Raw genomic sequence first — 59252 nt, forward strand, 5'->3', positions numbered from 1 at the left:
CGCCGCGACTAGCAGGAGAAGGCTCTTTCTATTTTGTTGACGTGTATCAAAAGCGACTTTTCTTGCCTCTTTTGTTGGAAATTATACACACATTTACTATACAAATTCGCTACACCGCTCTTGCATTATGAATGAATGTATTGACTGTGAACATGTAGTGCAAATTATAATACACTGCATTATACTAATGTTAAGGTTGACACCGTGGAAAGCGGTTCGCTGTCAGCTGACTGTCACCCGCATATTATCTTGTGTCGATGACGGTTCTGTCATTTGTTAGGGTCGCTCCGCGAGTTTAGTGAGCAGGGCGGCGTGAGAAGCTCGCCTAATTGTAGTGAGCACATCGGACTCGATGAAATGAAGTGAAGTACCGTCGTTCAAATGGGCAGTTAGAGTCAGTGTAATGTGTAATTTCCAAGTTCGAGTCAAATAAAAATTACAATGTTTGCTTTGAATTCTGAATAAAATGTTTTTGTTTCTTGGAAAATTATTAATTCCTATTTATATCATATGGCTAGGAAACACTCTGATCTCTCTTCAGTTAACTAATGTTTATTTGAGCGTCTTAGTAGAATACCTGAAACGATAAAAAAAAAGAAGAAAAACAAAAAGTTATTTATATCCTTTAATTAAACAGTAGTAGTATTAAAGGATATAAACAACTTTTTGTTTTTCTTCTTTTTTTATCGTCTCTTCAGTTGTCGAAATGGCTAGGAAAGCAAAATAAAAAAAAAACTTATTAAAAAATACTGGGAGTTCTCGGTCACATACGAAAATTTTGATCGTATTTCGTTCGGTATTCTGCATGTACCAAAATAAGACCAACATTTTTTTTATAACCGTGCCTTGCCAACTAATAAAAATTTAAGCTAGAGAAGCTAGACAACCACATATGGATATATATCCACTAGGATTACATTTCAATTACGTATTTACACAGCAATTTTTTTTTCCAATTTATTTACAAATCAAGTTATCTCGTCCATCCATCCAAGAGGAGGAACGCAAGGCATAACTATTTCACTCGCGCTTCGCGAAAATATGAATTACACTGAAGTCGCTTTTTACGCGATTTTTTTAACACGACTATTTTTACGCGGTTTTCGGTTTTTACGCGGTTTTCGGTTTTTACGCGGTTTTTACGCGATTTTCGGAATTTACGCGCTTTTTACGCGGTTTTCGGAATTTACGCGGTTTTGATTTACGCGGGACGTATCCTTCGCGTAAAAAGAGCCTTGAGTGTAATCACACGTCGCTTTAGCGAGATCATTCAAAATGGTCAAACAAACTGCCACCAATGTAGTGAAGCTCGAGGAACGTTTGTTGACAGCCGGGAACCTGGATCTAAAGCCGTAAGTTGCAGCGACGACAAAAAGAGTGGCTAGTGCTTTGAAGCAGAATCTCTACCTCTCCGTTCGAGATGTCGCAAACAAGCTGGGAATGTCATCCACAGTCGTGCTTGTGCATCGTGCTAAAAAGGAGCCGGACTGCGGGCTCACAAGAAGGTAGTAACTTCGAGTCGCTACGATAAACAAAATAAAACGGCCAAGATACAAACCCGGAAACTGTTTACGACGACGCTGAAGAAATTCGATTCAAACAGCTTCCTGGGCAGAAGTTTTATGTGCCGACCCGAAGAAAGGTGGCAGATGTTTTCAAGCATATGAAACTGTCGAAGTTCACTAAGAAATATCGGGTTTGTCAGGCTATCTGCATCTGGGACTGAAAAAGCGACATTTTCACTACAATTGGGAACGTGGAAAAAGAGATTCAAGTGAATGAGTTGTCCAAACATAATTATTCCGTGCTGTTTTGGTCGAATTTTGTATTTTGAATTTTGAACAAAAACCAAGAAGGTACGCCGATAAACACGTACAGACAGTGTACTAGGATAAGAGTCCTTTCAGTACGCCAGAGCTGTGTCTAATTCAAAATATTGGAGCATCGTTATACAGAACCCAAAAAAATTTTTGGATGCGAGAAGCAATTTAAGGCAATCTGGCGATCTGCAGCGAACAAAGTGGATGAGGTGGCTGTACAGAATTTGATGGCAGCAAAACGAAATTCGGACTGGAAAGCTTAGTTAGTTTGGTATTTCTCTTGTTTTTTACACGCTACGCCGAACTGTTGTTTCCCAAAGACGAGTCATAGCGAGAACTAAGTAAAACTTACCCGTGGTCAGTAAATCTAGTAGTGGCCGCTGCTTCCAACGGCGGGTCATCGGCAAACACAACGAATCATCTAGGAAAGCGACCATTTGATCTTAAAATGTTGTTTGAGAAATTATGCCAAATTGTCCCTTAGGATTATGCCAAATGGCGTTATGCCAAACCGCATTATGCAAAATGGGCGGCGGATTTGAATAATCGGTAAGAGCCACGGTTGCCTTGGAACATGCAATTGTAAAATGCTCAGGTTCTGGTAGGATAATTTATGACATACTTGAAGCGATAGAAGAACTGTGCCATACAAACGACGGAAGGAAGTGTTTCCAGAAGCTTAACTGCTCTGGCGCAATACAGTCCGGGTTTAGTTACTGAACGCCTCTCTCTTCGTGGGTTAACTGGGTTGTGAATAACCAACAAGAATATCGGGTAATCAACTGTGTTGTGACCGCTGGTTGGCTTGTGATATCAGGAGAAGGGGGCTTTTTTTCTTAGGAAGGGAGTTTGTGGGCTTTGCCCAGGTGTCGATAACAACATTACGATGGTTCTCCTGTGAGACAATGGGGTTGGTCGTGGGCCTTGCCATTCGGCATCACTAAAAATATAATCGCCTCTATTCTACATATCGATCAGAGCCGGATCCGATCAGAAATTGCGCTTCGATCGGAATACAACATATGCTATAACAAATATCGATCGAGATATTTCTGATCGGAACAGGCCCGATCGGAATGTAGAGTCGAGGTGAATAATTCGGATCGGATCAATCGGCATAGACCTGAGCGTCGGGATTACGTTATGCAAACCTTGTCGTAGGATGTCAGGCAAACTAACTAAGTAAGTTAACAGCTAGGTGTCACAAGCATATATGTGCCAAGATTTTGGTACGGTGATGGTTATAGCAGCATGTACAGACGGTGCTCGCTTCCTGTTCCCGATCTTTAGGTAATTAATAAGAACGGTTAATATCGGCCTAAGACGAACGCGGCCTACCAGACAAAATAACACGAGTAATCAAGGTGACGATGAAATGACCAATGGGAAAGGGACAGTCTTTAGGTCCCTTCAGATTGTGAAGAGGACTAGAGCAACGTTTTAGGCTTTCATGAGCAGGTATCGTCACGAGCGTCACTTTGAGACGATGCCGGAGACGTACCTATACCAGATTAATAACTGAGGCCGGTTGGCCTTGCCATCAGTGCGTCGAACCCAAAATACATACGAGGAAGAAGCTCCAAGGAGACAAGCCTGCCATCAAGGATTTGACAATATCGAAGTGATAGTCGAGTTTGTATATACGAGCTCAATAGTAACCGCCGATGGTGATACCAGTAGAGAAATACGAAGACGCATTATGGCAGAAAATCGTGTTTACTCAGGAAGGTGTTCGAGTAAAATTCACCGCTCCGGGAAGTCGGTCATATTGAAAATATTGACTAGACCGGTATCCTTCTACCGCCCTCTATGATGGAGTGTAGACATGAACGAATCGTTTGCATTAGCTGCTGGGAGAACCATCCATCGTCCAAACCGCGTAAACCGGTGGGCTGCGATGGACTTGCGACGTCATAAGAAAGTCTGACTACAGCCTAGTGAAAATAGTTTTTTTCCACGGCCCGACAGAAACGTGCCGACAAGGCGAGCAGCGGATAAGTTGGATTTATCAAATGATAACCGACTTGCTGATACTTCACTGGCCTCAAGATCGGCGACAGCCTAGTTGAATGGACAAGACTTCTGTGTGAAGCGTAGGCCTTGAGGACTTCTCTCTCATCAGTCAATCTATGTCGTTTTTTCGTTATGGCAAAGGCTATTATGCCCTCAATTCTTGAAACTGTCCTTTTGAGTTTTTTAGCCAGGCCCTCTTTCACAGCTCTATGATTAACGCCAACGACACCGATATCATTCACAAATTCTAGTAGCATGGAATCAGACCATGGACCAGTTTTGTTGGACATACATACTCATAACTCTTTTCATTCGACCGAATCATACGGTGCCTTGAAGTCTATAAGCATATGGCGTGTCTACATACTGAATGCTCAAAATTCATTGATGATCTGTTTATTGGTCTGTCATGGAACGTCTCTCTCGAAAATCGCACTCTGAGCGTTCACTAACAAATGTTTCCTGTAATCTTTGGAACACGATGCGAGTGAGAATTCTTTCCGTTCATAATCGGGTTATCCTCGTCGTTACACACATTACATCTCGACCAGCATGTCAAAAGGTCCAATGTGCAAATGAGAGATTCTCTTTGCGTCTCCTCTCTTATGCTTATTACAGCGGCATAAATGCACCTAATTTTTATTAAGGACTAGCTGACCCGACAAACTTCGTATTGCCATAAATTAACCTGTGTTGTACATAAATCATGAATCTCGGATGATCTTTGTCACAATCTCGAGTTTTGCAAGCCCCCCAGTGGGCGGCGCTTCCGACGGCGGGTCACCGGCAACACTCGCGACCGGCTCGTCCTGAATGATCTAGTGTTAGTTACTATAGATAGTTTTTGTGGTCTTGTTATTGATTAATGTTTTATGGAAGAGTCTCGAATTTCTCGAGTTGGATTAGTTTTTGAGATTCGCAAAAATTTCTCCATATCCCCCTACCACAGGGGTGAGAGGTCTCTAACTATCATAAAATAAATTCAAGACTCAAGAATCTCCTACATGCTAAATTTGGTTCCATTTGCTTGAATAGTACTCAAATTATAAGGAAATTTGTATTTCATTTGTATGGGAGCCCACCCTCTTAAAAGGGGAAGGGGTCGTAATACACCACAGAAAAAAAATCTGCCATCTAAAACTCTCACATGCCAAATTTGGTTCCATTTGCTTGATTAGTTCTAAAGTTATGAGGAAATTTGTATTTCGTTTTTATGGGAGCCCCCCCCCGTCCTAAAAAGGTAAGAAGTTCTAATTCATCATGGAAAAAATGGTTGCCTCCAAAAACACCCACATGCCAAATATGGTTCCATTTGCTTGATTAGTTCTCGAATTATGAGGAAATTTGTATTTCATTTGTGTAGAAGCCACCCTCTTGAAGTGTGGAGGGATCCCAATTCACCATAGAAAATATTTTTGCCTCCAAAAACCTCCACATGCCAAATTTGGTTCTATTTGCTTAATTAATTCTCGAGTTATGGGAAAATTTGTATTTCATTTGTATAGGAGCCCCCATTGCTAATGTGGGAAGAGGTCCTAATTCATCATAGAAAAAATTCTTGCCTCCAAAAACACCTACACGCCAAATTTGGTTCCATTTGCTTGATTAGTTCTCGAGTTATGAGGAAATTTGTATTTCGTTTGTATAGGACCCCCCTCCTAAAGTGGGGAGGGGTCCCAATTCATCATTGAAAAAAAATTTGTCTCCAAAAACACACACATGCCAAATTTGGTTCAATTCGCTTGATTAGTTCTCGAGTTATGAGGAAATTTGTATGGAAGCCCCCCCTCTTAAAATGGAGAGGAGTTATAATTCCCCTTATAAAGAGGGGAGGGGTCTCAATTCACCATAGAATAAATTCTTGTCACCGAAAACACCCACATGCCAAATGTTGTTCTATTTGCTTGATTAGTTCTCGAGTTAGAAGGAAATTTTTATTTCATTTGTACAGGAGCCCCCCCTCTTAAAGTGGAGAGAAGTCCTAATTCACCGTAGAAAATTTTCTTGCACTCGAAAACCTTCACATGCCAAATTTGGTTCCATTTGCTTGATTAGTTCTCGAGTTATAAGGTAATTTGTATGAAAGCCCCCCCCCCCTCTTAAAAGGGAGAGGAGTTATAATTCTCCTTATAAAGAGGGAGGGGTCTCAATTTACCATAGAATAAATTCTTGTCACCGAAAACACCCACATGCCAAATTTGGTTCTATTTGCTTGATTAGTTCTCGAGTTATGAGGAAATTTGTATTTCATTTGTATAGGAGCCCCCCCTCCTAAAGTGGGGAGAAGTTCTTATTCATCATAGAAAAAATTCTTGCCTTCAAAAACATCTACATGCCAAATTTGGTTCCATTTGCTGGATTAGCTCTCGAGTTATGAGGAAATTTGTATTTCGTTTGTATAGGAGCCCCCCCCTCCTAAAGTGGGGAGGGGTCCCAATTCATCATAGAAAAAAATTTTGTCTCCAAAAACACACATGCCAAATTTGGTTCTATTTGCTTGATTAGTTCTCGAGTTATGAGGAAATTGGTATTTCATTTGTACAGGAGCCCCCCCCCCTTTTAAAGTGAGGAGGGGTTCTAATTCAACATAGAAAATTTTCTTGCCCTCGAAAACCTTCACGTGCCAAATTTGGTTCCATTTGCTTGATTAGTTCTCGAGTTATGAGGAAATTTGTGTGGAAGCCCCCCCTCTTAAAGGGGAGAGGAGTTATAATTCCCCTTATAAAGAGGGGAGGGGTCTCAAATTACCCTAGAATAAATTCTTGTTACCGAAAACACCCACATGCCAAATTTGGTTCTATTTGCTTGATTAGTTCTCGAGTTTTGCAGAAATTTGTGTTTCATTTGTATGGGAGCCCCCCCTCTTAGTGGGGGGAGGGGTCTCTAACCATCACTAAAACCTTTCCTGGCCCCAAAAACCTATACATGCAAATTTTCACGCCGATTGGTTCAGTAGTTTTCGATTCTATAAGGAACATGGGACAGACAGACAGTAATCCTTCTTTATAGGTATAGATTAGCTAGCCAATAACGCCAGTAACCGTTTCATGCTATATAGACGTATTCAAGTGCATTTATGCCGCCGTGATAAGCGTAAGTGAGGAGACGCAAAGAGAATCTCTCATTTTCACATTGGACCTTTTGAAATGTTACTCGTCACATAGCTTGCTCTCCGCATTGTGACTGTCAAAGCAATCCTTCGCTGATTTATGAGCTGGTGATCTAACTCGACGTTTATCCTGCAAATAGCACATGTCTGTAACGTCTGAACGATGTACGCTCTCGATCACAGTATGTGTTCGACCAAAGAGCAGGTCTCTCCATTTGGTTATCTCCAGGGGTGCTCCCAAAATATTTCAATATGCAAAGTAGCTTCACGAAGAATTCACGTTCTTTTCGCAGCTCTCTGGTATCGGGATACGTTGCCAAAGTGAAAAGTACCCTCGAATTCGTTCAAATCCGAACGACTTTTTAATAATGTTTTATTGAAGTAATGATCCTCATTTTATACGCGTTCTTGTCGGGGGACAAATATTTTATTTTGGACTGATAGACTTGTTTGTTGTTCGGATCAATTAAAAGCAGCGGTTGTCCGGTTAAATCAGATAGTAATATCAGCGTTTATTCACTTGATCCACCTATATGGTTGTAGAACCACAAAAAAGTCGTAAACCTATGTTTTACTGCCAGCTACAACGAACACATATAATCAGTTAATTGAAGCGAAGTTCTACTGGTGCCTGCTGAATGCTAATAAGAATTTCGGTCGGCTGAGATGTCATGTTTATTCAACGATCACGAAAGGCTGATAATTCAGGTTTCCCTAGAAGTTATAGTTTAGCGTTTTAGTCTGGAATCAAGGTTTGCTGTCTACAGCTTACACTTCGAAAGACGGATTAATTTTGTTTAAAGATCATGCAAAGCAAAGTAACAGATCTTCTACATTTCGGCTACAGTGAAGAATCGTTTCCTCTAGAAATCTAGTCGTAATTCGTACTGTCCCTCTCTTTCTAATCATGGTTGAGTATGTTTCTGTGAGTATAGAATTGTCTTGTTTTGTCGAGCTGTGTTGTCAATTTTATATAAGCTGAACTCATTTGCGCGAAACTTATTCTAATTCCGGTATGTAATCACTCATAATTTCCCACATTCTGTCCCACACAAACTATCACACAACCAACTGTAGGTCTGAAGTTTGGTTTTCAACTTCTTCAGCCCTTGCCAAACTATGGGGTATTTCTGTTTATTTTCTTCAGTTCAATTTTGGCACAGACACTATTTCAACGAAATAGTTTTTTTTCTTTTCTTAACTTAAACGGAAACATGGAGCGTAACCACTAAAAACAAACCAAGACTATAAAGGTTCAACAAATCAAACTAAAAATCACAAATTCCCGTAGAATTACAACGTAAAACAAATTGGAGAAATAACCTTAATACGAATAACAACATCTCAGGAACAAAAAATTGCTCTAATATCTTTGGCCATTGATTTCGATTATTTAGTTTTGCTTAACCGTTTCTCAGTTGGTTAAGCGAGAAAGATAGAAAAACAAACGGCAGATGCCTTATCAAAATTGTCTGGGTTGAAAAATGAGTTTCGACGATGAGAGAACCTAGCGCTAGTAGTGTGAGTGAGTATTATGTTTCCAATGAGGATTGGCTGCCTAGCAGTGAGATCCAATACCCTGGGTAATGGAGTTTTCCAGCACTATGTGGAACTCATCCAGTGGTTCCAATATCTGCCGAAGGAATGTCAGTAGACCTTTCTTGCGCATGAAACTTTGTTCCTCGTACATTTCGGTAGTAACACGTGTGTAGGCCATCGGTACTAGCATTCTGTGGAGAAGGTGCTCCCTGAAACCACAGAATGTTAACGGTTTTGTAATGAAAGAAGCGGAAAAATTTACCTAATGCTTAGACAAATAAACAGCTGAAAACGGCCGTCTTTTCCCAGTGTTTGCTTCACGTTATTGATTTCATCCATCAGATGACAGTAGCATCGCCAGACAGCGGACAGCTCCTGTCGTGCCACCGGAGGTTGAACGGTTGCTGTTCCTTGGGGCGGCGACTCCGGACTAGAACCACTGGTCGGTGGAGAATTACAGACGGAGGCGCCACCGCGAACCAATTCCACCGACTCTTCCATCAAACTAACCTCGAATTGTTCTTTAACGCGTACGAAATAATCCCACAGATAGAGATTTCTTCCGAACAGTCGCTGCGATCGGAAACCGCACAGGAAAGCCTGCTCCAAACACTTAACGAGGCCGTTTTCCCCGCAGAGTAGATTCGTTAGAGAACTGGCGTCCCGTTCACGGCTCGGCCGGTAGTGCCATTTGACGATTGCGTTCACGCAGTCGCCCAGCATGTGCTGAATGTCCGAAGGTCGTACCTCCGGTCGCTGAATGCTGGGACTACGTGTTCGGGGTGGCGTCCGACAAGCTTCCACAAGCTCCTCGCTGTCTACCGTTCGGGGAACCAATTGTCCAACCAGTAGTCTTTCAATGGATCCATCGTCGATGCCTCGTCCGAGCCAGCGACCGCAGGGGAATCTGTAAATTGAAGCGATATTTGCAGTGAAAGGCGATGTTTGAAGAATGAAATCATTTGACTTACTTGTAGGTGTGACCTGTAACTTCATTCCTGACGACAACGTGTTCGACCAACCACTTGGAGGACATTCCGGTATCATCATGTCCTACTCGTAATGATGTTAGTATTCCCAACGTTTTGTGCTGTAATGAAAGTCCATTAGGGGATGCTTGTAACCTAGTGCTGAATTAAACTACTTACGTGAAACACGAATTCCAGCGAATGTCGGGGGATGCTAATCTGTTGCGTTTCCCCCAGGGTTCCGGAAATGGCAATCCAAACGTTGGCAGAAGTGGTAGCGGCCGATCCTTTCTTCGAGGGGAATATCACGACCCTATACGGAAGTTTAGTCGTAGGGTACGTATTGGTGAAGCAGAAATAATCAACAGCATTCAGCGTCAGCAGGTGGTACAAAAACTGTTCGACCTCATCGTCGCAGCGCACGAATGCGGAACGCTTGTACAATTGTCTTAGGAGGGCCGTATCTGATAAAAGCGATCGAAGATGACGCGACAGAAGCTTCTTCTCCAGTGCCAGTCGCACCCACGCCCGCGCATAACCAATGTGGGTTTTGATGTCTGTCATAGACAGGATATTCCTGTTGAGTAGAAGGAATGTTGTTTAATGGACAACGCCGATTAAGGTGATTAGCTTGATATGAACCTAATGTCGAATTCCAGAGATTCAGGTAACGATCGTAGCTGCTCAGGTCCTAAGCTTTTCCGGTCGCGAGACTTTGACCGGCCTCGTGTCGGTGACGAAGGAATCTCCGGTTCAATTGCAAGGGATGACAAATCTTTGGAAAAGTTTAAACCGTTAGTTTTAAGAGAAAAATGTACCGGCACCAGTTGAAGAACTAAAGATATAGTAGCATTGCTATATTTTAGCATATGTTAGATTATCAAGCCCTGTAGTGGTAGTAGTAGTAGTATAAAACTCATACGCATTAGTACACGTGCAATATCCCGGATGGTGTGTTAGTTACCGCTAGTGGTTAATATTTGCTCTATTCAGCTGTCTATCGAGAGGTTTTCCGGGTCAACCGAACTTACCGTTGACGCTCCCGTGAGCGTTCTCACAGGTGGGCACACTTGCATACCTTGTTCCGACTAAGTTAGCAATTATACTGGGCAATACGAAATTACTTAACCGGCTGGCGGCGTTAGGGGACATCTCCGGTGAGGACAACGAAATGGGTTCGTTGCGGTGTGCTACCTTCGGAGTTTTACCGGAGTTTCGTCTGAGACGAATTATATTGTTAAACTTGGTTCTACCGTTACTGTTACTATTGGAACAACTACCACCGTTATTGCTGTCGGATGTTGCAGTAGGACTAATGGTGAGTTTTGAGCTTACGCCATTGCTAGTGAAGCTTGTTTTTTTGGGACTAGTAGTGCAACTCGCTACAACTGATGAAGTGAAGAAGGAAATAAACAGCGGTACACGTAATTAGAAACTTAAGAACAAACACATCTAATAGAGTTCGAAAGGGAGAAAAGCATTTGATAGAAACATTTAGTTTTACACGTACAATCCATCCGTTTTCTCATAACCGTCCACGCCAAGGCTGCATGTTAAAGGTAAGAGTTTTTAGGGGACTCCCAGTTTGGTACAGCAGTGACAAGTGAGTCGTCGCGATCCTATTTGTTGGGTTTTTACTCGTTTGCAAGGATATCATAAAGCTACTTTAACATCAACATATTTTGATTTCGACGACTCACTGATTTAGAAGCGTTTATTTTGAAAAGAAACGAAACGGCTCGACTTACCAGGGGTCAAATAGTTTGTATCAATTTGCTTGCCCGGATTCTGGCAATCCTTAATCTCTAGGTAGGCCGTCAGATGCGTCCAAAGGGCCGATTTGCCTTGTTTGTTGACCAGCCCGTGGGACCACACTTTCTCCAGCAAATCACAAAGCGAAGCAATCATTGTGTTTTCTTCCACTCCCGTTACCGAGGCTTCCCCGCTGAGACCTAGCTCGATGGCTTCGGTGCCCATCTTTTCCAGGAGCATTCGTTTGGTTTTGCTCTTGCAGTCCTGCAATTTTATGGTTTTGGTTAGTTTATATAAGGAAACTAATGTTTGTTTTAAACGTACCTTCAGCAATTTTTCCACAAAAGTCCAATTGGCCTGTGCCAATAGTGCCGGGCTGATTTCCGTCCCGGACAGATTCGCTGAGTTCCGGTTCGATTTGTTCCCTCCGCCGTCATTTTCTTTATTGCTGCTACCGCCTCCTCCGCCGTCCAATGAAATTTCCTTCACCTTCCACTTGGAACCATTTTTAACTCTTCGCAGGCTGTTTCCCCTGAAAATTGAAAAAAGAGAAAAGACGACCGTGGAAATTTGCACGCGTTCGTAGCTTTACTCAATCTTTTAACTTCACCCGAAATTTATGCATTTTGATGCGCAAGCCATCCATAGAAAAAAAAACAACCAAAAACAAAATAGAAACATTCAGTAGTTTGCACATGCATTCCTCAGTGTGGTCCTCCCGATGGTGTCCGTGTTGAGTGTATTTACAAGCGAATGGAATTCCTTACCTTTCGTTTGTGTGAACAGGTTTTCTATTACATGAAACCTAGAGCTCAGTTGAATGCAAATTAAACAAAAAGCACAGCTCAGAAAACGCGAAATTTGTAATCCGAAAACCCAGTAATGGAGTGTAATACCAAAACTGATTCGTCACAGTGTTTGGATTTTTTTAAAGAAAAAAATGCGACAATGGTCTTATGTTTATGTATAAACGATCGTCAGTACTAGTAAACCCCATGCACATCGTTTGTTCATGAGAAATGGAAAATGATGACCGTGTTTACAATAGCTTATTGCTCCTAACACGGACATCAATAAACAGTACCAAATGTACAAAATTAATGAGCGTATATGGTTTTAAATTATATCACAACTATAAATACGAGAAATTTCTAATGACTTCGTTATCGTTTATATTTTTATTTTTATATTCATTCTCTTGGCATATTTCCTTATTCGACAATTTTTCCTTATTCGACAATTTTTCTTGCCGATTAATAAAAAAAATGGTTGCGTCTTCACTTTGACAGTGACAACGTTTTTTTTTGCTAAATTTCGGTGTCTAAATCATAGTGAAAGCGAGAGCAAATTTTCTTCACCATATCCCACCTTCAAACCAAGTCTTTAATCATGATCACAGCAAGCATTCACATGAAAAAAATGGAAAGAATCGAACATTGGAACATTCAGGATTTGGTACTCGCCGAAGAAGGGCTATGTTATCGTTTCTACGACATCCATACAAGCTACACATTTGATTCTATTACTTCCTACGTCTATAAGTATGAAAATCGACCAACCACCGCTAAATTCAAGTTCAAGTTCCAATCCATGCTCATGCCTAAGCTCGGGCCCTAGCCCTAGCCCAAAACAGCAAAAAACAAAACATGAGGTTGGTCTAATCCATAAGGACGGAGCCTTCCTCCGAACACTTGCGTTGAACACCAATATTTGCGACTCACAATTTGCTCCCATTATAGCTTGGTTCGATCCGCGGACCCCCCAACTTGGCTAAAGAGGGCAGTGTTGCGAATCTCACACTCGTGTGGTTTAATTTTCTCACACACGCGTACTTATTCTAACGAACACGTCGACATAAGCATCCCTTTCGGACTCTCGCTCTTATTTATTCATGCAGTGCGATGAGTTTTTGCGAGTATGTATTTAGCTAGCAGCTACGGTCGTCACTCTCGTTCGCTATTGCAGCCCGAGCTGCTGATTCCGATTACTCGCAAAGGGTCGCACTCCCGCCCGTGAGTAGGATCGGGAGACGAAGATGAAGAAAAACCTGTATCCCAGTGCACCTCTAGGTCTCATGGGCAGCTGGTTGCTCACCAATTATTTGACTCGCGAGTACGCTATGGAAAAAGGCGATGTTAGTCTGTGCGTTCGCAAGTGTGTAGGTAGCAAAATGTCTGCACACTGCATCGGCGGCTGTTTTGTTTGTCTTGCGCCTGCGTGTGCGACGTAAGCGTTGAATGCTATGCTTCTCATACTCTTTCGCGTGAGAGTAGGCATCGTTGGCTTCTCGCTCGATTCGCAACAATGAAAGAGGGTCGTTATACAAATTTAATAAGCGATGCTTCAATAACCCTCCCATATCTAATTTGCCGCACTTTTCTCTTCATGTTTTGTCCCTTCCTGAGATACTATCAACATCTTTGTTTCACTACTTTCTTCTAACATTCCCCCCGTCTATTGTAAAGGCTACGGTTATAAAAAAAAATTTAATCGGTTGGTTGGGTCAAAAGTTATGGTTGTTTTTTTAAAAAGGTTGTAAAATGATGATTTTTGGACCTAATTCAGGAAGGGGCCCTTTAGCGCCAAATAAAAACAGTACCGATCTATCCCCTAGACACTCGCATGTAAATGAATTCATTTTTTTTGGTGAAATTTCGCGTTTTCTAATCACTGTCTTTTTAATTTTAGCATCACGAATCGCAGCCAAGAAAATCAAACAATAACGTGGGCATATAAATAAAAATATCGTTTATTTCGAAAATCGATATTAGAGTCTAACAAATAAAAAATAAACTAATATTGCTAATTGTTAAAATAATAATGTTAGATATAAAATAACGAGCAAATTCTAATTGAAAATAAAAATCACGTCCGCTTGAGCACCGAGGAGCTCCATCACTAAGGGTTCATCAATTGCTGCGCATACCTAGGTATACCGAGACGAACCGCACTAACAGCTAAGCTAATTAAAGGTTATTTATTAGGGACATTTCATTAGTTTTTTTTTTAATTCTTGCGTGACTTCCTAAAAGCATTTGTTGTCTTGGCGTTTCGAACGAGTTAGCTGAGTGAGTCTTCAATGCGCGCATGTGAACACGAGTCTTCAGGCTTTTCATCGATCGCGTGTCTGGGATTGTGTCTATGAATTCCTCTTCGCAACCAGTGCCGCCGACATGTTTGGAAGTTAGTAGCTTAAGTGTGAGGTTTTAGTATATTCATTACCGGTTCCTTTTTTTTCGCGCAAATTCACACTGGAAAACTGTTGACTACATCGATATGGAACAACTATAAACTATACAACTCGTTTACGGTCATGCAACCATGCGAATATTCAGTCGTTTTAACGATTGGAAATAATTTTCTGCTACATTCAATTCTGGGAAGGAAGTATGTGTTTGAATTTTATTTTATCGTTTGTTTACCCAATGAGCCAAGCAGGTTGACTGTCGATCGTTTTGGTTGGGCGAGTTTTGTTTAAGAGGTGCTTTGTGCGGTATGTACCGACGAATGCCGCCACCAACTGGCAAAGCTCAAATCATCGATGCAGCGCAAACATAGGCGTTAAGCGTTCAAACAACAGCAGCCAATCAATCTGTACAACAACGATCGGTGAACCATAACCATATAGGATACAAGTTTTGCTACCATATACCAAAAGCGATGAAATTCAACGTACCTGGCTCGTCAGGATCGGTTCAGTGTACACATGTGTAGGCTGACGTTAACTAGTTGCGGTTTAGTTTTGATTTACAAGACAGAGTCAGGTTACGTACTTTGTGTAATATAATAAATCAGCAGAACCTGCAACTAATCAACGTGCAATAAAATTTGAAAATCTAGATCTAATCATTACAACCTAAGGGCACCATAAATCGGTCAAACAACACAACATACAGTACGTAACTCACAAACAAACAGAAAACTAAACTCTAATCACAATATAGGTACGCATGTCAACTATGGTTGTTGATAGTTTTCCATCTAAATACAAATTGCAAAGCACAGAAAACAACCCGCGAACTTCGTTCAACCTGCGACATGACGCTGCGAAACCCTTTCGCACTTGTCGACAGAAACAGAAAACGAAGCACTACGGATTGTTTCCCCGACTTCGTATCTCCCGCTCTGCCTAACCCCGCTTTTCAACACACTCAAAAACGCCCTTTGCGTACCTCGAAGCGCACTCCTGGTTCAGGACGGACTTTTCCAACAATGGAAAACTTCGATAATACGGCGGTCGTTTGTCCAGGATTTCGCTCGGTGGAGCTACCTCCATGTCCACGCTTCCGAGCCTTTTATCCAACAGCTTTTGGGTTTCTCTGGCCAGTATGCAAGGCTCGTAATTGGCGGTTCGGATCATGCTTTCCCCGCCGTAACGTTTCCTACAATAATTATTTCGAAAAAAAGAGAAATTATTGGAACATACTAATCACTTGAATTTCAGTTCAGTACCTTAGGATTCGGATGCGATTGTCGAACAACTTAAGATTGTACTCCACGTCTCCGTTGAGACTATCGAGGGAACTGCCATTCCCGCCGTCGTCACCCCACGACAGCATGATCTTGTTATCGATCAACGTAACAAACATCTGACTCTCGAGGAACTGCGACAGAAACGGCCGATGATGTTGCGGTTGGTCCGACAGGAACGAAGCCTTATCGAAGTTGTGCAGAGATTCACGATTGCTGAGCCAGTCTTCTCTGTCCTGTTCGAAAATATTAAAACATTCAATTAAAAATTCCATTCTAAAAGTAGAAAATCCCACCTGATTGGGCAGAATCACAAATTGCTCGTACGCGGCAAACATCTGTACGAAGCGGTTGAGAAAGATCTCCCGGATGGAGTTGTTCAGCCGAAGATCTTCGTAGTACTGATCGAGCGTACTGAGCGGTTGCTTTTGCTTTGTGCTTGGCATCACTTCGTTCGGTCCGGAATCGATTTCATCGCCGCCGCTGCGACGGACTATGTCCACGATCCGTTGACGAACGTCCGGCCGGGAGGGTACTGCCGTAGCCGGTAGCGGCAGATCGGGCGAGTTTGGTCGATCCCAATCGAGGACGTCGTGCAGTGAGTGCTTTCGTCGGGCGTGCATGCCGGATGGTAGGGTGCAACTCGTCGTCATCATGTCGTGATCTTTGAGGAGATTCTTTGGACTGAGAATGGAAGGTGGATCCAGGGATCTATCACGAGGTACTTGGTACTTATCAAGAATGGCGGTTATTTCCGCGATGAAGTCATGGCGGTGCGGAAAAGCGGGCAGTTCCTCCGGAAGCTGAACGGACTTCTTATCGATGTCCACGTAGCAGAGATTCGCTTCGCTGCCGATTCGCAGCGTGCTATCAGAATCTGAGTGGAGACCCATCACGAACGGCACCGGAGCGTCGAGAAAGTGGTGCAATGAGGCAGGAAGTATTGGAGCGTAAACATGCTGCCATTGGAAGGGAAATAGCAGCGATGTGATGCATTCCGCTATGATGGTTAGTTTCTGATAGTCGGACGACCGAAGAAGCACTTGATTCTCGAGCAGCACACAAGTGAACAGTTGAATGGCGCAGTCCACACTCAAATAGGTAAATAGAAGCCGCAGAGGAAAGTCCATAAACGGAAGCTCGTCTTTTAGTGCTGGTCGCTGCAGGATTGTGGCAATCGGAGGTAGATGAGGTTCTTCCGGTGGTATGTATATTCGGATGGACTTTCCTGGCGGGGGCGTAGATACTTCGTACAGGAAGTTGTACACGTAGCTCTCGAGACTCAACCGAGAACCGGGATGGCGGGGAAGACATCTAAAAATAATGCTTTTAAAGTATTTCCTTCGTCAGAACGGCATCGACTGAAACTTACTTGTAGAGATTCTGAAGAAACAGCTCAGCAACGTGAGCGTACGGCACCTGACAAACGAGCGAAATGCTTTTCGCCACGTACAGCTTATCCTTAGTAATATCGTAGTAGCTTAGAGCCGACGCCGGAGCTTGGGCGGCAATTTTGAAATGTCGTGGCAAGGAACGGCTCACGGGGCTTTCCTTCACTCGTCGCAGCGTCGCCGGCGGAGGCTGCTGCGAGCTTGATATCTCAGTGATAAACATCGATTGCAGCGTATGCATGGCGCTGCATATCTGTCGATTGCGCACTTCTTCGTAGAACACGAGACTGAAGCCGTAGCACCGCTTGCCGTCCTCCCGCGTGGTGGCGAAAGCGTGAAATCGTGGCTCTATGTTGTGTTTTTGCGTTCGAAAACGCAAACCCTGCGGCAGCGATAGCATACAGATACCATGTGCATCGAATGGATTCCACGCGACATTTTCCGGATAGTGTGCCAACGGTTTGCTTTTATACGCTCGGTCTAACGGGGAACAGTGCAGACTGTCACCTGCGAACATAAGGAAAAAGAAGGAAACATGAGAATAATGTGCAATAATAATAGCCCTCAATGGAGTACTATATGCTGATGGTAATTTGATATTTGTCGGACAAGTGTTTGCTGTGGCAACAAGTTTCTTGATACATACGAGGGCCCCGTACCTGTGTAACCGATATGTGAGTCAAACGACAGATATAGCCATGAAAGTAGCCATTGATGGTTGTTTCCCATATGGGTGGTCGTATATTAGCAAGCGTTCGGTAAATCGTTTGTTGGGTAGCCTGTGGGGGGCAATGCCACTTGGGGTTGAGTGAGGTCTTGTTTAGAACTGCTGACTGCGAACCAGAGGGTAAACATTGCACTTTGTCAGTGTAAGCGGGGTTCAGCATAAAATGTGAAAAGTTCTTACAAACTGCTGGTGCGGAGCAAAGCAATGAATGAGCACAATTATTGTTATGAAACCTCTAATAACCATATATTGAACGATCGTCACACATACAGTTCAACTTTTTATTGACTTGGCTACTGAATAAGTAACGTCACTGGTAGCTGCGGAGATTTGCAGTAGCATTTGTGCTTCCTTCTGATGTCGGAATCGATTCAATTGTATGTGACTCGAGAAGGTCAAGCCACGGGTAGTCAGTCCATCGAATCCAAATCATCACATTATTGACTGTATACGTTGTCTGTTGAGTCTACTGTCTGCGACTCTTACTCTGTGAGTGGAGTTTTTTTGCTGCTACTGTTCATGCGGCATGACTTGCCGCTGGCTGACTGCTTGGGAAAAGAAATTGGGATACGACGTCGTTTTCTACGGTCCAAATACTGTCGAAATTGCTGTGCAAGTTGTTTTGCTGGCTTCTGTGATAAATCGTTTTTAGTTTTCCCAACGAGAAAACATCTCTTTAGCTGTTTTTAAATTGCTTTGATTTAAATGCTAATCGATTTCATTGTAAATTCAAAGTTCAACTGACAGACTGACAGAAAAAACTTCATCGAATCAGTGAATGGCTTTGAATCGAAAACTAAGCACCATTTCCAATGCTAATGCTAGCGTTGAATCGAAATTGAGCCAAAGTGATCAAACCATCAGTATGACGATGTTTTACAGGCCGTTTCAAGTTCGCACATAAAGACATTCTTATGAAAAATATAAATGCAAAAAATAAACTATCACTTGGTTTGTTCGCACTTCTAGATATGCTCCATTAAAAAGTCAGACTAGAAATAAATTTATTCCAAATTTATATTGTTTTGTTACTTTCAGTGGAATTGTTGATCAGGCTTCAGGGAGTGTTGGCGCCACGAAGCACGATGTGTGTCATGCTTATCCCACAACATACAGAACGTGCCAAAAAAGACGATATCTCAATTGAATTCACGAGTTGATCGATACCATAATAGGCACCCGGTCTGAAAAGCAAGTTATTGTCATTTTCCTTTAGTATATGGTTTCGATTGCGATAGAGAATTTTTTTTGATGATGCTGATGTGCACTATTTATCACTTCAAAATATATTCAGAATATAAGTATAAAAGTTATATAGGTTTAAGGGTATAAATAGATTGCTCAGCTGGTTACGTTTGGATGGATCATTATTTATTATTAGCGCTGGTATTTATTTTACTTTAATATTTGATGTTTGCCAATACATTTTTTGAGTTAGGTAGTAAATTTACAATAGACTCCGACCAATGGAGATATACAGAAGCCTTGAAAATTATCAACTTGCACCAGGTCCTTACTGGTACATACAACGTTCGAAGTATATAAATTCCGTAATAGGGTAAGGAACGAGATAAGTAGTGTCACCTATTTTAATCAGTTGAACATAAATGAGCCGAAAATGCACTTTTTTATTCATATTTTCAAAATCTTTTGATAGGATCATCTTCACAATCCACTCTCTCAATATTATCCACTCTCTTTTTTTCTATAATCTAAGGCTTTGTCACTAGCCGAAAGTTTTATTATTTTCTAACAAAACTGAAAGCAAATTCTGAATTGACGGAACCTGTTCACCAGTGCAGCAGCTGCAGCACAACTGATGAACTATCGTGTTGCCAAGACACTGTTTCGGTTCTGGAAATAAGAATTTTAAGTTTGAAATTAACTGAAAATGGTGAAAACGGGGTTCAATACTTTCAAGAGAAATGTATGTTCATAATTAATTTTTCTTTATTAAAAACAACACAAAAGACAGCTTTTTCAATAATTTTCAAAGATTTTCTCAGTGATTTAATAAAGCAATGATGTGTTTCAATGTTATTTGCTTTGACAACACTGTTCTGAGTCGGATCGTTTGTACTGCTATGTTTACCTCTTTTGTTCTCCCACCATCCTTATGAACAGCGAGTGAGACGTCAAACTCGCAGTTTTCCATAAGAACACTAGAGAATAAAAGAGCCGACGAATACCGTTTGCCGAACGGTGCGGTGAGTGTATGCCCCGATAAACAATTTAGACAGATGGCATTTTACGCATCTATGCCGATACGCTATGCCGATTACGCATCAGACGCCGATTAGTAGGTCGCGGATAGGAACGCGAACTTATTGAATAGGGGGAAAAGTTCGAGGGATTTTTTAAGGGGACGTAAAAAAATTCAGATTTCAGGATTGCTTAAAAAAGCACCTTGCGGGTGAAAATAGGTTCGGTCTGTTCAAAATTAGTTCCGCCGCTCCAACTTTTAAAGCGAAAAATCAAAAGTTTAGCTCAACAATAGTGTCTTCCAATGGTAACAGCTTGAAGAACTAAAGATAGCAAGAAGATTGGTATGCTGATATCGCCCACTTAGTCAACCCATCGCTTGTAATAAGGTAAAACAATCAGTGACCCGCTTAGACTGCTTAAAACTAGTTCTTTACCCTATTTTTAGAAATTTTATTTTAGCACAATTATCGCCCGGTTTGCTTAGAAGTATAACGTGTTGCTGGAACCTATCGTTCATACGACACTATATCCTGTTATATTTCACCCTGGAGCTGGACATCATTTTCGAAACATGTTGGATCCATTGACAGGTGAGTAGCCGTGTAAATGAATAAAAAAAATATTACAATGTATTTTTATTGTGTTTAAGGTAAAGAAACAAAACAAGAGGGTCAGCTCAACGAATTTCTACTCATATCGTTTGATTAGGCAGGATGTTGATAACCATTTGCTGCGATATCGTCGATTATTCCAGCAGTATATAGTCAACATGCAATAATGTTGTCGTTTGACAATTATTCCGTCCACATATATTGAACGTCCACGGAATATGAATAAACACGCTCAAGATGCCATGACATACATGAGGAATTACGGACATCCATACTTCATCATTACATTTACTTGCAACTCGAAGAGGACGAAAATAATATAGTACACTAAAGTCGCTTTTTACGCGGTTTGTTTCTTACGTGACAATTTTTACGCGAATTTCAGTATTTACGCGATTTTCGGAATTTACTCGGATATGCTCAATTAGTCTATTTTTCAACGTAGTGTTGAAAACCGCAGTTTTTTACGCGAAATTTTGGTTTTTGTTACGCGAATTTTGGAATTTACCCGGTTTTTTCACGCGAATTTAAGAATTTACGCGATTTTTGACTTACGCGGAACGTATCCTATGCGTAAAAAGCGACTTGAGTGCAATTGGAACCTGAACAGACATCCAGTGATATTCTAGCAAAAGCAAAAATCTTTTACGAACTTCATTGTTAAACAAAGCATATAATCAATTCATAGTGTGACTAATCCAGAAGAAGTAACGAACTTCCTAAATTTATTGGAATCGCCTGGGATTCCGTCACATAATTTACAAGGTTGGATCGGTCAATGTCATGCTCCGGAAGCTGAATCAACTAAAATTATGTAATGCTACAAGATTGGACGTGAAGCAGCTAAAGAGTAACGTAATTCAAGCAACGACATTCAGAGGTAAATTCAAGATTTCTCATCCTCCCAAAAATTCCCCTGATCTCAACCGATTTATCCTTAGATCCTTTTTCCGGTAATCTATTTCCGGTTCGTCTTCCATTCGCCATGATAACAAATCACAAGATCAATCTTTGAAAATATGTGGGATTGATTTAGAATTTCCATGTTTTCGCAGGGCCATTAAATTTAACCTTATGAAAAGGGAACGATATTATTGATATTATGGAATGCAATTTGTGGTGGCCCAAGTAACAATTCTAAAAACATTTGGTTTTACTTGAATTTTATTGCGGTATTAATCATTACCTCTGGTTTTATTATGGTAGTACGCAATGCCAAGAGAATACAAGTCAAAACACTAATAGCTAGCTATGAAACTATAAAAAACTTAATAAAGCAAATTTATTGTGGTTGTTATATTACCACGATAAAACTACTTGGTTGCACCACGTCTCTTATAAACTTGCCATAAGTGTGGTATAACAATAGAATATGGCGCACTAATCAAAATTGATCTTATTACGGTTGCTTGTCAGACCGCAATAAATCTGATAGTTTTATAGAGCTTTCAAAACGGTAACACCCTGACCAAACAGATTGCTGCTATTTGAAGAATATTAGAATTCAACACCAAAATCATTTTTTTATGCGAAGCCATATTGTCATATTATAGTGTTTTCTATTGCGGATTTTCGGCTTTCCAGTTAGTATATTAAAAACGGCTTTTTTATACTGCCTGACGTTTCAGCCTTTGATTTTGGCCTTTTTCAAAGGTAATATGGTTACGTTTTCTTGTCTAATCGTTGATTGCCAACGGAAGGAAATTCAAATTTTAACAGCTCCAAATGCATTGGGTTAGAAACAAAATAATGAACACACCTAAACCTTTTGACCATAGTGCACTATGCCAGTTGTCGCTGTCGCACTGTAAACATTACTTGAGTGACGACCAACGTGAATTCATCGCAGGCAGATCAACCACTACGAACCTCCTTTGTCTCACAACATATGTTGCCGAAAGTCTAGCGGTTCGTGCTCAAACGGATGTCATTTATACTGATTTGTCGGCGGCGTTTGACAAAATCAATCATGCCATTGCGATTGCTAAATTGGAAAGACTCGGTATCAGCGGCAGTATGTTGCCTTGGTTCAGTTTGTACCTCGTAGGTCGCAAACTGATTGCTACAGTTGCAGATTTTCAATCAAATGCGTTTCCGGCCTCATCTGGAGTCCCACAAGGTAGTCATTTGGGACCGTTAATCTTCCTATTGTACTTCAATGATGTCAACTATGTACTCAGAGGTCCTCGTTTATCCTTCGCCGACGATTTGAAGATGTATTTGTCTTCAAGATGCAATTTGTCTTCAAGATGCAATTTGTCTTCAACAAGAGCTTGAGACTTACGAATCGGTGCAATCTGAACTGCATGCTCGTCAATCCTGAGAAGTGTTCCATTATTTCTTTTGCCCGGATCAGAGAACCCGTCATTTTTAACTACAAGCTACGCGATACAGAAATCCAACATGTCGACCAAGTAAAGAATCTCGGCGTTATTTTAGATAGCCAGTTATCGTTTAAACGGTATATTTCTTACATTGTGGACAAGGCATCCAGAATATTAGGATTTGTCTTCCGCATCGCTAAGAGCTTCACTGACGTCCATTGCCCCAAGGCATTATACTGTGAACTCGTCCGTTCGACTCTTGAGTACGGTTCCGTTGTCTGGCATTCATATTACCAAAACGGGATACAAAGGATTGAATCAGTTCAACGCCGCTTCTTATGCTTTGCTCTCCGTCGTCTACCATGGCGAAATCCGTTCCAGTTGCCGAGTTATGAAATTCGATGCCGATTAATACACTTGAAGACACTACAGACACGAAGGAACATCGCAAGATCTCTGTTTGATATCGACCTGTTGCAGGGAAGAATTGATTGTCCTGTTATTCTTGGGGCGATTGATCTAAACGTGCCTCCCAGGGCACTGCGGAACAACTCAATGCTGAGGGTACCTTTTCAACGCACCAACTACGGACGAAACAACTCATTGACTTGTATACAGCGAGTTTCCATCTATCATCATTAACATCAATATGTACGATAGAATGTAATGCGGACATGCTGTAAACCAACGGAGATTGCATGTTCTATATTTTATTATTGTCGCTGTCAACCAAATCGATTAGGATGATCTGACAGTAAAACTTTGACTTTTCTGCTCACGGATGTATTTTCAAATTAACAAAGCTGGCGAACTGATTTAGCTTTTTATCAGAGTGAAAAGCTTTATTAAATTATGGCGGTGGCTGTGAAGCAGCGAAAGCTTAATCGGTTTTATTGCCGCTTTCAGCAAAGCGTGATATGACTACTTGAGCTTATAACGTGATTCTTAAAGACGTTATAAAAACCTTCGGAAGAGTGGGCCAATTGGTCAAAAGGCAGTATAGCGGTCATCAGAAAGTCCTGGTGGAGCTCATAGTTTTATTAGCAGTTTTATGAAATTGATAATAGCAAACTCGAAAACAATACCCATTTATAATTTATCTGAAGTTTATTCGTATATACGCAACATTGTTTTTGGCAGCAGACTGCGTTTAAAAATGTTGAAAAAAGGTTGCGTTGTTCCTTGATTTTTAATTTGATTGACGTACACCCTTTTCAATGACAAGGCGTTATTTAAAATAACACACTAACAGGTTGTGACAATATATTTCTTCCTACGACAACGAAGAATAATCTTGTATATTTTTAGCCGAACAGAAGAAGGTCGCTTCGGATCGATTCACGTGGAACGCTTCTCTGGTGGCATTAATCTATGGCTGGTTTCAAGGCCGTAAAAAGTCGTTCACTTGTGTGTGACCGTCGCTGACTCACATGCATAAATTATTTACTACGGTCGCCAGAATCACCGCTTTGAACGTTATACTCAGTTTGACCGAATTGTTTGGTCTTTTGTTGATAAAAGAAAGCGATTCGAAATATGAAGAGCAGTCAACTTGTGAAATCTGGGTTGTCTAGCTTAGTCACGTTCATATTATTGACAATATATTTTGGAAGGGTCTCATCTGTTATTGGAATAAGAGACGTAAATTACCTCAAAAATGATAGGCAAAACAAATTCCAGCCTGATTCACTCACTGACATTCGTTTGTTAAAAATAATCAGCGATAGAGGGCAGAACAAATTGAAATGTAACAATCAAAACCAATAAAGCTTGGGTGTATTTTGGTTTGCTTGTGACAAACGATGAAATATACTTTGAGAAGTTCATCAACGAAGTTCATTAAATAGCACAAAATTTCGCATATTAAAGTAACAAGCAATAATTTGATTGTTTTTTCCATTCTTATCATCAGAGTAGAATGCAGTAACCGTAGGTTTCATAGCACGTGCAACGATTTAATTGTCCTACTGTTTCACTGTTCGCATATGACAAGGCAAACATACACCCCGAAGATAGTCCACCACGTGCCTTGTTTATAAACCCACTATCGACGGACGAGCGTCACTGGGAATCGCTTCACCAGAAACATCGAAGCATTCTCTACTCATATTTTCCCTGTGTCCTTTGTAGTTCGTTTGTTTTTGCTTCCAGACTAGCGACGTCAAGCACGTAACTTGGCTGTTTAAATTCGCTGTGACGGAACCACAGTGGCGCCACTTAGTCTCATTCGCATTACGCTGCTGCAATGCTCCTCCCTGTTCCTTAACCCGTCCTCTCGAACAACTCGCACTGTTCCGGTTTGACGTTAGAGCGGGATGATATCATACTCTGTTGCTCACCACCAAACTGCTGACTCGGCAGCCATAGAAAAGAGTACTATCCAAAAGTTGCAGTTTGTACTATTGTTCACAGTGGACGAAAGATAAAGATCTGCTCAGTCCTCGGTTGCACATGTATTTGTGTATGTGTAATGTGCGCTACAATTGGCGTCATGCACGATGTTGATAAGGCACTGCCGGCATACCATTCAGCAATTAGATAATAGGCAAACGTTAACGGAAATTTTGCTGATACCCCATCATGGTACATGCTTCATTTGAGTGGAACGCTCATAGTTGAGCTAATTTTGAAGATAATAAACTGTATGCGAATGTTCAACAACGTACTTCGCACTTTATTTATCTTGGCAAATCAGGACAGTAATAATGGCATTTAATTGGAGGTGCAGTGAAAAAAAAACTTTTATGAAGTTGTTACTGAGATGTTTCGAAGTTGCGGAAATTCGTCAGGTTTTAACTATCCCACGACGGTACATTCAGCCGGCCATGGTGAAAGCTTGTTTACTGTCTAGATAGATTAATGAAGCTATCTGCACCCGGAAGAAATATCGTTCCAGGGTTGTAGTATGCCTACAAAAATGTCCCATAAAACATTTCCGAAATTAATTTTAGAAATATGTAATTCAGTTCACACGACTTGCTATTTTTGAACATAAAAAAAACTGAATGTATCCTCCTGGATACCACCTCGTTACTGTGTGACCAATGTTCTGCTTATAAAGCGGCGGTGTATGGTGGTGGAGTGTACAGCAGGCATGTAATTTCGTTGTGATATATGTGTATCATTCCCCTCGGACGACATTGCACGTTGACTGATTACGGAGTAGTACATTGCCACAGTCAACGCCACAGCAATTCCTCAATTGGCTTACTCTTTGCTTTCATGCTTGTTTAGTCAAACCTTCCACGCAGCTGCACTGCGGTTAAACAACATGCTGTAGTACTGATAACAAACCAAAACTGCTTTGATTCTTTGAGTAAAGCTGTTATGGTGGCCTCGAAAATAGCAGTCGGCACCCTTATTCGTAAGCAACAACTCAATACAAATAAATCGAGCAGCTTCGGTCAATACCAATGGACGGATGTCGATGAACTTTGCCATCGTTCAAATGGGCAATTAGATTGATTGGAGCCGTTTGACTCGCTGTTTTCGCTGAGTTCGATTCGTAATGGCCGTCATTTCCACAAACCAATTACAATAATTTCGTACAACCTGTGCAGCAGCAACATACAATCTCATGGACCATGTTGGGTGGTAGTCGAACCAACAACAACAACGCCTTCTCTCGGCTCGGCTACGACACCGTCTGAATATTTTGCAAGCAGACATAGCCAAGCTCTCCGAGAAGCGAGAAGCTTGCACTGACTGGAAGCCATCACGTTGTGCGGCTCGTTGAAACGGCGGCGACGGCGGTCGTAAGATTTATGTAACCATTGATGCGAGAAACAGTTATGACCAAATCTCAGACATTTACGGATGTGAGACGCAAAAAAAATCGTTTGGATTTGGTTTGTGTCAGAAGTAGAAATTACAATCCCGGCCCGGCGTCGTGGCGGCTATTTGCCTAAGCGATGGCATATTTTAACCTCTTGGTTCGGGTTCTAGTTTTGGTGATATACAGACACAATTCATTTTGGTAATGTTCTGAACATATATGGTAAAGTATGACGATCAACAAATGGTTTGTATGTACTACGTAAAATTTATTTTTGAACATACCTCAACGGTCTGTTCAGGTCTGTAACATTAAAGGCATTAGAAATGACTACATAAATCATTAATGTTTATTCACTGTTCGCTTATTCCAGTGATTTGATATCAGAAATTATTGCTGTAATTTATCTAGTTGACTTAGTCGAGGAACCTCCGTGTGAGTGGGTGCGAACAAAGAGGGAAAAAAGATATAGGCTTCGTCGTAATTGCCTATTCTCGTCCTATTCAACACAAATTATTAAAAATATCAGCATTTTTATGACACACAATGCAAAACTAGTTATTTCCTAATATTTTAGTTTGTTGTCTATCATACGCGATCAATCAAAGTGAGCTAAGAGCTAGTTAAATGCTTTTTATCATTAAAGAAGTTCTACCAGCCAAATTTCCTACGTTTGTCGTGCGACGAAGAAGAAAATATCGACTAATCGTTTTAATTTTTCCGCAATTTATAAATGAAAATAACTCACGCAAGGCATTGTCGTTATTCTACAGCCAGGAAAACTTGCCTGACCTGCAGGAATTTTGCAGTATAACATTTGTCATGCCATCCTACACAAATACATGCGCGTTAGCTTCGTAAACATTGTGATTTTTAGTTCGACGATGAAAAATTTTGATGAATGGATTTTAAAACGGTACGACGAATTTAAGAAATAAAGTCAGTTGCGTAATTTCAATAATCTGCTTTAATAATCGTTTTCAGTGGTTTCAAAATTCACGGAACGGAAGGTAAGTGTGTTTTAGTCAAATCAGCACAAGAGCTTTTGGAGTATTCATTAAATCCATCCAACAAATGATGAAAATTAGACTGGCTTTACTTACTTCGACGGGAATTAGAAATAAACCCTAGTAGCCAAACTACCGAACAAAATAATTAAAACCAGTCACAAAAAGGAATCTTCTCTTATGAATATTTCAACTTGTTTGAAATTGCAGCACGCAAAATATTAGAGTACGGAGGGGTAAAAGTGCGATGGGGTTGGTTAAATGTGCGATTCAATGATTCATCGGTGCAGATACCGAGTAGATTGACTACATTGGTATGGATGGGTGACTGCTTTGACAGCTTGAATCTAACGTAAACTTTGGTTGCTCACGAAACATAGTTGCGGAGCTATGTGCAAATGTTATTTTAGGGCGGTTTTGATGTAATTTTTCGTTATACAGCAAATACGATATCAACAAGAGGATATTACTTGTTGAAAATTTGTAGCAGCGTTTTACATCACTCACATATCTGTTTTGAAAATACGGTGAAAAGAATTTACAAAATATATTTCGCTTTTCCGTAATTTAATCAAACCCCGTCAAGCGGCAGCGGGGTAAAAGTGCGATTCACGCACGAGGCAAAACTGTATAGCTAATTATAAACTGCTTAGGGCACTATATTACAGATATTAGAAATGGAAGAAATGCAGAAAACTGTGTGCTCTACAGCCGCTGATGAAACAAAAAACAAACGTTTGGAAAGGTTTCGATCTAACGGAGACTGCAATACACAAGCGCAAAATAGGAAAGGTGCAAATTGAGAACATTCCTTACCGAAACATACCGCAGATTGAAGATAATATGGTTTTGTTAGCTACTGCTGTGCTAATTTCATGAATTCGAGCTTCGTACTTTTGCCCCGCGGTATTCGCACTTTTGCCCCGCTAATGGGGTAAAAGTGCAAATCGGCACTTGATCAGAAGAATTAAGAATTTATTTTGTATAACACTGTTATTCCAGATGATTTATAGTTGAATTTGAAGACATTGAGTTACTGCATCACTATAAAATGTATTATGTTGTTGTTCTTCTTTATATCTCACGAAAATTGATGACAACTTCAAACATAGCACTTATGCCCCTCTCTACTCTACCAAAAATTGGAATTCCGCATTGGACCTCCTCCGAGGCAGCCTTGTGGTAGTTATTTACGTAATGGCTCGGTTTTGGTTTTACGACTGATTCTAATAAAGAGAATCAGTGACCCAAAAAACGAATTACAATTGTGGCGACATCCATTTAGTACGTCACGCAAATTTTGACCAAAATCAACCCCCTCTCCCCCCCTTGTCACATTTCATCACACATTCGTGACCCCCCCCTGAGAAAGTACGTCACGTCACGGCAATCCCCCCCCCCTTCACAACAAAAAAATTAAATATTCATTCCAACCTTTTTATTTAAAGCTATCAAATGAATTTCAGCAAATAAAAAAAAAGGAAAATTTTCGAGCTTATAAGTCATCGATTCACGGATTTTGAAGATGATCTTCAATTGCTGCAATCGGATATGCTTCAGAAGTCGCTGATGTGCCGTCGATTAATGTTTAGCGCTTATCTACGCCCTTTACATTCATCCACTCAAATTCGTCTGATCTAGTTGAAAGAATCAGGACTTCCAGCTGACGTCTTGCAGCAACACCCTTGGAAGAACTTTTCTGAGGGACTTTGTCATTTTGTGTATTTCTTCAATTGTGTAATCATTCAACACTACCTTAGATGCGAAATTTAATCCGCAAGTGGCTTAAACCCTATCCTTCAGAGAACTTTTGAGTGAGGGGCAGTATAAATTATACCGAAAAACCTTAAAAGCAGCCGTGGAACTTCGGTATGAGTTTTTGTTCATCGATTGAGTTCAGCACGAATATCAAGGGAAAACATTGCCGTGGGTCTCTGGTAGGATCCCGTAACCCTTCAGGAGTTTGTGCGACTGCTATTTGCGGTTGCAAAAATCTTTTAGGCAGGACGGTACTCAAGCAGCTTTTCAGCGGTGTACTGCATATTCTGTAAAGCCTTAATGGAGAGTTCATACTACATAGAATAAATGAGTCCTGTTCACACATATATGTTCAAAAAAGTGTTCATTCAAAAAATTTAACTATTTGTTTTAAAATCTATCAGTACGTTAATTTTATAGAAGCCTTCAATAGTTGTATCTTCAAATGAAGGCTAAATTATAATTTCCCGAATAAATTTTCCATTTGATTTTTTTTTCATGTGACGTCACATAACTTCATACCCCCCCTCCCCCCTACGTCACAAATCGTCACGATTAGGTCAACCCCCCCTCCCCCCTATAAGCGTGACGTACTTTATGGATGCCCCCTGTAATTTGTACCACCCTTACACAACCCTTTGCCTTTTTAATCTGGATAGGGAACGATATAAAGTAGTGGAGGAATATACCCTACGCTGGTACATGTGACTACGATGTAAGCCGTAAAATTCTGCGATCAATTATTGGTGGCAAGATGGAAAACGGAGAATGACGCAAACGCATCAATCATGCGCTGCAACAAATATGCTGATATAGTAAAGATAGTAGAATGTCGCAGGTTGCGGTGGGCTGGACACGTAGCCAGAATGCCCGACGAGAGAGTAGCCAAAAGTATTTTCAGCAGGGAACCAGGAAGAGGTCGTGGACTCTGGGGCAAATCCCGCGCCCGTTGCATTGTCGAGGATGATGGACGTTCTTGTGGTGTTCGAGAGAACTACAGCTTACGACCGACAGTACTGAAAGACTTTTCAATGAAAAATATTTAAAAGTAATCAATTCTTCTTTCTAAAAAAAATACGAATTAAACCTGCCTTCCTTTAACTTTCATCATCAAAAACATGCCGTCCATCCAACTCGAACAGTGACGAACATGTTGTGGATAGTGCTAGAACAAACACATAATCGTCAATCTCGATCAATTCCCCTGCTGATGAGGTATACGATGCTGGATTGAGTGTAGACCAATTGAAGTAACGACATAAAAAATGTTTATCTCAATGGAAAAAATATCTACGTCCGTCCGTCCGTCCGGCAGCAGCAGCAGCGCCAGCAATCGTTTTCTCGATTACTTACACTCACACAATTGGACGAGCGAGATTCCGTCGCCCGTTGACTGATGTGCCACGACCTGCTCGCGGCGAGTTCAACAGCCTTCCCCATGGTTGTGGCTATACCAATGAATGTCCATTTCACTCTCGCCAGCCAGCCACCGGGCACCACTGCTGCAGCACACATCATCCGGTCGGGGCGGTTGGCCGTCATCCACGGCCGTGTAGATGTAATAGTTTCTTTTCCCATCAGCCGGCATTGTTTTGAATAATCATGTGGGCTTATCTTCTCTGCTGCCGGCGCAGTTGGGTTTCTCAAACCAGGCTAATATAGTTAAGTATATACTGCGAAATATATTGGAAGTTCTAAGTTGTGGATAAGCGTGGTTCTAGAAATCCTATTTTTAGTACACGATATAATAACCGTATGTAACAGTAAAATGGCCATTTCAGCTCTTGAATAACAAACGAAGATAAATCGTTTTCTTTCTTCAGTGTGCACACTGAAAAATTTATTTGCATGGCGATGAACCAAACCACAACACGGAGAAAAAACACGTCATTTTCGAATTAATTTGCTAACAATGAATTCTTATTGCCTAATCATGAGGGTTTGTGGAAAGGCGGCTGAAGAGGGCCTATATAAAAGAAATGTTTGTTCCGCCTATATGGATGGGCTTTTGTTCGCGTGTTCGTTTCTGTTTGCGCGGAAATTCCTCAGCGAAATTTGTATTGCCATAACGAAAGGCTTTGCTTGCAAGTGCGCTGACGAAGCGAAGATCGACCACAAGCCGCAATGAGTGCGTCTAATTAAATTAAATTCAATAACTTCATTCTCACTGCATTCATTTTACCCGGTCGTCGTCGGCGTTCGGAGCGACATTCGGCTGTGGGAAGCAACCGGTTGAGTTGCGTGTTGATTGTTTTATTGTAAGCCGCACTTCGGGAGAAAGTTGAAAGTTTCTATTGCTTTCGTTGGAATAGTGTAAGTTTGACCAAGAATCGCCACACACCGCCCATAACAGGAAAGTGTAATGCTGGTGGCCACCCGGTGTGTCAGTACATTTTTTTAGGGTTTCGACAGACACAAAATGTCAATTATGACGAACGAAAACGACATCCAATTGAATCTAAATTGGTCTTAATAAGTTTTAATTACAACTCGTCGCAGTACAGTAAGTGGTTGACGACGGAACAATAAGTTTGTGTATGAAGGGAATAGTCTGGTTGAAAAACCGATTTAATCCACTTCGTAGTGAAAGGAACTTTTGTTATATCATGTTATTTGTTGGTAAGGTCGGTTCAGGTAGTTCTTTCAAAAAGCGCACAAACAAGAACGATTTTTTGACCACCTTAACTTAGAAAGGGGGGCTAAATAACAAAATACGGTTCTGAATTTCCTGAAATGGAATTAGTTCACAAAATTTGGACAAAAACGAAGCACCTTTAAAGTTTGATACATGCTTTTTTTATAAAATTGTTGACCCATTTCGCTTTAATTCAGTTTTTTGAATTTTAGTGTGATTGAAGGTCTCGTATTTTTCCGAGTAAGACGATAAGTTTTTCTAAGTAATTCTCGTTGAAACGGGGTTGGCACCAGGTCTTCAAATATTGGGACTTTTGCACTTAATTTGTTGAAAATGGTTAAAAAATGAGAATTACATTTTTAATACTTCGAAACAGTGGACCCCTCGTTCGCCAAGGGGCCTAACAGTTTCAACAAAAGTTGAATTTTTAGCAAACCTTGAGATCTATGTCATGTGATATTTCTTAAATTTGCAATAAAACAACTAACAAATGACCCGGTTCTGTAAAGAAGAACAGAACTTTAAATGAAGTAAATTTTTTTGGCGGCCATCTTGGATTTGGTCGCCATATTGGATTTTATCAGTAAATCACCATGACCCCCAATCTATTTTCATTTTAAGACCACCATTGGAAAGTTGAGAAAAAATGCTACAAGAAACATTCATGAAATTAGGTGTGCAATGACATTTACTGAATAAAACAATTAGTCATCTGTAGCAAGGTTCACAGTTTCATATCATCATTGGTACATATACATATTATACTAGCTGACCCGACAAACTTCGTATTGCCACAAATTAAACTGTGTTGTACATAAATCATGATCTTTGTCACAATCTCGAGTTTTGCAAGTTTCTGAGGAGTTCAACCTTAGATGATTCAAACGTTATGAGCACATCCGCGTAAATTCCGAAAACCGCGTAAATTCCGAAAACCGCGTAAAAAACCGCGTAAAAAGCGACTTCAGTGTATTGTTATGTTTTTCTGTTTCGGACCACAACAAATCCTGCTTCCGATGGCAAAGTGTTCATGAGGTGGTCGCACAGGCTGTCGATATGGTGGCACATGTATCAATTTCAACTTTGTATAAAACATATAGGGAGCGAGCTGCGATTCTTACTACGAAACTATGACGTCCTATTCGGGGACTGGTTTTGGTTACAAACAGAATAAGGCCCTTATTGTGTTAGATCTAATAGATGGACAATCCGCACAATTTGCACGATTCTCAAACAATTCAGCACATTGGTAGACGGGTTTTTATCAAGTTTTCGGCAAAGGGCAAACCCAGTTTTTGAATTTTTACTCGTCCAGAGTTTCGTAAACTTTAACCATAACAATAAATCCCTAGCATTATGAGACCAATTGTCCCAAACTTATACAATAAAAAAACTTTACCTTATAAAAGATAAAATCGTTTTTTTAAGAATAAGAATTAGGTAGTGACTCATTTCTTGCTTCCTTAGTTGTAAGCAGATAACATACATGGATGTTGAATTTCTGTTTGATCGTTAATGCAGCAGAGCGAATAATCAACAAAAGCTGATACGAAGCGTTTGCATCGAGTTTTTCTACACATTAATTCGTTGAACTTATTTTACAACCACAGTAGAAACTATACGTGTTCCAAGGCGTCCGTTTTTTTATTATGACAACGTTGAAGTTTTGCAGTTTATTCATATTCATACCGGGAAGAAGTAGCATCGTTGGGAATACGATTATGATGTTTTGTATAGTTATTATTTTCCTTTAACTTTTATAAGTTTTGTGTCAAAACTGGGACTCCAATAAAAGTTTGGCCTGAGTTTTGCTGTTATCACTCATGTTATATCGTAAAATAGACGATTAACTCTTTTATTTGCGATGATTTCCTTCTGACTCATTTCAACACGAATCCGTCAATATTTACTAAACCCACTTTCTCAACGCAACTGTTTCTGATTATCGCAATTTTATTTTCGCTGAATAGGGTAGGGTTTATCAAGTTAGATTTCGATTTTCACAGCAAGTTTCTTTCATACATCGATTCTGTTTGAGGATATCATACAGCTCTTTGCTGCTGCTACACTTTCAACTAAAAACCTACAAATCATTTATGCAACAGTGCTCAGTTGGCTCGCCATCCCGAATGAAAATCTGCTAGAAATTTCAGCACCACCGTCACAAATTCATACGGCACGAATTCGTAATAGGACACCATACGAACCGCTGCTTTTCAAGAGATGGCGCTTTTCTAGTGGTAGTAAAATCAAAATTTCTCACTTATTTATGTTTACCTACCTGAAAAACAATCACTAATCATATTTTATTTGTGGTACAGTTATTCTGTTATACTTAATTTTCATGATTTCTGCCTAATTTTGATAAAAAACAAACATTTCCTATACCTCTCCATAGCATCTTACTACCAGTCATCCGAGAGCCCTATAAAAAGCTAAAGCCCTATAAAGATACATTTATAGGGCTCTATGAAAAGTATGTTTGCGACATTTCAATTCGAAAAAATTAAATTTCGCAACATGAACGCAATAAATAAAAATAATGTTTACCAACTATTTATTGGTTCAGGTGTCAAACGTTACATAACGATTAGCGATAAACACAAAAGAAACTGAGAAGCATCAGAGAGTAAGGGTGTTGATTTCAGTTAATTTATTGTCGCGCAAAATTCAGATATTACGAAAATGCACACTATGCGCTACGAAGTAACAACATCTGTTGTATTCAACAGGGAAACATTGATAGTTCCAAGCATAGTCTCACGCATGGCGCATGATGAAACACTGGCGCCAACTTCTGGTATTTATTATCAGAAACTAGAGGCGGTGTCCTATTATAATTTGGCGAGTGCGAGTTGTTTGGTTTCGCTTAGGTCAAGAAATGAAAGCTGTCTCGTGACACCACACCACCGCCACCGTCGTCGTGCCACTGACACCATCGTTGTTGTTTTCACTCCTTGCTTGCGATATGAAAAATTGATAGCACTGAAGTGATTCCGAATGCCGAGCGCGAGAGACGTGACATAATGGGGTTGCTTTCGGTATGTAGTCACTGGCCGTGTACCTGTAAAAATAACTCGGCAGATACTCAGCGGTTTTTTTTGTTCATCAATGGGAAAATTGGCAAATCATACGATGGCATGTCAAGGTTTTATTCAGACGTGCCGTCAGAGGCAACATAAACCTTGGTCCGCATTCTTCCAGTACGTTCGTCTGGCATTTCCGAACTAATTTTCGTCTGTTTTTTTGCTGCCCCATTTGAGGTGCGCCATTGAAGGGGATACGTAAGGAACGATTCATGGATAAAATACCATATTAACGAATAAAGGCGTGCGCTAATATAGATTTTTCATTTGGAAGAAAATTTTATCGGAAAAGGTGCATTCCGTTTCAACGTATCGTTGAGGAATATGGTGCGCTTTTCGAGGGATGGAAATATTATCCAATATTATTGATTAATCGCGTGTTGATTGCTTTTGGAAACGGAAAGCGAAAACAGAGGAAGAAAAATGATTGGATAACTCTCCGACCAGTCCGGCAGGTGATTTGGCAACTAGATGAACAGATTTTCCGGTCGGATATGTACATGGTCGTTTCGTTCGTTAGCATTGACAAGCGTAAAAAACTAGACAAACATTAGCTGTACAACGAATTACGAAAAGGTACTTACGAACTGTACCAATTCAAGTGGAATAGATATTTTGGACAATGCGTCAATTAAAATCGTTGAAATATGGGTGAAAAATGTAGAACAATTATGTTATCTGACAAGCCAAATCAGATTAGATTTTGAAACTATGCGTTCTGAAGTGAAAGGATATTTTTTCAAAGCAAACACCTTATAACGTTATTTATAACTTTCAATACCCATCAATAGAACGGCTGGGTAGTTAAATTAAACCAAAACGTTGTGCTGAATGAACTTTTTGAACCTCACGATCACCATCTTTTTATTTGCAATTCAAGTGTTCGACGACGACTGCCTTGCTATTCGCCACGAATAATTTCTAGCACATTGCATATTAGCATAGGCCTTTGTGTTACCGAGCTTCGCGCGAATGTCTGCGATTACTTTTGAGTAATAAAAAACAAATTGCCAATCACTAGGTAGAAGACTTTGCTCTTTTGTGCTGATAAGGATTTCCATTCGATTTCGAAAAAAGAAACCATAAATACAACTGCTGAAGCAATGGGTGGAATAAAATTCTGCCGAATGCAGTGAAACCAAACATTGGAAAATCTTCCAACAAATACATAGTGTACTCGACGGTAGTATTTTACAAAACAAATTGAACAGCAAAAAACAAATTCCAAACGGTTTAACCCCGTGAACAGTGAACTCTCACCTCGAGTGGAGGCCAACTGAAACCACAATAAGAACCGGCACAACACGTTGTTGTTCACAGGGAGCGACCGCTGCGAAATACATGTACATATATGAGAAACTCAATTGCAATAGTTGGTTAGTTAGTGCTGCTGTGTTTGCATACCGTAACCACAGCTGCTAGTTCACACACGACTTTCACTGACAACTAACTAACTGGCATATGTATTCACCTGGTTATTTTAGCGCAGTAACAGGTTTTTCAACTGGCCGTGTTTATAAATATTAGCTATGTAGTCTCGTGTGTGCTACCCTTTCCGTGCAAAATTAACCACTGCAGAGGTGCATAATTTTAATTTTGTCCAAAACAGCACCGGCAGGCAGGTCAGTTTTCCTGCTTCCCGTTACCCACGGTTGTTAGTACTTTGTTGATCATCGTGGTTGTTTATTTGTGGTTGCAAATAAAATTACCTCCCTGCAGGTGCTTGCAGACGTTAATTAATCTTCAAAAAGTGTCACACAATTCGTAATTGTTTAGTCATTGTTATTAAGCTTGTGCCGCAGCACGTTGTAAAGATTCCTACATTAATGATAAAAGGTTCAACACCCGCCTATTCATTGTTATTGTTCCAAAAGAAAGTTGCTGATAAATTTATAATTGTCATTTTTCAACCAGGCGTTTACCACGTTAACGATGTAGCGTTTTACGTTACGATTATTTCAACGAAAAATTACTTCTAGCGTATTACTCTTTTGTATTCATTTTTTTATTCATGCATTTTTATCAACATGGAATCGAAAACCAGGAATACTCCAGTAAAGATACTTCCGTATAGAGACACGAAAACAAACAATACAGTTGTCGATAAGAATCCTGTAATTGAAGTGAAAAACTATGCGGAAGATCTTGATGTTTCTGCAAACCAATTAATAGTGTCAGCCAAGACTGATACCTAACGAGGTTAACTACCGAATAGAATAAGCACTACGAAGTTATGATTTATAAATTAGGTTAAGTGTACCCTGAGTGGTGGTAGTACGAATGGTGGCGGTACTTGAATAAAATACGCCCTTTATGAGATAAAATGCAAATATGCTTGTTGACGGAACCCACTGTGCAATCTTGATAACCAGTACGTCCCTTGTGATCCCCAGTTCAGTGACAGTGACAAGTGACTGTTCAACTTATGCTAATGTCATGCTACGTTCGAGAACTGTCACATGTAGCATAAAAACGCAAACCAACGTGGATGATACAATAGAAGACCATTTCGTAAACATTGTAGTTTGTAAGTCGAAATTTGTTATATTTATAGTTCGATTCACCTAAACAGCTAACCAGCAATATTTCTTTAGATTACAAGCAGGTAATCATTATTCCTTTGACACAATTGTTGTGTTTCTGTGTTGACGGGAAACTAGCAGTCATTGACTTTTCGTCGGAGAGCCCAATTTCGGAAGCAGTTTTTGGGCCCAAAAGCGGGATTCTGTTTATAGAAATGTATTCACTGCATTTTTCTTGCTAATTTGCACACGTCGAAAATATTTTTATGAACAAAATTTTTGTTTCAAACAAAAAAACTGCTTTCAAATTTGCAGAATCGATGACGACTAATTTCACCTAGAGTACATCTAAGATTTTTTTTGCACAGAATATACCGGTCGAGATCATATCGTGGTAGATCGTAAATCCAATCATGATATTATTTATTTTTGAATTTGCGAAATTCAAATCTGTCGAAAATATGAAGTGAGTAGCGTGTGCTAATGCATGTTTATTTATTCTGACATCACTGTTTTTTGCCTAAAAATTTGAAATCTTATTACCAAATGCGCCACTTCTGGTACGACTTGGGTAGTAACAAAATAGAATCTAAAATTAAAAAAGAAGAAAACTTATCCAATTTAATTCTACTATGTATATTTTATTCACGACAGATACGTATTTCGCCTACGACTTGCAGGCTAGTTCGAAAACAGATACTGAGGAAGCCTGCAAGTCGTAGGCAAAATACGTATCTGTCGTGAATAAAATATACATAGTAGAATTAAATTGGATAAGTTTTCTTCTATTTTAATTTTAGGTTTCGTATTCTACTAAGACGCTCCAAAAACTTCAGTCAAAATAGAATCTGTTAAAAAGTTTTCCACTATAATTTTCACAATGAAGGCAAAACGAATGTGAACATGCAAAAATTAGTTTTAACTTTCACTTGAAATTCCGCCGTCGGACAAAGCTCTGAAACATGTTGGCGGGGAACTATCCTTATACAAGCATACATCCAAGCATCCGTTTGCTCTAGATTTCGGTGGATGTTGGGTCGTCTAGTAGAATCCATTAACACAATATTGAGCAATTTCGACCCTTGCTTTCGGATGAACTACTGTGTTTTATGCTAATGGAAATGGACATGAGAAAACTCAGTACCGCTTACTAACCTATTTCCTCTTATCCCCCAAACCAAAGAACACCAAATCATATAAGTTTCGGTTGGCGGGTGGCGGATAGAGAGTTAAAGTGAAAACCGACTTATTGAAACTAATTTCAATAAACTAATGTTTCTGCATGTTACAAACACATCAACGGTAAGTGAATCTTGTACACTTAGTAGGTATATGGTGTTCTGTTCGCCAAGCCACTAAAAACTAAAACTGAACAGATATTCTCCGGAGATTTTGTGCAGCACTGGAATGATAGTTCCACCGACCACGGCATTTTTGTGTCTGAAATAATTCTTTCACCGATCAATTAAGAGAATTGTGGCGTCTTTTGATTTACAATCGAAAATCCATTAAAATATTCCTAACTATACAGTCAAATTTCGTTAATTGGGCTAAGGTTATCGCCGATTTTGAGAAAAACTTTCCTTAATCGGGCTGATCTAATAAAGTCAATAGATGACAAAACAAAGCAAAGCCTTGGTGCTACATTCCGTTATCGAAACTTGACCTTCTGTTTTTATACGACAGACTTCGCAGCCAGCTGTTAGAGTGCAAGACAATTGCAGGGCCAGTTGCTACGATCCTATTGACTCTAACAGCCTCTCCCAGTCGAGATTCGAATATACGACGACTGGCTTATTAGGCCAGCGTCATACCTCGAAGCCAACTGGGAGGCTCAATAGATGACATGAACATCAATTGAACTGTTACCTATCACAGCACAGCCCAATTAATGAAAGTTTTTGTGAAAATCGGTGATAAGCTTAGCCCAATTAACGAAATTTGACTGTACATGTAAAAAGCTCTACGCTAAATGTTAACACAGATAAAACCCGCCCAGTTAGCTTCGAGGTACGATGCTGGTCTAACAAATCAGTCGTCGTATGTTCGAATCTCGGCTAGGCGGTGCTGCTAGATAGAGTCAGTAAGATTGTTGCACTGGCTCCGTAACTGTCCTGTACTCTAACAGCCGGCTGTGAAGACTATCGATAAAGAAGGGTGATGTCTAAAGACGGTCATGCCCAAGAGTTTGCTTTTTTGTTAACACAGATATTAGCATGTTGATGATTATTGAGCATAATGAAGACTAATTAATATTTCTTATTTTTATTGTTTAACAGCAAGATTACTGTTCCATTGATATTTTTTATAGCAAAAGCTCAAGCATAAGTCGTAGAAATGACGTCGATCAATCCAAATCTATGTCATCAAGATATCAAATTTTGTTTTCAATATGCTCTAAAATTTTGCTCGGTATACCCATCAAGTTGAAAAGCAATTTGCAGTTTATGAATCATGATTCGCATTTATGGATCGTGATTTAATTTCCACGATTTATTAGCGATGCAATTGGTTAGCCAAACGATTTGAAGCGATGCACAATAAGATTGATAGCTTTACTCACATCACATATTCATTAGCGTTGTGTGTACCTAACATTTTACAAACTTAATCCGTTTATACAAAAATCAGGTTGCACACGAATGATTTTTAAATAGGAATATCGTGCCTCTTGCTTGAATTGGAGAAACAATTCGTGATTCGTGGAGTGGAGAATAAACGCGCTATTGTTATTTTTTACAATGGGATGGTAACCAGCAGACTGGCTCCAAAAATACTTGTACGAGATCTTCATGCGTTAATTCACCAAATTAACAGTACCGGCGACAAGTTTTAAAAATATTGTCAGTAAACAACGTTACGAAGATATAAACTTAAAATTTATGAGATGGAAGCTTGAAAACTGCCTTCTACAGAATATTGGCTTCCCATGATAATTGCCAAATCTCTGCTATTATTCTTTTACCATCATTCACCGCCAAATACAGGACAGGAAATTAACAGTATCGACTTCAATTGACTAAGTTTTCATTTAGAAATACGAAAGAAAGATTTAATCTTTGGAATCTGATAAAAAACTTCACAAACCGAAAGGAAAGAATGCAAAGATATGGTAAAACAATGGATCCAACAATAATCTTTGATCGAAATTTTAACTCGATTGGACATTGTAGACGACTAATTTCCGATTTTCCTAGGTCCATATTTAAAATTTTACAGGTCCAATTCCTAAACTCCGGAGGATCAATTTTCAAGTTTCAGAGAAACCGTCAGTGCTTAGAAATCTCATATTCAATTTTTTCTGTCCTGAATTGAAGCAAAATACTTCCCACTCTTTGTTGTACTAGAAACAGATGAAATGAACTCAGCACTGCCAACCTGAAACCAATGGTTCGAGCGAGTCACTTGTGTTCATGTTCATGTTGTTCTCTACTTTCATTCATTCTCGACAATAGTTAATGAAATCAAATGTGAATCAATGATTCATTTTGAACTGCCCGCAACGACAAACGAGATTATAATAAACGTAAGCTTGAGTAGGTAAGTAGGATTTGCTTGATTTTAAAAATCAGACATTTTAAAAAACTAAGCTCTGAGATTAAAAATATCGGTTAAGAGCAAGAAAATTGACTTACAGGTTAGTCGAGCAATCATTCAGCACTGCCATTCATTAATGAATTGCTTTGAAGGGTAGCAAACTGAGAAAGACAAACACTGTCAGCAGTTCAGTAGTCATGTCCGTGTGGTGACAGATAAAGAGGCGTTTTATATTGGCCTCCATACAGGGCTGTCAATTTCATCGAGCATTGGAGACCATTTCCAAGTTTTGGAAGATTAATTTCCAAGTTTCAAAGGACCAACATTTTAAAATTTTAGAAATTTTTCATTCAAAACTTTAGAAAACAAATTTCCAAATATTAGTTGAATAATTCCCAAGTTTTAGAGAAAGATTCAGAGAAATTGCAATTTACAAGATTTGGAGAACTAGCTTCCAAGTGTTAGTCAGAGGCCCAACTTCTAAATATTATAGGAACAATTTCCAAGTTTCTGAGTTAAAAGTAAAGCCTTGGGTTTAAACGTCTTTCTAAGACTTGACCTTACACCACAATAGATCAAAGAACTGGTCGCAGTTGGACCACTGGTCCCCAACAAGGAAAAAAAAACTTGGCCTTTCGACACACTTCACAGTCGGCTGTCGGCTGTACAGGACAATTACGGGGCACTGTTTCTGACACTGACACCTACTGACTCTATCTAGCAGGCACCGCCTGACGACGACTGGCTTGTTTGACCAGCACCGGACCTCGAAGCAAGTTGGGCTCAGAGGCCCAACTTCCATATTTGAGGTGACCAATTTTCAAGTTCCAAGTTTTAAATTTTAGAGGACCAAATTCATAATTTCAGAGAACTATTTTCCAAGTTCCAAAGAATCAATTTATAAGTTTCAATGACCAATGACAATGATTTCTAAATTTTAGAGAACCAATTGAAGTTTTGAAGGTTTCCTATTATTTGAGGTTTGACTTCCATATTTCAGAGAACTAATTTCCAAATCCCAGAGGGTCAAATTCCAAATTTCAGAGAACCTATTTCCAAGTTTCAGGGAGACCATTTTTATATTTTAGAAGACTAATTTCCAAGATTTCGAGGTTCAACTTACAAGTTTCAAAAATCCAAGTCACAATTACCAGAGCGTCTATTTTCAGGTTTCATGTAACCAACTTCCCGTCCAGTTAGCATCGGGGTACGATGCTGGCCTAACAAGTCAGTCGTCGTATGTTCGAATCTACTGGCCGGTGCCGCTATAGAGTTAATAGGATCTTTGCATTAGCCTCGTAATTTTCCTGCACTCTAATAACCGGCTGCGAAGTCTGTCAAAACGGGTCAAGTTCTTAAGAACGTACCCATGGCTTTGCTGCTTTTGTAACCAACTTCTAAGTTTCAGAGGATTAATTTCGAAACTTTAGGGAACCAGACTCATAATTACATATAAGCAATTTCAGATTTTATAGGAATAATATCTAAGTTTCAGAGAACCAATTTCCAAGTTTCGGAGTAGCAATTTCCAAATTTTAGAGGACCAATTTAAAGTTTCATATGACCAATTTACAAGTTTCAGAGGACCAATTTCAGTGAACCAACTTGTAAGTTTCAGAGTACCAAATTCCGACCAAATTCATAACATCAGATAAACTATTTCCAAATTTTACAGAAACTATTTCCAAGTTTCAGAGGATCAATTTTAGAAGACCGATGCGGAGAGCCGATTTTTAAATTTAAAAACCCGATTAAAAGTTTCATAGGACCAATTCACTAGTTTCAGAGGACCAATTTACATGTTCAAAGTGACCAACTTCTAAGTTTCAGAGTACCAATTGCTAAATTTTAGATGACCAAATTTGTAATTTCAGAGAACTTATTTCCACATTTTAGAGAAACAATTTCCAAGTTCCAGAGGACTAATTTACAAGTTTCAGAAAACCGACTTGCTCGGAATCAGAGAGCTAATTTCCAAATATTTGGAGAACCAATTTGAAGTTTCATAGAACCAATTTACATTTTTCAAAGGAAAGGAGTTTCAGAGGTCCAATTTTTAAGTTTCAAGTGACCAACTTCTAGGTTTCAGAACACCAATTTCCAAATTTTTGAGGACCAAATGTTAGAGGAACAATTTCCAATTTATAGAGAATCAATTTACAGGTGACCAATTTAAATGTTTTAAAGAATCAGTTTTCAAATTTGAGTGAACTAATGTCTAGTTTTATAGAATTGGTTTACAAGTTTTACAGGGCCAATTTCTAAATTTCAGAGGACCAATTTACAATTGTTGAAAGACCCAATATCTAAGTTATAGGTGACCAACTTCTATGTTTAGAATATCAAATTCTATATTTATATAGTTACGTTTGCATAATTACAGAGAACCTACTTCCAAATTTTAGAGGACCGATTTACAAGTTTCAGTTTACAAGTTTCGAAGGATCAATTTTATAATTTAAGAGGAACAGTTTAAAGTTTCATAGGACCAATTTTCAGGTTTTAACCTAGTTTTTTTGCCAAGGAAAAAAAAGAAGACACAATTTTATCTTCAGACTTTTTCTTTCTTCTCAGATTTCTTTTGTTTTGTTTTTAGCTCTCCATAATTATGTGTGAACGTTTGCTTTCACAAAGTTTGCATATAGTGATACTTTTTCTAAACTTTGAATACATGTAGATTGACTGCCTTCACAATGATTTTATCGTAAATTTATCATTCATAAAGTACTCGGTATTTTTTCGGATGCCATAAACTTCAAGATTTTTAATTGCTTTTCATCATTTGCTGTTTTACTGAAGATTAAATCACTGTTAAAAAAATGGCTGTATAATTTACATAAAAGTGTACAAGCAGTTTCTCAACGCGTCGTTACCATTCGCTTAATTAGGTGCGCTGCATGCATAAGAGTTTACAATTTTTAAACAAAAGCAGCCATCACCATAATACCGCTTATAAATAACCATTACTACAGTACACCTCTGTTAATCCTAAGCCTTCTAATCCGATCATCTTTCAGTTGTTCAAAAAACTGCGCTTAGATTCCGCTGTATATCTTTTTTTTTTGCTGTTCATATCCTCTTTTATTACGGACTTTCCGACAGCCTAAACACGAGCCGAACGGATTAAGCAAGAGATACTGAACATGCACATGGAAAGTGCAATGTGCCTTTGGTTACTTCCTCCATCGTCGGCAAACTATCTACCACTGACTGGTGGTAAATGGCGCGAATGGTAAGCGGAAAATTTTGAAGATCTTCACCGCCGAAACGTTACAAGGTTCAGCAGTTTCTGTTTTTAAACTATATCCAACGTTTGCCACCCAATTTGCAGTGCGAAGAAAACAGCTCCATTTGAACGTGTGCCTAAAAAAACCTCAAGACCAGTCAACCAGTCAGTCAGGCAGCCAGGCTGGCAGCCAGCAACCGTTTCAAGGTTCACACCTAATGGTCAGTCGCTGCTGTGCTGCTTTCGATGGAGAAACCGAGAGTGCAAAATTAATGCAGCGCACGGAATGGAAACACAACACCCGCCGACGACCGATCAGCGGCGTGGCGGGCTTTGTTGACGTGCTCAAATGCTGTAGAAGTTTAATTACTGCATTCATCAGCAGATGAACTTTGCTGTTTAAGCTGCAAAACAGCTGAAGTATCTTTTTCCAAAATGATGTTGTTAGATGATAAATTTGTGTGCCATGATGAAAAAAATGGAAAAATTCCCTTTCAAATCTAATTGCTACCGGCCCGGCCGGTCAGTTCGGTAAATATTTTTCACATGCGCCTGCAGTCGGATATTATGCGAGTGCTGGGCGGGAGATGAGATGCGGAGCGTAATTGACGGCATGTTCGGACCATCTTCCTAATATTACACCGATAAATTTAACTGGGTCGTTCGCATTGATGCAATATTTGTGTACGTATGCTCTGCCTATGCATCCAATCGTGGCGCGGCGGCGGCAGCGGATATTTCTAACTCGCAACAAGTACGTACGCACGGCTGCCGCGGTTTCGCGGTCTGTTTTTACAATTCGTTGCCTTTCGACCGGTTTCCTTTGCCGCCTGCTGAAACCAACGTAGCGAACGTGTAGAAACAATTGTTCCCATTATATACATCCTTCTGACTGTGGTTTGCATAAGGGTCGTTCAACCGATATTTATCCTATGGCATTAATCTTTCGTTTGGGTACTGCATCATTCGTGCAATTTAGTCTAAATTACGTGATTATAATGAAGTTTGCAGAGATTCATAGTTATTTTTTCTTATCTACTTTACTTTTATCTGTCATTGTTCCACAGTTACGACCACTTATAAATATAATGGAAGATGGAAACTTTAAGGCGAAAACATGTGCTATATTGCACTACACTTGAGCAAACAGCAGAATGGTCAATTTATCTGGAATATTGATTATCTGCCAAAGCACTAGTCATCTTTCTCTACGGATGGAAACATTTCTTGGTTATTTTCAGCTATCCGAACCGGTCCATTAGTGTCATATTGTGAGCTGGTGTTCTGCCGTTTACACTCAAGAATATGGTTTCAATCAGGAAGCAGTGTATAAACATGTTTTCTATGTCATGTAACTCATCTACCAGATCACTACACAGCATCAATCATTTGTTAGTGAGTGAATTTAGATATTTATGGAGCTCGAAACCAGGAAACATTCCACCTCTCGGCGTCATCACCCCCAGCTGCTGTTGCTGTTCACTGTAATCAATTTTGAATTCTTGTTGGAGTGTTTGGAAATTACATACTTCGAGTCTTCCTAAAGCATCCACTTGATGCAAAAGCTCTTGGCAAACACATCAACGAGAGGTTTTTGACGTTGCACTTCAACCTGGTTTCGCGTTTCACTATCGCACACCAATTGAGAGGTTGTACATAGTAGTAGTTTTCTTCATACATATTAGCAATAATTCTACCGCGGAGGCATCTGCACACTTGAATACTTAACAGCCCAGAAAAGGAGCGATGACGAGCGTTTTCTCGATTCTCGCGTACTTTTTCCGAAGAAGAGGGCGTAGATTAATCAATGCTTAGACCGGTGACCGGTTCGAACTGGTGCTGTGTGGAGGTGTTCTGAAACGAGTTTTGCATCCGATCAGGCTCACATCGCGGTTTGCTCGATTGAAACTCATGGAATTATCTCGCTTGGTCGAGTTTGCGGGAGATTTATAGAATTGACTGCTTCTTTGTTTTGGTAGTGTTATTTAGGCGTTGATTATAGGATAGTTCAGCGCGAGAATGATGTTCAATTAGGCGGATAAGCATTAACGTTGCGCAGGAAAGTTGAAACAAATGGATTTAAAATAAGCTTACGATCATGACAAAGTGTAATTTCTGAATTTCTGCAACGATCATTTACTATTTCTTTCACGTACTTTTACCAGCTCAATTATTATTGAATTGATATAATTTGAACTACTGATTATCCATTTGACGTGTGCAAAAAATAGCTTTGATATTTTTTATACAAATTCAGGCAATATTTTCCTGCATAATTGAGTTTTTAAGTCTAATTTAGAGTGCATATGAAAAAAATTGGTATTACAGCTTTTTCAATTTACTTTCTCAAAAAAACTTTCTTCGGATGTCATTTATAGCAATATGAATGCATATTGTTTCTGAAGTCATCAATCAGGTAACTTTTATATAAGAAAGATTATGCACTCTTTTCATTAACCCTCAATTGGTCAAATACCCAATGCATGTGGTCGTCACAAACGTATTGTAACACAAAAAGTGTTGAAAATAGAGCTTTCAGTCTTCACCAAACTTGTTTACGTCTTCAAGAAAGATCTTACGAATTTCATGCTCTACGTACGCGCTGCGTGCAGTTTTTCACGCGTTGAAAAACACTGAAAAGCAGAGCAGACGCTAATTGGTTCGATTCTGGCTGAGTAATAAATACATTTTTCACGATAAGCGACGATTTAAATATCGAAATTCGGAGTTTTTCAAACTCCCGTCCCTCTCGCCTCTGATTGTTTGAGATTTATCGTCCAGTTTTGCGCTGATTCGGGACACGAAGAACATTAAGGTAGCCTGGAAATATCAAGAATCACCATGAAAAACATCTCTTTGCTCCAAAGTTGCGCTGCTCAAATGGATTTGCAACAAATCGTTTGGCGATGGGGACGACATGCAGAATCATCTTTTCGAGCTGGAAGAGCTGTTCGCGAAGCTGCTGTGCGTTGGTATCCCAAGCAACCCAGCTTGTTATAGAACAGTATAACATTACATATATCAGAACTTCTCTATTACCAGAAAAGCGCAAAAAAATGAAGTCTATTGAAACGACAATTGAAAGAAGTATGCATCAAGTTGTTTCATACCAATATAAAACGTTATTATAGCATAAGCTACAACTTGTTGTTCCAGTAATTCAAATTTAGTAATGGAGATATGATAAAAACTTCGTGTTAACATGTTGACAACTTAAAAACTCAAAAACAAACAATTGTTATTCATTTGATATAAGCTGTCACCTGTCAAATAAATTCACAAAACATCTCAATAATAATAATAAAAACATATGTTTTCAAAGTACGTTTATAGAAATGACTAGTTTCCATGAATATTATTTTCTAACTTGTTTTGTGTGTTACTTGGGATGGACTTGGGCGAACAGTTGATTGTTGCCTTCGTTCTTAGGAACTGGTCCGATTCGTTCGATACGTTGACGAGCCGGTCTGATGATGAGTAGAAACTGAGTAAGCTGTTAGTCTAAGTGGCAAAGAGATGAAATCCATGACCCTCAAGTGAGGCGATGAAAGCAGCATTCCCGAAAAAGAAGAAGTTGATAACGTACTATTTTTGCAAGAATTCTTCGAGAAAGTCCTGCAAAACACCGTGGTAACCGTGACTGACCAACAGAAAAATTGCGATCTTGCAAGGTGCTAGAGCTGGAAATATTTCCTGTCACTGGTGTCGATTAGCAATGTGTTGTTTGTTGCAATCCAAGACTGGAGATGAACCTGTTGTCAGTTCCGAAACCCATAGTACAGAGCTCTACGGTCGAAACGGAATACTATACGGAAACGGATGTTGGAGATGTTACATTGATCGAATGCTATAGGGAAAAAGCAATTGAAGTCAGAAGGTCTACTGGTCAAACGAAAGGTATCCCGGATTTGCGCTACAGCGAGGCAGTTGGTGTGGTATCAAGCGTTGGTCGTGAGCCTCGCGGCTAGAACGAATCCATCAATGACCCCAAGCATGAGTACTGAATGGCAGCAATGGACGAGGGGTTCATTCGTTGATGGAGAATAACACTGGGAGACAGTAGATCTGCCATACAACGATAAGCCTGTTGGATGGGAGTGCACGTGAAGAAGGCCGACGTCAACAGAAATGTCCGGTACATAACAAAGTTGGTCGCTCCTGGCTTCTTACAAAAGTACGAAACCGACTTTGATTCAATCTTCGGTCCTGTAGTTCGTCAAGTCACGTTCCGAATACTATTGAGCATCGCCGCAGAACCGAATTTCTTGTTTTGACGACGTCTTCAAGCAGTATTTTATCAGTTAGCTGAGCAGAGTTCGTCCTTTATCATCTACTTTGACGATACTCTGCTTATGTGCAGCAGCAAAGAGCTTCAAGAACCACCTGTAACGATGCTTCAAGTTGGGATGCCGAGGGGTCCTAAATTCTGATGAATCGTTTCATATTAGCAAAAGGATGAGAATTCAGTGGAACTACCAAGAAGCAACTTTTATCAAAGCCTGGAAGGAGGTTTGCTACATATCGCGAGGAATTCTCAATCTTGGGGCTTTGGGAACAAGACCAAAAGGGCACTACAGTATCTTGTTCACACACAAATTTTGTGGTGCAGCTTGGATCATCGAACGCTGCATCGAAGGTCTACTGCCACGAAGACTGGGCCGGGAACATGAAAGCTCGGTGTGCGTTGTTATGGTTGATAAATTGATGAAACTCTTGTGAAATATGAGTATCAAGCCGCTTCCAGATGACCAGTTCTAATATCGTTTGTGATGGCCAATGCATTGACGATGCCGAGAAGTGCATTTTTACGGAAAAGTTCATCAAAAAGACTATGATGTGGCAAGCGATTTGTGAGTGTGAAATGCTTTCGAAGCCACTCGTAACAACAAACTAATTAAAGTTGATGTTTAGATTCGTGAATGCTTGGACCTGTTACCCATGATTCGGGAACATGATGATCCAATACTGTTTTGACTATATTTAGCATCAATGTAATACGCAAAAGACGCGCTAACCTGGTACAAAGCCAATGGAGTCGAATTCGTACCAAAGACGATGAATGCTCCAAAGCATTCCGGGCCTAGGCCAATCGAGGCAGTGGATTTCATTGCAACTTTTGAAGAAGCCTGGGAAAAAAGTGCCCAAAACCATAGTAAAATTGTCGGCGCTGCAGCTGAAAAGTTCATTCATTGTAGAGAACATAAAACTAAAACAAAAACAGATTTTGCTCAAAAACAGCTTCTATTCTGTCATTTTAAAGTCATGCTCATTAAAGTCATTTCGAGACACCTTATAGTGGAAATAAATGAAAAAGATATCGTTTTGCGATCTCAAAGGTCACCAGTTCGCTTTGGATGACCACAGCAAAGATCTTGAGGGTAAACTGTGAATGTCCATCGAGTCTGCTAGACAAGTTTTTGACGTAGGACTACGACTCTCTGGAAGGTAGCTGGTATATAGGGTCATTGCAAAACCAATTCTTACCTGCAAACAAGTCCGGTTCTAGGCCAGAATCTAGGTCCAAACCACATATCACGAAATAATCAGCAAACCGACTGAACTGCTGCTGGACGCTGTCGTTCAGGCCTTTCGGTTTGCCATTGCTCTCCAGGCTGGTCGTTGAACCGGTCAGGCTGCTGGAGGCTCGCACTGCGGCCCCACCAGTATCGCCGGAGTCTTGCTGGGGTGCGCCGGCATGTCCGTTACTAGCGAGCCCATTGGAGGATTTATCGCTCATAATCGTGGCGTACACTACTGTGAAGGGGGATGGCAAAGCCTAAACGCCGCAACCGTAAGCGCGCGGTGCAATTTCGAGCTTCCAATGCACAATACCTCAATTCGGCAATCAGGGTTATTTACTTCATTTACAACTCACATAACATAATTTTTCATAACACATCACAACGTTCGAACGAATAGTGTAACTCCTCGCAGTTGAGGAGCTAGCAGTGAATGAAGGAGTAGTCGAAAAATACACTACACGCTCTCGGCTAGAGATGTACACAGCATGCACATAAGACAACAATCGGATGACCTTCTTGATCAAAACAGAATCTTCTTGCCGTTTCTTCTCTACACTTCAAACATCACAATAGAGAGCCATGAGCGAACTACCAACACACATGCGTAATATGTAGCATATAAATGCTATATTATTTCACTCAAACATTCACGATTTCTTTCTCTCCGCAGGGAAAGGATCCAACTTGGATAATTCAAGATCGATTTTCTTTCCTCTTATTTTTTCTTCGTTTTCTGTTTCGCTATTTCATCTTAGCAGCATCACTTTATCTGATTTATTGGTCGTTTTTCCAGCCTATGTATCACTCTCAAGGTATTGATATTACTCACATTCCATTACTTGCCATGTTGGCTAGATTTATTTTACTTTACCCTTTACGTGCACGCTCTAATATGACACAATCGATATTGTGTGACACCTGAACTAACGAGGCAATTCTTTTCTCGGTAGCCTACAATCACGATGAATTTAGCCTTTTTATTATCGAAATGCTGAACGTCCTTGATAGAATGCACCAATATTCCCTATTCGATAACTGATTCTTCTTTCAGTACCTATCATCTATCAAACTGCGTTGCGTTTACGGAACCACCCGCGGTTCGTCCACGGCAGAGGAAAGACAAAGATGTACTGAAGGCAAAGCAAACTACGCAAAGAGCAGTTACCCGTACTCTCATTCACTGCGCTAGGCTAGCTGACTGGCTGGCTGGTTGGCGAAACAAATACTACTATGAAAGTTATGCATTTTGTTTGGCGTCCTGTTTGACAGGTTGCCTTTGCGCATGTGTTGGTGTCATGGCAATCGAGACGAAGCGAAGTTGGCTGCGATTTGCAAACAGTAGAGTAGGTAGTAGTAGATTCTCGACAGGAGTAGAACGTCCAACGTCATTCGAAAAGTAATCGTGTTACATTCAAAGAGTTAGTCTAAATTTTTAAATATTCGTTCATAAAATTCCCTCCACTCCAGGATCGGCGTGTGCAAAATTTTGTGATTCCAACAAATAATACATCTGTCTACGGAATAGCTTTATTCGCTAGAGGTGTTGTAAAATTGACTATCCTTCTGCAGTAAAACGAACTACAACAACAACTACAAGCAACATTTTAAAGAGACTGCGGTTCTGGAACCATAATTAAGAATATTGGTTAAGTTTAACATGTTTTAAACCTGTAAACGAGGCTACTATCAAAGGTAGTGAATTTAAAAAGATTTATCTGCAGAAAACAAACAAAAATACTGATTCAAAATCGGATGAAATTCTAGTCCCATACCACCCATTTGGCATTTGGAAGAAAAACATACATATTTTCCAGTATTCGTCAGTCATAATTATACGAAACTAAAAGACTGCTTACAGTCTATTCATATTTTCATAAAATCTAATAAGAAACTGCCAGCATGTGCGTGATGACAAATACAAAAATATGATTTCTCTTCCTAGTCGCTTATAGATAATTTCAGAGCTAGTACTACGTTTTATAGCATGCTGGATATTTCTCGTAAACACTTCAAAACCGGCAAAGGTATACATTTGTTTATTAAGGCCAAAACCGAGAACCGAAACGTCTGGCAGTATAAAATAGCCGATTTCGATAGATAACCGACTGTACTGCCGAAAATCCTCACTAAAATTGTTTATAAAATTTAATGACGTCAGAATATAAGAGAAAAGAGTAACCATTAAGTATAAATTTAAAATAAAGACCTTTCTTTCGCAGATAGATCTTTTACCTCACTTATGGGGACTAATTATACTCAGAGTTCAAGTGGAGAGTAGTAGAATAAAATTGCAGCAGAAAAGTAGAATGAAATTACATAAAATGCAAATTATAGTTGGATGTTTCATAAGAATATTATCTGTTAAATGCCGCGACAAGACAGTTCAAATGACTTCTGGGTTGTAGATTACAATCGTGTTTAAATTCACTGTGGATCTTAAAAATATCAAATTTCCATTTCTTGTGAGCCATTTTTGTCAAACCATGATTCATAGATGAGTTTTAGCCTGGATATATGGTAACTTGCTTGTGTCATTAATGTTGCACTTTCCCTGTGCTGATACTTGACATAACGCAAGGTACCACATGGGAAAGCAATATCAATATCAGCAATATTGTCAGTTCGTAAATGGTCTAATAGGGAGGACAACCCCCGGGACGTCTTCCACAGCTGTTTTGACATAGCAGGAACCAGTGACTTTTCTTGTCATTTTCAATGTCAAGTATGTCATTCCAGTTGAACTGAATTCGGCAGAATTTCCAAGATGTATTCTTTTTAATTCGAGCATTTTATTTCGTACTAGATTTAGATAATCATAAGTTTTAGGTATAAAATGTAAGCGAAATTTAACTATTATTTTTGTGCAGAAGTAATGCATATTTTTATTTACAGACCCGATTAACTTTCAATCATGTATAAGAATTCCGGAACTAATTTCGCCTCTCTAAATCCGGCCAATATTAAACAGTGGTTGGATTCGTTTGACACAGTGCTAACGGATTGTGATGGTATACTCGTCAAAATCATATTAAATGTGTTCTGAATATTGTTGAACCTAAAATTGTAGGCGTTATCTGGGTAGACAACGAGCCGCTACCATTGGCGAAGGATGTTATTAATAAGTTCATCGACAATGGCAAACAGCTGTTTTTCGTGACCAACAATTCTACCAAGACGCGGCCTGAGTTCGTAGCAAAATCTCTGAAGCTCGGCTTCAATGTTGGTGTTGTAAGTTATTCCATGTCTAGTTCATTTTCAAAAAAGCAAAATTTGTACTTATTGATTATTTAGATTGCAAACTACAATGCAGAGAATCAATATTTGAGTACATGACAATTGCTTTTGTTGAGATAAAGTAGAATGAACCGGTTCACTGCAAAAATTACTGATAACAAACCACGGTGTCATGCTCATCCGCTTTATCGTTTAAGGAAAACATCATCTCTACTGCCTATCTGGCGGCCCAGTACTTGAAAGCCAAAAATTTTACCAAAAAGGTATATGTGATAGGATCTACTGGAATCACGCGGGAGCTGGATGCCGTTGGAATTCGGCACATCGGCATCGGGCCGGATAATCTACAGGGCTCCCTGGCAGAAGCAGTTCAGCAGTTTAATCCGGACCCGGAAGTCGGGGCAGTCGTTGTGGGTTTTGATGAACATTTTAGCTTCATCAAAATGATGAAGGCGGCTTCGTATTTAAACAATGCGGAAGTTCTGTTCATTGGAACCAACACTGACGAGCGCTTTCCGATGCCGGATTGTGTAATTCCCGGTACGGGTAGCATCGTCAATGCGGTCACAACCTGTGCCGAACGATTGCCGACGGTGATGGGAAAACCCAATAAATATATCTGCGACATCCTGGAACAGCAGTACAAGGTGAATCCGGCGCGTACGTTAATGATCGGAGATCGATGCAATACCGATATTTTGCTTGGAAAAAACTGCGGTTTTCAAACGCTGCTGGTAGAGACGGGAATTCATAAAGCTGCGGATGTAAAGCAGTACGCCGAGTCGGACGATCCCGAGACTAGAAAATTGGTGCCTGATGTGTATGCTAGCAAACTAGGAGATCTGCTACCCTATCTCTAAAGATATAGTTTATAGTAGATGCAGATTTGCTTAAATATCAGTAATTAGCTGAATAGAATCGCATTGAGCAGAGTTACAATAAACCCCTAGCTGCTGAAAAAACAATTTGTTATAAGTAAATACATCCAGTGTTTTAATGATAAAACAAAATATTGTTTGTTACAGCATCCCGTACAACACGATTCTGAAGAAATAGGTACATACTACTATTAATTTATGTTCTAATTGTAGTTAAATGCAACTTAACTGCTAGAGATAAATTCGGCGCTGGGTTATTTTATGTTTTAGCAAAAATTAATAGTTTTTGCGTGTGATCATGAATGCATTTCTCTTATGAAAATCTTTAAAAATCCCTTTTATTTTGTCCATAGACATCGTGGCTAGTTCTGCGAACATACTGCATTGTTTAATAATGATTGCAGCATTCAAATCGACTGCTCGTGGTTGTGCCAGATTTCCATGAACATGTTCCACGTTCCATGTTGTTTTGGACAAAATCTGATTTTTACGATTAATTAAAATGTATCTGGATCTAAGTCAAACGATGACGATCGACGGTTATACCTGGAAATGCTCCATGTACGTACTGGAGCAGCCAAGCTAGAAGGTGCGACCTTAAGTGCTTGTTCTCACGGTGAGGAGCGGCTAAAGAAGCGTCTGTCTCGAAGCGAGAGCCTGAATATGAAACGCAGTATACCTAAGATGGAAAACGCATCACTGGGATGCAGGCGTCGTGACAACGATTGGAAACTCAGTACCGGGAATGTCAGAACTCTCCATGAACCGACACGAGCTGGCTTTTTTGCTCGAAAGCTACATCGACTCGGTGTGGAGATCGCTACTATTCAGGAAGTTCGAGGGCCAAATTCACAGAATTCCGTGCAGTAGATCCTATTGCAGATACTCCTTTCAAGTATCCCAGCTACTACAATGGCGAGAGAATAGCAGAACATAGAGTCAGTTTCGTAGGGGTTTGGGAAAGCATTATCTGAGTTATCTGGTAGAAGCCCGTAGATGCCCGTACATGTGTGTTAAAAAGGCAAATCCTGCAACTATGGCCTAATCAACGTCTTCGATAAATCACCGATAAGTGATAAATGCAATGATGCTAAGGATGAATTCTACGACAGGTTCGAGAGGACCTATGGAGAGTACCCAAAACATAACGTGAAAATGATCATCTAAGATGCAAATGCTCAGATTGGGAGGGAGAAATACTTCGGTCCTGTGATTGGCAGACATAGCCTTCACCTGTCGACATCATAGGGCCCTATTCTGTAAGTCACGTCGAGTGTCACTTTGCTCGACTAGTCGACTTTTGGTATTATGTAACTCACATGCGACCCGATTTTGTCGAGTAACTCGACTGAGTCCACCGCCAAAAAGCTAGTGACTAAACGGTTAGCAAGTGACGCTTGAGCTAGCTTTGTTTTGGTCCTGCATTGAGCCGCTATGCTGCCCGTTCTTCTTGCACTCGACACTCGACAGTGACTGAGTCGAGCCGAGTTGCTCGGCGTGACTTACAGAATAGGGCCCATAAATTCGAGGCTCATAAATTTTGTCGCCACCAGAGGAATGCCCGTCTGTAGCACCTACAGATAACTCGGAATGTTCGGAAAAACACCTGGAGTCTTCCAAATGGATACTCTATCTCTCAGGTCGATCATATCCTGATTGACGGTCGACACATTTCGGATGTCATAGATGTACGATCTTTTCGGGGATCAAATATCGACCCTGACCACTATCCTGTCTTGGGTAAGTTTCGAGCAAGGTTGTCGAACGCGGCGAAGCTCACATTGAGAGGACGCTACGTTTCAACATCCAGCAATTGACGGTAGATGACGTGACAGAGTAATACGCTACAAGGTTTGATCAACGAATCGCAGAACAGCAGGAAGTAAAGGAAGAAGATATAAGTGGGTTATGGAGGAACCTCCATGGTGCCATTGAAACAACTGTGATAGTGGTGGTAGGCGTGGAAGACAGCGTAACAGCTGGTTCGATGCCAAATGCCAGAGGGTGGCAGAGGAGAATAACCAGGCCAGTGGAGCTACCAACACTGAAGGAAGTTGAGAAGGTAATCAGTGAACTGAGAAACGGTATGGCTGTTAAAACTATCGAGGCATTACATGGCTCAATGCTGCCTATAAGGTGCTCTCCCGTATCCTGTTCTGAAGACCGAAAGCGTTAGCGAAGTCCGTTGGCGAGTACGAAGCTAATTTTCATGAGGGTCACTCCAGAGATCAGATCAGATGTTCACCCTGCGCCAGTTACTAGACAAGTTCCGGGACTATAACCTGCAGACTCATCAGCTGTTTGCGAACTTTAAGGCGGCGCACGATTCAGTCAAACGTGACTAACTGTGGCAGATAATGCTAGACGAAACTTATTATGTTGATTCGTGCGACGTTGGATGAGTCGAAATTATGAATCGGAATAGCGGGTGAGACCTTAGTTCCTTTTGTGACGATGGATAGACTAAAACAAGGGCGTCTCTTACCTTCTATTCAACATTGCCTTGGAAGGTACAACACGAAGAGTAAACGTGGAAAGGACTACCATTACGAAATCTCATCTCACGAAATGGTGTAAATGCCGAGATGGAGCTGGATGGGGAAACGAAATGAAGTAGTGAAGGAATTCATATACCTTGGTACGCTCGTGACATGTGAGAATTCTAGCTGCGAATCGGGCTTTATACAGATTACGCAGCCTGTGAAGTTCCGTAGTTTGCACATTCGCACGAAACCTGCGCTCCACAGAATACTTGCCCTCCCAGTGGTGCTTTACGGATATGGCTTTTGAGCGTAAAATTCTGCTTCAGGCTGTAGTGGGCTGGGCACGTGGCCAGAATGTCCATCGGAAGAGTAGCCAAAATTATTTTCAGCAGAGAACTAGGAAGAGGCTGTAGACTTCGGGGCAGATCCTGTACCCGATGAATCTAGGCTTTCGAGGGCGATGTACGTTCAGCTGGTGCTTCAAGGAGGGAATTGGAAAACGGTAGCCGGTAGCCCAGGACCAACGGCCGTACTGGAGAATCAAAATTCGTTCGGCGCATGGTCGATAACGCACCGTCGCCACTAAAGTAGAGTAAAGTAAAGTAAGTAAGTAGTCATATACTTCATTCGAGATTTCGCAGTCGCATAACACGTCGTAACCCCTCCTCTTTAGAACCATTGGTATAAATTTTCGGTATAAGATATTTATCTTCTATTGAAGGGGGTTTTTCAGAGGATCTGAAATTTCTAGAGAAAAAGTAAAAATTAATTTTAATTACGTAGCAGGATTACGATGCTGTTTGCTTGAAGATGGATAATGCAATCTAATCTGTCAAAATATTGGGCACGCTAGTAAACAGTGCAAGTGTATTAGTGTAATCTGACGTATTTTTGTTTTGCGTGTGAAATCCACATACTGGATCAATCATTACAACCTTTCAATACAACATAAATGAATACTTTATATGACATCAGAATAGCCAGTGGATGCGATTTGTTGTTTGGATTGGGAAATGGAACATATTGTAGTACAGCTTTTTTCAATTATTTTTGGACCCGAAGTTTGAAATCCTATTTAAGCTAAACAATTCGCTAATATTATCTGTGTTCCATTCTTAGTGATGAATAAATAAGTTATATTTCACATCATATTGATTTTCTAAATAATTTAATTAAATTTTACAAAAAACCTTTTTCACTTTTTGGTACAATCTCACCCCTGTGGAACAATGTCACCCTGGATGGCAGTATATGATTTTATTGCAGCAATCGTCGGCCGCAATTTTTCCACTTCAATTATTCTAAAACTGTTCAGCTTCATGGATATTTAGTTTCCCAAACTAGAACTTGTTTGCATACAGCAGCAGTGTATTGCTCCATGTATATTAACTAGTTGGCGTTCCATTTCCAAAACCCTAGCCGCTGTTTTCAAATATGTCGGATTACTTATTAAATACATTCAACGAATCTATTGTTAAGGTTTAGCAAAACAAAAAAATTTTCTTGTTGCCGAAATGGTACGAAATTTCGCATCTATATTTATAACGGGTGGCAATTAAAATTTTGTCATTGTTACTTGGGAAGAGTGTGTATGTGTTAGCTCTCTCTCTCCTCTTTATGCCAATAATTTTTTGTTTTGTTTATGCTTGCCAAGTTTTGTTTAAAATGGCGTCAAAACAACAAGCATTCCGTGAGCGCGTTATACACTTCTACGAATTGCACGAAGATCTCGGCAAAAAGTATACGGTACAACATTTTAAAAGCGAAAATGTTGCGACTTAAACTTTTTATCATATCCTAAGATCCCCAACAACTACTCGCAAGCAAGGTAGTGGACGACCAGCCAAAATTACGAATACAGAAGGAGTTCGTTCTCTTTCTCGTACCTTCAACAACAAGGATTCCGTGTGTCAACGGGATGTCACAAAAAAGTTTAACTGTTCTCACCAGCAGGGTTGCCACATGCACAGATTATTCTGTGTTTAACAGATATTTGAAAAAAATCGCCTGTACAGAATCTGTATGCATAGAATACAGATTTTCGCCAAATTGCACAGATTAAACAGATTTTTGAGCTTTTACATGAGAGTGAAAGAGACGGAAATAGTCAGCAAAATGACTCTCTATCTCTTTCACTCTCATTGTTTTGCATTGGACAGATTTTTGCACAGATATTTTTCCTCGCCGTACAGATTGTCAGATTTTTCCAACAAAAAACACAGAATTATATGTGGCATCCCTGCTCACCAGTACATCTGCAAAATATTGAAAAGAGTCGGAATAAAGTGGCGAAAGAAGATAAGAACCCCTGAATATACTATGAAACAGATTCCGACGCTGAAACCTCAATACCGCTGGTTATTAAAAAAATATTCCGGAAATTGCTTTGTTTTGGACGACAAAAGTTACTTCCCTCTATCCCTGATCGATACTATTCCATGAACAGTTCGGCTGCATCTCCGAACATGAAATACAGATTTAAACATAAGTTACAGAAAGTGATGCTGTACATTTCAGGAGAGAGGTATTTCTAAATCATGGTTCAAGCCCTCTGGTTTGTCTGTCAATCAAGATGTGTACCAGAACGAATGTTTGAAGAAAATTTTGATCCTGTTTCTATTTCTACAAGAACATGCAGATGGACAATATGTGTTTCGGCC

General features: G+C 40.0%; 3 protein-coding genes across 3 annotated transcripts in view; 1 reads left to right on the plus strand and 2 right to left on the minus strand.

Moving 5' to 3' along the window:
- Positions 1–98, minus strand: part of LOC128734644 (glutamine--fructose-6-phosphate aminotransferase [isomerizing] 2-like) — a 3511-nt gene extending 3413 nt beyond the window's left edge. Inside the window, exon 1 of the mRNA XM_053828929.1 lies at positions 1–98. This exon is cut by the window's left edge and continues 3413 nt beyond it. The gene's annotated coding sequence lies outside the window, so the exon portion shown is untranslated.
- Positions 99–7439: 7341 nt separating this feature from the next.
- On the minus strand, positions 7440–51089 carry LOC128734429 (DENN domain-containing protein 5B). Its single transcript, XM_053828628.1, has 12 exons — positions 49960–51089; positions 17044–17569; positions 15968–16985; positions 15654–15907; positions 15374–15583; positions 11526–11733; positions 11198–11465; positions 10092–10224; positions 9630–10026; positions 9453–9571; positions 8744–9388; positions 7440–8690 (listed from the first exon to the last, which is right to left on the minus strand). The coding sequence occupies exons 1-12, from the start codon at positions 50210–50212 to the stop codon at positions 8501–8503; spliced, it is 4221 nt and encodes a 1406-aa protein (XP_053684603.1). The 5' UTR covers positions 50213–51089; the 3' UTR covers positions 7440–8500.
- A 1661-nt stretch (positions 51090–52750) lies between these two features.
- LOC128736041 (glycerol-3-phosphate phosphatase-like) lies at positions 52751–54239 on the plus strand. The gene is made up of 4 exons (XM_053830525.1): positions 52751–52832; positions 52890–53005; positions 53065–53225; positions 53429–54239. Exons 2-4 carry the CDS (start codon positions 52909–52911, stop codon positions 54089–54091), a joined length of 921 nt encoding a protein of 306 aa, XP_053686500.1. The 5' UTR covers positions 52751–52832; positions 52890–52908; the 3' UTR covers positions 54092–54239.
- Positions 54240–59252: the final 5013 nt, after the last annotated feature.

The sequence above is a fragment of the Sabethes cyaneus genome, chromosome 2 (assembly GCF_943734655.1).
Source record: "Sabethes cyaneus chromosome 2, idSabCyanKW18_F2, whole genome shotgun sequence".
Lineage (NCBI taxonomy): Eukaryota > Metazoa > Arthropoda > Insecta > Diptera > Culicidae > Sabethes > Sabethes cyaneus.

Bases quoted from the DNA above. Each gene is read 5' to 3' on its own strand.
- LOC128734429 (XM_053828628.1), bottom strand. From the start codon at position 50,212: ATGAGCGATAAATCCTCCAATGGGCTCGCTAGTAACGGACATGCCGGC. The intron at 15,908-15,967 runs GTGGGATTTTCT...ATTTTCGAACAG, and splicing joins TTGTGATTCTGCCCAATCAG to GACAGAGAAGACTGGCTCAG. The intron at 10,027-10,091 runs GTTCATATCAAG...TCTACTCAACAG, and splicing joins TCTCTGGAATTCGACATTAG to GAATATCCTGTCTATGACAG.
- LOC128736041 (XM_053830525.1), top strand. From the start codon at position 52,909: ATGTATAAGAATTCCGGAACTAATTTCGCCTCTCTAAATCCGGCCAAT. The intron at 53,006-53,064 runs GTATACTCGTCA...CTAAAATTGTAG, and splicing joins AGTGCTAACGGATTGTGATG to GCGTTATCTGGGTAGACAAC. The intron at 53,226-53,428 runs GTAAGTTATTCC...TTATCGTTTAAG, and splicing joins TCGGCTTCAATGTTGGTGTT to GAAAACATCATCTCTACTGC.